Source organism: Quercus robur, chromosome 3 (genome assembly GCF_932294415.1).
Source record: "Quercus robur chromosome 3, dhQueRobu3.1, whole genome shotgun sequence".
In the NCBI taxonomy this organism is placed as follows: domain Eukaryota; kingdom Viridiplantae; phylum Streptophyta; class Magnoliopsida; order Fagales; family Fagaceae; genus Quercus; species Quercus robur.
In genome coordinates, this window is record NC_065536.1 from 25,971,869 (window position 1) to 26,043,150 (window position 71,282).

The 71,282-nt window shown below is 37.5% G+C and overlaps 5 protein-coding genes and 1 long non-coding RNA gene across 7 annotated transcripts in view; 4 read left to right on the forward strand and 2 right to left on the reverse strand.

Annotated features, from left to right (window-relative positions):
- Positions 1-12,953, forward strand: part of LOC126717617 (uncharacterized) — a 19,112-nt gene extending 6,159 nt beyond the window's left edge. Inside the window, exons 3-5 of one of the 2 annotated variants that reach the window (XR_007652672.1) lie at positions 10,278-10,321; positions 12,386-12,450; positions 12,731-12,953. This is a non-coding gene — a long non-coding RNA (uncharacterized LOC126717617). Of the gene's footprint in view, positions 1-10,277; positions 10,330-12,385; positions 12,451-12,730 lie in introns of both variants that reach the window. The other variant, XR_007652671.1, reaches the window with a different exon arrangement.
- A 10,585-nt stretch (positions 12,954-23,538) lies between these two features.
- LOC126719451 (uncharacterized) lies at positions 23,539-24,809 on the reverse strand. The gene is made up of 3 exons (XM_050422000.1): positions 24,634-24,809; positions 24,158-24,546; positions 23,539-24,045 (listed from the first exon to the last, which is right to left on the reverse strand). Exons 2-3 carry the CDS (start codon positions 24,542-24,544, stop codon positions 23,539-23,541), a joined length of 894 nt encoding a protein of 297 aa, XP_050277957.1. The 5' UTR covers positions 24,545-24,546; positions 24,634-24,809.
- An 8,473-nt stretch (positions 24,810-33,282) lies between these two features.
- LOC126719452 (disease resistance protein At4g27190-like) lies at positions 33,283-36,087 on the forward strand. Its single transcript, XM_050422001.1, has one exon. The coding sequence runs from the start codon at positions 33,283-33,285 to the stop codon at positions 36,085-36,087; it is 2,805 nt and encodes a 934-aa protein (XP_050277958.1).
- A 4,564-nt stretch (positions 36,088-40,651) lies between these two features.
- Positions 40,652-48,660, reverse strand: LOC126717615 (uncharacterized). The gene is made up of 10 exons (XM_050419448.1): positions 48,563-48,660; positions 45,964-46,032; positions 45,782-45,853; positions 45,627-45,698; positions 44,886-44,950; positions 42,530-44,783; positions 42,122-42,436; positions 41,950-42,037; positions 41,141-41,860; positions 40,652-40,994 (listed from the first exon to the last, which is right to left on the reverse strand). The coding sequence occupies exons 6-9, from the start codon at positions 44,776-44,778 to the stop codon at positions 41,255-41,257; spliced, it is 3,258 nt and encodes a 1,085-aa protein (XP_050275405.1). The 5' UTR covers positions 44,779-44,783; positions 44,886-44,950; positions 45,627-45,698; positions 45,782-45,853; positions 45,964-46,032; positions 48,563-48,660; the 3' UTR covers positions 40,652-40,994; positions 41,141-41,254.
- Positions 48,661-54,977: 6,317 nt separating this feature from the next.
- LOC126717616 (uncharacterized) lies at positions 54,978-58,086 on the forward strand. Its single transcript, XM_050419449.1, has 9 exons — positions 54,978-55,138; positions 55,235-55,278; positions 55,856-55,937; positions 56,065-56,158; positions 56,250-56,589; positions 56,698-56,790; positions 56,888-56,992; positions 57,083-57,427; positions 57,884-58,086. The coding sequence occupies exons 5-9, from the start codon at positions 56,458-56,460 to the stop codon at positions 57,968-57,970; spliced, it is 762 nt and encodes a 253-aa protein (XP_050275406.1). The 5' UTR covers positions 54,978-55,138; positions 55,235-55,278; positions 55,856-55,937; positions 56,065-56,158; positions 56,250-56,457; the 3' UTR covers positions 57,971-58,086.
- A 6,683-nt stretch (positions 58,087-64,769) lies between these two features.
- On the forward strand, positions 64,770-68,729 carry LOC126719454 (uncharacterized). Its single transcript, XM_050422002.1, has 5 exons — positions 64,770-65,156; positions 65,271-65,384; positions 66,678-67,061; positions 67,314-67,839; positions 68,044-68,729. Exons 1-5 carry the CDS (start codon positions 64,770-64,772, stop codon positions 68,727-68,729), a joined length of 2,097 nt encoding a protein of 698 aa, XP_050277959.1.
- The last annotated feature ends 2,553 nt before the right edge of the window (positions 68,730-71,282 follow it).

Consider the following 71,282-nt stretch of genomic DNA (forward strand, 5'->3'; position numbering starts at 1 on the left):
TAGGGGTCAAGCTAGATAGACACGATGCTAGATTTGAAAGCATCTCCACCGCTTGATCAACTAGCATTCCTTGTCCATCTTTTTTAGCTTGCTTTGCTTTTGGTTTCCTTGCTCCACCATCAAAAGCAGTTTGTTGATCGGTTCTCTTGAGAGCATGAAGCTTAAAGCAATTTGGTTGAGTGTGAGCACGTGCATCACAATGGTGATAGAAATGATTTACTTGAGGTCCTCTTTCTTTCTTAGGTAGTGATTTTGCTCTTGCCTTAGGTTTAGCCACAAAAGCTTTGTTTTCAACAACCAGACCTGCTGTATTTGGCTTCTCTACCACGTTAGCTGACACAAATTTTACCCCCCTTTTTGGAATAGCATCAGAACTATTCTATTCGGTGTATCCGATACCGGTCTTGTTAGAAAATGACTTTTGAGAAGTTAAAACTTTGTCAAAATTTTTAGTGGAAATGTGCTTAACTTTCACATCTGCCTCTGTCACTTTTGGTTCAAGAAACTTGATCTTATAGTAGGCATTTGATAACTCAATCTTCATGTCTTCAACTTCACACTTGGAGTTCTTGAGTTGTTCAAGAGTAGAATTGTGATCTTCTTCAAATTTCTTCATCTTCTTGATTGCATTTTTGGCAACTTTAGCATATTTTCAACAATCTTCAAGAAGAGAATCATAAGTTTCACGAAGAGAGTTGTCACCTTCATCGTCAAGATCTTCTTCTTCATCGGAAATCTCAAGAACTTTAACATCGGTGTGAGCAACAAGTTCTTCTTCCAATTCCTCAAGACTTTCCTTGCAATCAACACCCGTAATTGCCATGGACACGGTGTTGTTTCCATCACTATCACACTCATCTTCTAAGTTGGATCTGGAACTTGCAGAGTCACTTAAGGTTGTGGCCAATACTTTTCCTTTGTTTTTTAAGTAGTTTGGGCATTCCCTTTTCAAGTGACCATTTCCTTCACATTCGTAGTGTGTGACTCCTTGAGATGAAGAGGATTCTTTGGAGTTGTTCTACTTTCAATCTTTCTTTTCCTTATCATCCTTCTTGAAATCATTTTTAAAGGACGATGAGCTTCCCTTTTCAAACGATTTCCCATTGTTCTCCAACTTGAGAAATTTTTGAAAGTTCTTGGCAATATATGCTACATCTCAACATCATCATCTTCGGAGGAATTTTCAACCTTCTCATTCATGGTCTTTAGGGCTAGAGACTTCCTTGGTTTGTGAGATGGAAGTGTGAGCTCATAAGTTTGAAGAGACCCAACTAATTCTTGAATATTGATGGTATCTAGATCCTTGCTATCCTCAATGGCAGTTACTTGGGGAATAAAAAATTTCCTATAAAGACCTTAATCCCGTCCTTACAACCTTGTGATCATCAATTCTTTCACCAAGGTTGAGTTTGGAATTAACAATTTCATTTAGTCTTCCATAGAAAGAGTTGAAATACTTGTCCTTACCCATCTTGACTTCCTCAAGTTGGGTGGTGAGAATTTGAAGCTTTGTATCCTTGATCTTCTTAGTTCCCTCATAGGTAGTCTCAAGGATCTTCCAAGTCACCTTAACTGATTGCACATGAAATATCCTGTGAAATTCTTTAGGAGACACACCAAAGAAAATATCATTAACAGCCGTACTATTTGCATTAGCTAAGGCTAGGGTAGCCTTATCCCACTTGGCTTAGGGTTTCTCAGATCTCACCCAACCATCCTTAAGAAAGTCCCAAACACTCTCTCGATGGCACAAAGGAACGCAGGCATGCAAACCTTCCAAAATGCATAGGTATTCCCATCAAAGAAGGGAGGAGCATTAAGAGATTGCAAATAGCCCATGACAATGGGTCAATGATCACACCAAGGTAATGAAACCAACAAAAGGTGTACCTGCCCTAATACCAATTGAAAGCTCGATAGTCAAATTACTAGCTAGTTAAGAACCCCAAATTTTAAATTATGGCTTGATTATTTTAAAGCTACACTAAACAATGCGACATAAACTAGATAAACATACTAATCAACCGAGGCTATCAACATGTGCATGGATAAACATAATTGACAAACAATTAAAAGCACAAAGAGTAAGGGAAAGAGAGTGCAAAAACGAAGATAACACGCGATGTGTTCTCGAAGAGGAAAACCAATGAACTTGGCGGAAAAACCTCCATGCGGCTCAACAAGTTGAAATGATCTACTAGTAAATATGTTGGGAGTATAGGATAATCAAAGAGACCTTTTAGGTCTAATCTACCCAGAGTACTTGAGCCCTTCAAGCTCCAGCTACCAACAGACTTTTTAGAATATTGTCTTTGCTAGTTTTCTGAATCTTGCAATTAAATCCAATTGCTCCTACCAAGAATTGGTATGAACCCAATGCTTCCCAAGTTCACCAAACCGGCTTTCTACACTCGGAAGGGGTGTGGATTGTGTTTGGGCTAAATTCCTCTCATAATATATGAAAATTGAGAGGGAAGAAAGTGAAGAAAAATAAGAGAAATATGTAGAGGATTGATTGATGACAATTGCTAACTCTCCAATGAATTTCTATGGTCTTCTCTCTGAAACTCTCACTTCAAATTCGTGGGTAAGTGGGTGAAGAATAGGAAGAGTCACACTTAAAATCCAGTCACACTTAAAATCCAGTTGTCAGAGCCTTTCGTGAGTCAGTCGCAAGTTGGCCAAGCCACGAGCAAGTTGCGAGGCTCTCTGACATAACAAACATTTGAACTTCCAGCATGTGCTCCTCACATAACCTTTTGCAAGTTGAAGCAGTTGCGAGCCAGTCACGAGCAAGCTGTGAAACTCTTTGGAATGTGTCTTTTATTGATATTGTATTAATCTCAAGTCCAATGGGTATGTTAGGATTACCATTTCTTACTCGAATGAAGGGTTTTTCAGCCAAGGTATGAAGAAAATTGGGCGATATTAATTGCTAAATTAGTCTTTCCCACTAAAGTTGATATGATTTCTTAATTACTAAATTAGTCTTCCCCACCCTTTTTGTGGACTAAAAGGTTTTTGGGTAATCTAAATTTGAAAAAACCTCCCTTATTTTATTTGTGTTTTAAACAATAGTTTTTCAAAGACTTTTACTTTGCTTTTGGAAAGCAAAAGGATTTTTCTTTTAATTCTGACACAAAGAAACAATCCTCTAATATTGAATTGGTAAATTTTGAATTTTCCTGTTTGTTTTCTTATTAAACACCATATGATTTTGTTCACTCTTATATGATCTTGCACTCTGTGCATAGCATGTGCTTGTGTTGTTGTGCAAGTGCAAATGTTTTTTCATGAATTAGTAACTTAATATACTACGTTGTAAAAGTAGTAGAGATTTTTGGGTAAATAGTTTAAGAAGGTTCATATTTTTTTGATTCTCATTAGGGTGCAGTGGCAGATCTATGTGTTTTGTTGTTGTTTTTTTTTTTTAATTTTTAATTTTTATGGTTTTTGCTTTGTTTCCTAGGTTTAGACGGTTTATCTTTGTTTACTGTTAAAAGTTGTAGTCAAAGCTTGAATGTTGTAGTTTAGTCATTTGAGTAATGGAAATTAATCGTATCTTTTATTCTTTTGTCTTTTAAACAAAGAAATAGGTTTTAAAGTTTGTTGAGAGGGTTGATGATTGTCGTTGCAATGGAATAATTTCTTTTAAAATCTAAACCATAAAAGGATCATTAATAATATTCTCAATTTCCCATGCATCACATGGTTTGCGGCTAGTATTGGTAATTCTCAACTTCAAGCATCTAAACATATATTTCATCTTAGTCACATCTCAAGAGTTCCGGCATGAAATCCAATTTACTCTCAGTTCAATGTTGCAAAGATAATCATTGCAGCTTTTAGTTTGATTAGTCCTTGTTCTCTATATAGGACCTTCATTCGGGGAAAATCGTCTATCAGGGCCATAGTAAAGATGGTCTATACCCAATTTGCTTCTATCCATTCAAGTTCAATCATCAACCTCATTCTTCACTGTCCAAAAGCTGCAATTTTTCATCCGTTTCTTCCAAATTCAGTCTTGTGGTGCTTGAGTACCAATTTCTATTTGGCATTCAAGATTAGGACACCCTCATAATAAAATCTTGTTACATGTACTTAATAAATGTTCTTGGCTCCCTCGTGAGACCAATGATTTACAAACTATTACGTGTAAACATTGTATCTGTGCTAAGATGATTCAATTACCTTTTTCTTCATCTACTTCTATATCTACTACACCTTTACAGTTATTTCACAGTGATGTTTGGGGTCCTTCCCCAATAACATCATCTTCTAGTGTTAGGTTCTGTGTGACTCTTATTGATGATTATACCAAGTTCACTTGGTTCTTTCCTGCCAAGTCAAAATCACAAGTGTTGTACACTTTTAATCATTTCAAGAATACCATGGAAAATCTGTTGGGTCATAAACTCAAAACACTAAGAACAGATTGTGGAGGAGAATACACTTCAGTTGCTTTTCAGAACTTCTGTTCTTCTCATGGTATTTTTCAACAGTTCTCGTGTCCTCACAGCCCCCAACAAAATGGGCTGAGAGGAAGCACATACATATAGGTCCAGCACCCAATCCGAATTCCTCTCTCCCCACTTCATTAGTTTTAAGTCTAGTCCCTCATCCTTTTGATTCTCCTTCTTTAACCAGTGTCCCTTGTTCTTCCACTCCATCTATTTTAGGTCCACCTACTTGTTCTATTGAACCTTTGTCTCTGTCCAATGCACATTGCCCCACCGTACCTTCTCTTGCCTCTTCACAATTTATTGATACATCACCTTCACAGCCTCTCTTACCTGACACTTCCTCTGATACACCCACTACTCTTCATCCTATGAAAACCCGGAGCAAGTCAGGAATTCATAAACCTAAGGTTGCTTTCCATGCCAATACTAATCTTGATTATCTAGATGCTGAGCCTCCTTCTTTTAAAGTTGCTAGTACTTTGTCACCTTGGATTGATGCCATGAAAAAAGAGTTTTCTGCTCTTCAAAGATGCACACTTGATCTCTGGTTTCTCCATCCTCTTTGCAAAATGTAGTTGGGTGTAAATGGGTTTACAAGGTGAAGAGAAATTCTGATGGTAGTGTGGCTCGATACAAGGCTCGGTTGGTAGCCAAGGGCTTTCATCAATAGGCTGGGACTATAGAGACATTCAGCCCTGTCATTAAACCTGCAACTGTTGGACTTATTCTTGCTTTAGCAGCTCAGTTTAATTGGCCTCTTCAGCTTGACATTAGCAATGCCTTTCTGAATGGCTACTCCCACTTGTCTATCTCCAATATTTACATTCTCTAATTTTGCTGCAGAATTTGTTGTACTGAATCCCATTTTGTCTTTGGCTGGCCACAACTGTTGCCATTGCTTGGATCTATTAGAGATCTGGGTTCTTGCTCCTCTGAAGGCTTGGTACTACATTGCCTTCCTAGAAAATTGCTTCTCCATCATAGCTGCTCTTTTGTAGGCTTCTGATAGTGTCCACAATGGATACATGCTTAAGGCATCTTGGATTGGAAGCTTCAATCCACTAAGATACCTTGTGATCTGTTGTTCTTCAGTTTCTTGCAAATCAATTCTGGACAAAAGCTCATAAAATTTCTTAGTGTACTTATCAATAGACCCCAATTGTCTTAGATTATGCAGATTCTTATATAGAGACTGCATGTAGTTGAAAGGTAGAAACTGCTTCTCCAAGGCTTTCTTCATCTTGGACCAATCTTGAATCTTTCTTTTTCCCATCCTTGTTTTCTGTATCTGTAATTGCTCCCACCTTGCTGAAGCTCTTCCTTTCAACTTAATTGCCGCTAACTTTACCCTCTTATGGTCAGGAATCTCATGGTATTCAAAGAACCTTTCAACTTGATTAAGCCAGTCAACAAAATCTTTTGCAATCAAGTTGCCATTGAAATTTTTTTCCCATTTCTGTTCAAGCTCTCTTGGCTGGAGCATCATAGGAACATGGCCTTGCCTTTCTTGATTCCTGTTTTGCTGCCTTTGTCTTTGAGCTGGGACAAATGGCTCCTCATTCTCCCCGTCCTCTGAAGCATCATTCTCAGCAACATTATGCCTATCTTGCTAAAATGATCATTCAAGCTCTTGGAATACACTAAAATGTCATCAAAATAAACCACTGTACAGACTCCTAACACGTGCTGCAACATTTGGGTCATCACTCTAATGAAAGTACTTGGAGCATTTGTTAGCCCAAATGGCATCACCAACCATTCAAACAAGCCATGAGGGGTTTTAAACGTTGTCTTCCATTTATCTCCAGGTCTCACTCTAATATGATGATACCCACTCCTCATGTCTATTTTAGAAAATAACTTGGCACTAGATAAACAGTACAACATATCATCTAACCTTGGAATTAGAATCCTATACTTCACAATTATCTTGTTAATAGCCCTACTGTCCAAACACATTCTCCAAGAGCCATCCTTTTTGGCTGTAAGAAGGGTTGGGACAGAACAAGGACTAGTGCTAGGCCTAAGTTATCTTTTAGCCAACAACTCTCCAACTTGTTTTTGAATCTCCTCCTTCTCTAATGGTGTTATTCTATAAGCAGGCCTATTAGGTAATGATTCACCAGGAACCAAATCAATACAATGTTGAATGTCTCTCATGGGAGGTAAATCACAAGGCAATTCAGTAGGAAAGACATCTTCAAATTGCAAGATTAATTGCCTAATATCTACTGGTATATTCATGGTCTAATTCAAGAGCAGATAACAGCTTAAAACACAACTCTTAATTCCAAATTTTCATTCATAAAAGACTTGGTGACTAAGAATGAAGAGTTATGAATAGAGGACTTAGCATTATATTTCTGTTCCTGTGGCAGCAAAGTGAACATCTTGCCATCTTTGACCAAGCTGTAGGAGTTCTTCTTTCCATCGTGTTGTGTCTCTCTATCAAATTGCCAAGGTCTTCCAAGCAAAAGGTGGCAAGCATCCATCTTGACTACATCACAGAATTGCTTCCTTATGGAAAAAGAAACCAAACACTGCTTGTCAACTGTCACTGAGTTCTCTTTCTTGAGCCAAGATAACTTGTAGGGCTAAGGATGATCATTGGTCTTCAATCCTAGCTTGTTAACCACTTCTTGAGAGACCACATTTTCATAAGACCGCCCCATCAAAAATCAGCTTGCATACCCTGTCTTTGATCGAACATGTGGTAGAGAAAATGTTGCTTCTAAGCCATTCTTTCTCATCTTCAAGCTTAGGAGCTAGCAATATCTTCCTAGTCACGAGCATGAGACCTTCTTCCCCTTTAGAATCTTCTCCCAATTCGACTATATCTTCATCTTGGACTGTATCCCTTGCTGGAATTGTGTTCTCAACACAAATTGCATCTTCTTCCATTAACAAGGCTTTATTCCCAGCTTTCACCGAAGAATTCTTGCATTCATTGGCGTTGTAGCCTCTCTCCACATATGTAACATTTGAAGGTCACCCCAAATGTATGATTCAATATCATTCTACTGGGTTTTTTGTTCATCAAACTAAATATGCTCTGGACTTACTCAAGAAATTCAATTCAATATGTCCACTTGTAAGCCTTGTTCCACTCCTTATCCTTCTACTTCTCGGCTTTCTCCTTACCAGGGTGAGCCTTTGTCTGATCCTACTGCTTTTTGAAGTCTTGTTGGTGGTCTTCGGTACCTAGCTTTTACTCGTCTAGACTTGGCTTTTGCTGTTAACCAAACCTGCCAGTTTATCCATAAACCTTCGGATACTCATCTAGTTGCTGCTAAAAGAATCTTGCGATATATTCAAGGCACTATATCTCATGGTATTTGGTTTTGGCCTGGCTCTTTGAGATTACAGGCATACTGTGATGCTGACTGGGCTGGGATCCCATTCCACAACTGGTTACGTTGTTTTTCTGGGTTCTACACCTATTACCTGGGTTTCCAAGAAGCAAAGCACTGTTTCTCGTTCATCTACTGAGGCCGAATATCGCAGTTTAGCTTCTACTACAGCTGAATTGTATTGGCTTCGCATGCTTGAACAAAGCACATAGAGGTTGATTATCATTTTATACGTGAAAAAGTTCTTCATCGTGATGTTGTCATTAACTTTGTTTATAGCTCTGATCAGCTTGCTGACATTCTCACGAAATGCCTTCCTTCCCCTGCTTATACTAGATTACGTTGCAATCTCTTACTTCCTTTTAGGGAGTGAGGGGGGATGTTGAGATAATCTGCACGTGCGATATATATCTAGTCAACAGTCAATACACGTGTAATACTGATCCACATTATGTGGGATCTGTTATTGATGTGATCCGGATTATATGGGATTTGTTAGAGGTAGTTAGAGATAATGTATTTATATAAATACCAGAGTACACAATGTATTATTCGGATTGGAATATACAAGATACAGTTTCTCATTCTCTTTCTCTATCTTTCTCTCTTTCTTCTTTCTAAATCTTCTTTGATTAATCCCTTTCAAATTCTAATCACCCTGCAGAAAACTTGCATGATGTCTTCTTTAATGATGTCCCAATAATTCGGAAAAAATGTCATGGTAAAGCCGTCTGGACCAAGGGCTTTTCCCTGATTCATGCTCTTGACACAGTGTTAGGAATGATAACATAGCAGTTGTTAGGTCCTAAGTCTTCCCATCACACGCTTTCCGTCTTCATCTTGTACTGAATTCCTTCTTAGAGAACTATGTGATGAGGTCATCACATTTTTTAGCTAATGCTTAATAGGTTAGCCTTGAGGCCCTCAACATACTGCACATCATCTAAGACTAGTAGACCAGGAATATCTACAGTACCTTTGCCTAAGAGGTGTGATGTACCACCGTCACCAGAGGTAATAGTGCCTCTACAATCCTCCAATGTCTTAAACAAAGGCTTAGATAATAACGCCTCCTCTACAATTCTCCAACATCTTAAATAGGAACTTGTCAACAGTCTGCCTGGAGCATCCATTATCAAGGTAATATAAACGTGTATCTAGCACCTTCAGTGCAGTGCGTACCACAAGATATAGATGATCTTCCTTTTTCACCCAGACCTTTTTGGTGGAAAGGAGTCTTGTCACCAAAAAAGAAAAAAAAAAGAAAGATTTCTCATTTTCAAGCTCATCACTAAATGTCACATTCACCAACTTCCCTTTTTGATCTCAGGAAGTTTGAACACTCAACTTGAACATGCCCTAATGCAAAACACTCATGACATTTGTTATTTTGATTGCACGTGTTTTTCTTTCTTGGCCTTACAACCCTTTTTATTCGGACTAGTTGCAGACCCGCGTAATGCTCGAGAAAATTTGATATAAATATGTTTTATTGGATAATTATTGAATCAATATATTAGATTGTATATTTTTAACAGTCAATATGTGTTATTTGAAATTATGTTTTATATTAGAAGTTTTTTTGTGGTGTAACAACTAACAAATTAAATATATTTTTATTTGGGTATTATATATAGTGAAATATGTATGAAAATACAATGTAATAAATTTTATATATAAAAAAAATTCTTGTGAGTGTGATAACTATTAGACTAAGTTCTAACTTTGCATACTTTGTTTATTAATATACAGATGTATGTGATTCAACACTTATATGTATTTTCTCCAAAACATAGATCCACGTCTCTTTCTTCCACACTATTGAAACTAAGTGAAAAAATATATAAAGATAACTATGTTGTAGATCATAATCAATAAATCATATATTATAAAGTGGAAATATAAAATAAAATAAAATGCAAAAAGCAAATTTTATTTCATCATATGAACATATGAACAAATCCCGCAATATATAACTCTTCAAATTCATAGACCATATGATTACTTGGATTTTACAGTAAAAAAAGATCATTCCATCCATCATGACATTGCAGTATAGTCTAGATATAATTACATAAAAATCATGATTTTTTTATCATGTTTCATAAACCAAAAATACCATTTATACATCTAATAAAATCTTTAAAAAGTAACACATGAGAATTCTTAATTTGAACAGCTAATTATATTTATATATATATATATATATAGAGAGAGAGAGAGAGGGAGAGAGAGAGAGAGAGAGAGAGAGAAACATATGTTAGTTCTCATTCTCTTAACAGCTAAACTCTGCCTTCTTTTTCTTTCCTCTATGTTCCATCATTTACAATGTAAAGTGTATCAAAGCTTCTATTCTGTGTGAACAGTGAATAAATATTGTGACAAACTAGACATAAGACAACTAACCACGTGTATGGTTAAAATTTTTTCTACTAAAGCAATTGTGTTTGCTGTACCTGTGTAGGCCCTTTGATTGTGAACCATATTCAAGCATTCCCACTTACCCAGGTACAGAGGTACTCTTCTTTTCTTTTTTCAATTCTTTTATTAAATTATATTTATTTGTTATTAAAATAATCAATATATCATATAACATTATATGATATATTGTACTTGATTAAAATATACTATTATTTATCATTTAATTTAATTTATAGATAAAATAATATAACATTTATTTGGTTGTATTTGTATTTTATTAGATGTTTTTTATTCATTGAAGTTTGAATGATTGTTTTTAAATTATTAGTGTGTGTATATATATATATATATATATTTTTATCTTAGTCATTATACTTTGCCCATTTCATAGTTGATTAAAGATATTAATTTTTTTTTTTATCAATTTTGTCTGATGATTGTTTAATTCTAATAAAATACACTTTTTGTGATTATAAAAAAAAAAAAAATACACGTTTTGTAGCATATATTGAATTATAAAGTAATTAACTCGTATATTGATAATTAAATTGTATGTACATTACTATTTTAGATTTTATAGCGAAAAGTTAGTCTGTCAAATTTTATGTTTGGCCCTCCAAAGATAAATTCCTGTCTGCCCCTCCTTTTGCTCCTCCTATCTTTCACGGTTTTAAAGAATCAGAAAACGATATATTTGATGATTCACTTCAAGTATCCATATCAGAAATTACATCTTTAAAACTTGAACGCGACACTAGATGCTTATTAGATACTTCAATAACATCACATCAGTAATGTAGACATTCCCTAGAGAAACAATGGTGCTTACTTTATTGCAATGCAATCTTTCTGATTTTAATTCACTCAGACTCCAAGTACTTTCATTTTTAAAACACAAGGAAATAATAGTTTCATTTTGACACAAGGAAAGTTTTGACACAAGTACTTTCATTTTTATTTGTGTTTTAAACAATAGTTTTCTCAAAGACTTTTTCTTTGCTTTTGGAAAGCAAAAGGATTTTTTCTTTTAATTCTGACACAAGGAAATAATCCTCTAATATTGAATTGGTTTTGAAATTTTCTGTTTGTTTTCTTATTAAACACCAAATGACTTTGTTCACTCTTATATGATCTTCCATTCGGTGCATAGCATGTGCTTGTGTTGCAAGTGCAAATGTTTTTTCTTGAATTAGTAACGTAATATATTAAGTTGTAAAAGTAGCAGAGATTTTTGGGTAAATAGTTTAAGAAGGTTCATATTTTTTTGATTCTCATTAGGGTTCAGTGGAAGATCTATGTGTTTTATTGTTTTTTTTTTTTTTTTTTTTTTGGTTTTAATTTTTTTTTTTTTATGGTTTTTGCTTTTTTTCCTAGGTTTAGATGGTTTATCGTTGTTTACTGTTAAAAGTTGCAGTCAAAGCTTGAATGTTGTAGTTTAGTCATTTGAGTAATGGAAATTAATCGTTTCTTTTAATTATTTTGGCTTTTAAACAGAGAAATAGGTGTTAAAGTTTGTTGAAAAGGTTGATGATGGTCATTGCAATGAATAATTTCTTTTAAAATCTAGACCATAAAATGATCATTAATAATATTCCTAGTTTCTCATGCATTGCATGGGTCTGTGGCTAGTCTATCTATATATATCTAAAAATTGAATTGTAACATTTAATGTTGCTACGTTCCCGTAAAGTCATATCGGCAGCCATGTTATTACCATTCTTTTTCCTGAATTTCTCCTATAATTTTAAAATACTTTTCCTAAATTTTAAAATACTACTAAAAAGAAAATACTTACGTTAATGCTATCCACCATAAAGTCCAAACCCAATCTGAAAAGTCTGTACTCTTTACTCTTTAACGGCAACCCTTTTCTGTCTCTCCTCCTTTTGCTCTACCTGTGTTTCACGATATCAAAACTTCAGCCCTTTAGCTTGCTAACGCCAACTTCTCTCTTCCAAAGACAGTTTCAAAACTTTAGACATTTGGCTTTCTAATCTAATTAGTGATAAATAAATATATATGTAAAAAAATTAGAATAACCAGACATTCAGAATTTTGAGATACATAGCTATTTTAACAATTATCTAATGAATAAAAGGGAAAAAAAATCTAATTTCATACTAACACTGTTAGGGCTTACTTGCCCCACAGCAGCAGTAAGATTGAAGGTAGAAGGCGCCGCATCACCATATAGTTGCAGACATTTTTCTACACAAGTAACTCTCTCTCTCTCTCTCTCTCTCTCTCTCTCTTGCTTTCTTGTCTAACTACTTCTATCTCTGGCATGGTGTCTTAGCTCTCATTCTCTCAACAGCTCAACTTTGCCTTCTTTTTCTTTCCTCTATGTTCTGTCATTTACAGTGTAAAGTGTATCAAAGCCTCTATTCTATGTGAATAGTGAATAAATATTGCAGCAAATTAGACATAAGACAACCACCCGCGTGTATGGTTAAATTTTTTTCTACTAAAGCAATTGTGTTTGTTGTACCTGTGTAGGCCCTTTGATTGTGAAGCATATTCAAGCATTCCCACTTTCCCAGAGGCACTCTTCTTTTCTTTTCTTTTCTTTTTTTTTTTTCATTTTTTTTTTATTATCATATATTTATTTGTTATTAAAATAATCAATATATCATATAACATTATATGATATATTGTACTTGATTAAAATATACCATTCTTTATCATTTAATTTAATTTATAGATAAAATGATATAACATTTATTTGGTTGTGCTTGTATGTTATTAGATGTTTTTTATTCATTGAAGTTTGAATGGTTGTTTTTAAATTATTAATATTTTTTGTTTATCTTACTCATTATACTTTGCCCATTTCATGGTTGATGAAAGATATAAATTTTTTTCTTTTGTGAATTTTGTCTCATGATTGTTTAATTCTAATTAAATACACTTTTTGTAGCATATATTGAATTGTAAAGTACTTAACTAGTATATTGATTATTAAATTGTATGTACATTACTATTTTAGATTTTATAGTGAAAAGTTAATCGTCTAATTTTATGTTCGTCCTCCCCCCCCCCCCCAAAAAAAGATAAATTCTTGTCTCCCCCTCCTTTTGCTCCTCCTATCTTTCAAGGGTTCAAAGAATTAGAAAACGGTATATTTGATTATTCACTTTAGATATCCATATTAGAAATTACGACTTTAAAACTTGAACACAACACTAGATGCTTCTTAGATATTTCAATAACATCACTTCAGTAATGTAGCCATTCCTTTGAGAAACAATGGTGCTTACTTTATTGCAATGCAATCTTTCTGATTTTAATTCACTCAAGACTCCACGTTCTTTCATTTTTAAAACACATACCATACCTTCTTTATTTATTTGTTTAAATGTTAAATTTTGTATTATGGGTTTTATTTATTTTGATCATTATGATATTTGCAGGTGAACATCTTTGCAGTTTTTGCATTCACAAATTTTTTTTTTTTTTTTTTCCTCTGCATCCCCCATGAAGTTTGTGAGTTTTTCCTGCATAATTAACATATACGAACATAGCTAGCTATGTACCTATTTCTCTATTTATATGATTGAATTTCTGTTTTAGGTGATTCAATTAATTTCGTATTTTTTTGGGGCATATTTTGAGTAAAGATGCGAGTTTTATCTTTTTCACTGTGTCATATAGTCTATATACCTGGGTTTAGGAACATATTGTGTGTATCATTGAAATTCTATAGACATGTTTGAGCAAGGGTGGGGGGTTTTCTATTTTCCACCATGTCTCATAGTCATTGTATATGGATTTTTTAGGATCTCACTTGATTGTCCCATGGACCTTTTTGCTTTTGCAATCTTCTCTTCTAATTAGGCGGATGTAAAAGTTTCCCACTTTCAAGAATGTGCTTTTTCAGGTTTGTAATTTGTTGCTAGAAAAAAAAAAAAACAAAAAAAATCAACAAGCCCCTTGATGCAAATAATTTGATTTATGCAGTTCTTTGGTACAAAATTGTTAATAACTTGCACCTGTGGAATGTGTCTTTTATTGATATTGTATTAATCTTAAGCCCAACAGGTATGTTAGGTGATATGGGATGCAGAAGCGTTAAGAAGCAGAACACGTCTACCTCTAGAAAACAAGAAATAAAACATGTTTGCTTCTGAAAATAACCTCAAATTCATGAGGGTTCCTTAAATCTACAAGGGTTCTTGAATCCACAAGGAGAAAGGGTCTGGAATCCACTAGAAAATAGAAAGAAAAAAGTCTGTATTTTATTGATTGAATAATTGTTCGAAAAACGTGTAAAGTCTTAGGGGTCTATTTAAGGGCTCTATAAAATTTGATATACAAGAAAATATATTAAAAAATAACTCCTAATTAATACCTAACCATAACAGGAACCAAATTTGACCTAAAAAGTATGAAATGCACCTAAAAATTAGGAAATAAATCACCTAAACCTAAAATAACGTTTTTTACATAAAAATACCAAAAATAATAAATTACAATAATTAAATAATAAATTATGTCCTATATCATTAGGATTACAATTTCTTACTCAAATGAAGGGTTTTTCCAGCTAAGGTATGAAGAAAATTGGGTGATGATATTAATTACTAAATTAGTCTTTCCCACTAAAATTGATATGATTTCTTAATTACTAAATTAGTATTCCCCACTCTTTTTGTAATTTGAAAAATCCTCCCTTATTTTATTTATGTTTTAAACAATATTTTTTTCAAAGACTTTTTCTTTTAATTTTGACACGCAGAAATAAATCTCTGATATTGAATTTGTAAAATTTGAATTTTCCTGTTTGTTTTCTTATTAAACACCATATGACTTTGTTCACTCTTATATGATCTTCCACTCTGTGTATAGCATGTGCTTGTGTTGTTGAGCGAGTGCAAATGTTTTTTCTTGAATTAGTAACCTAATAAATTAAGTTGTAAAAGTAGTAGAGATTTTTGGGTAAATAGTTTAAGAAGGTTCATATTTTTTTTTTATCCTCATTAGGGTGCAGTGGTAGATCTATATGGGTTTTTTTTTTTTTTTTTTTTTTTTTTTTTTTTTTTTTTTATGGTCTTTGCTTTGTTTCCTAGGTTTAGATGGTTTATCTTACTGTTAAAAGTTGTAGTCAAAGCTTGAATGTTCTAGTTTAGTCATTTGACTAATGGAAATTAATCGTTTCTTTTAATTATTTTGGCTTTTAAACAGAGAAATAGGTGTAAAAGTTTGTTAAAAAGGTTGATGATGGTCATTGCAATGGAATAATTTCTTTTAAAATCTAAACCATAAAATTATCATTAATAATAGTCTCAGTTTTCCACGCATTGCGTTGGTCTACAGCTAGTAAATATAAATGCTCATGCAACTACCGTGTTGAATTAGCGGAAACTATTATACCAGATTGTTGAGTTAGCTGAAGTTCTGGTACCAAAATAGAGAACATGTGTAAAGAGATTACAATAAAACTTTTATGAAAAATTCTAAGAGCACATAAAATGGCACAACTTGTGCCAACTATCCATGTGGCTGCTAGTGAATGGTGGAGAAAAAGTGGTGGGTCTATGTGAAAGTGATATGCAACTAGTCATTGTCTGACATGTAAGATAGGTGTGGTAAAAATTGTGACAATTTATGTGGTACTAGAACTACTCAACTTTTATTTTACGCTTTGTTTGTTTTGATAGAAAATTTTGTGTTAAGATAGTTTTCTAGTGTTTGGTAACATCATAAAAAATAAGTCAACGGAAAACTATCTTTGATTAACAGAAAAAGTATGGCTTATTTTAGAGATTGTTTTGCACCATTTTTTTTTTTTTTTTGGAAAACAACTCTATCTCACAACAACCTAAATAAGTGAAGTTAGAAGGTTGCTTCCAAACATAAGAAAATGAGATAATTTTATAGAAAATACTTTTTGAAAAATGACTCATTTTCTAAAAAATATTATTACCGAAACAAAATGTTGACAAGACACTTTGCAAGACACAAGTCACACTTAGACACGCGGCAACTTTATTTTTGCCTTTGCACTTCTCCACCACTTGACCTTTTACATAACACATCAACTCACATAAATATACTTGCACACACCTCACTTCTTTAGACACCTACTGTCACTAGGAAGACTTTCTTGACTTGGTGTTTAGGGTTTAGGACACACACTACAAGTTAGAACCATGGTTCATATTTATACTAATTGGAGGTCGGTACAGCCCCCTTTCTTATTTCTTTCTCAAGGCAGCTTCTCGAACTTCTAGACAAATTGTGGCAGAAGTTTAACTTGTAAAAGGACTCTAGAAATATGTAGAGAATTCCGGAGAGTAAGAGATTAAGAAAGAAACTCTAGAAATTTCTAGAGAGAGGTAGTGTTTGTTTTTTAACACTCCCCCCTCAAGACTGACTTTTTCTCAATTCCACCTTAGTCTCCATACCATGTTCTTGGCGCTTGTTTCAACCCATAAAGTGCTTTCCATAACTTACGGACATAGTCTGGTTGGGCTTTGCTCTTAAATCCCCTCGGTTGCTCTATGTAATTTTGTCGATCCAATTCTCCACGCAGGAAAGCATTCTTTACATCTATCTGCCACTGCCATAGTTTCCAAGATTTACTTGTCGCAAATGATAAAAGGACATGTACTGATACGCCCGACTAAAATGGTAATCGTCCACACAAGGCAAGATAGGGACGATCTTGATAAAATCGTCCCAAGAGAGAAGGTTGTCGCTCAAACATCCGGACACTCGTTCCCACTCTTCGCGGAGCGGTTACAAGACATTAATCAATCTTCAGACCGTTGGGAATGGCAGCTCATCATTAACACCCAGCAAAGACGTTACCAGGCTAGATTAAAGCCTCCATCAAGACTCCACCAACGGCTAGAAGAAAGGACCTGCAAACACACATATAAAAGAGCTAAACCCCGAGAGGGGCAGGGTAAGAAAACACTCTAGAAAATTACTCCCATTGTTCTCCTTTGTCAATCTTCCTGACTTTGGCATCGGAGACCTTTTTGCAGGCACAACGCCGGCAAACTACTTCCTTTCGTTCGTTCACGAGTTGCAGAAGATTGGTCTGGCGAGGAACAGTTTCATCTGGACGATCATAAATCAACTGACGATCAAATCATCATCAGTTTGGCGCCGTCTGTGGGAACGACGATAAACGTAATCTGTCCCCAGTCCAAATGGAATCTAGTACAAACCCAGACCCTGCTGCGCTGGCCCTACAAGTCCAGTCGCTGTCAGCAACCGTGGAAGAACTCACAAGACAGAACCAAGAAATGAAACAACGACTACTACAAGAAAGCAATCGTGCGGATAGGGGAGACGATGAAGACAGCAACAGAAGGCGGAAAAGTACTCCAGAGGAAGCAAGTTCGGACCTATTGAGAGAAATGAGGAAAGAGATGGACGAGCTAAGAAACGCCATAAAAGGAAAGACGGACCAAAGTTTGGAGAGAATCGTCCGGAAGACGGATTCGCCCTTTACCATAGCTGTCCAGGAGTGCCCTGTACCCTCCAAATTCCGTCTACCACAACTAGAACCTTTCGACGGGCTGAAAGACCCCTTGGATCACCTGAATACCTTCAGGACGACCTTAGGCCTCCAACAGCCACCTGACGAGATCTTCTGTCGCTCATTCCCTACGACCCTCAAAGGAGCAGCCAGGGAATGGTTCAACAAGTTGCCAACATCGTCCATCGACAATTTCGAACAGTTGAGCAACTCCTTTGTCCGTCACTTCGTGGGGGGGCAGCGACCAAAGAGAACTGCCGACCACTTACTTACCATCAAACAAGGAGAGAAGGAACCACTGAGGTCCTACGTGACACGCTTCACCCGAGGAATGTTGGAAATAGATGAGACGGATGACAAGGTACATCTCACAACCTTCAAAGCAGGATTGAAGTCCAGGGATTTTGTAGCATCCTTGGCAAAAAACCCCCCTAAGACGATGGCCGAGACACTGTTAAAGGCTCAGAAGTACATGAACGCGGAGGAAGCTTTGGCAGCTATTGATGGAGCAGATAAGAGCAGGGAAAAGAAGAAGGAAAAGGAGGACGATCGAAGAGGGCTAAAACGAGAATGTCATGACAGGAGAAATGACGATCGAAGAAGGGACGATAAAAACCCTCGTCCGTCAAAGTTCACCCCGCTGGCGATGCCCGTAGATCAAATTCTAACAGAAATAAGGGACGAACCATCCCTAAAGTGGCCAAAACCACTCCAGTTAGCACCTGGATTACGCGATAAGAGGAAATACTGCCGTTTCCATAAAGATCATGGGCACTACACGGAGGACTGCAGGGACCTGAAAGAGCAGATTGAAGAGCTCATCCGTAATGGGAAGCTACAACAGTATGTAAAAAGGGGGGATTTCAGCAGGTACGGACAGAAGAGCCAGCCAGTGAATGCACGAAGAGACGAAGATCGCCCCCAACCTCGTCCACAGAATGCGCTAGGGGAAATAAAAACCATCGCCGGGGGACCAACCGCCGGAGGGTCATTCAAGTCTCTCAGGAAGTCATACCAAAGACAGGTAAACAGCGTCCACAGTGTACCACCGTCAAAGCAAAGACGCATCAGTGAAGACTTGCATTTTTCTGAGGAGGATGCCAGAAGTGTGAAGCAGCCCCATGATGATCCACTCGTCATTATGATCATGATCGAGGGGTTCAACACGCGAAGAGTCCTGGTCGACAGCGGAAGTTCTGCAGATATAATCTATCTTCCTGCTTTCCAACAACTAAAGCTGGACCCAAAAAGACTTCGTCCTTTTGAGTCTCCCCTAGTCAGCTTCAGCGGAGACAAAGTGTACCCCAGAGGAATCACGACGTTAACAATTACAGCCGGGTCATATCCCCTTCAGGTAACCAACCAGCACAATTTTCTAATAGTAGACTCACCCTCGTCCTACAATGTGATCATTGGCAGACCAATGCTTAATCGTTGGAAAGCTGCTATCTCCACATACTGCCTAAAGGTGAAGTTCCCAACAGAGCATGGAATCGGGGAGATTAAGGGTGATCAAGTGCTGGCCAGGGAATGCTACCATGCCGTCCTGGCCTCAAAGGAAAACCATACGTGGACGATTGAGGAGAAGACACCAGAAATTATGGAGAAACTTGAAACGATAGATCTGGCTGAAGGGAACCCTCCAAGGACGACCCAAATAGGGACGAGCATGAGCCAAAAGACGAAAGACGAAATCGTCAGCTTTCTGAAGAGCAACCTCGACATTTTCGCCTGGAGTCACAGGGATATGTCAGGAATCCCAGCAAGCCTCATCCAGCACCATCTGAATGTTGATCCCGAAAAGAAACCTGTCCAGCAGAAAAGGAGAGTATTTGCTCCCGAGCGAAATAAGGCAGTAATGGACGAGGTAAATAAGTTGCTTGCAGCAAGATTTATCCGAGAAGTTCACTATCCAGAATGGTTGGCCAACGTAGTCATGGTCAAAAAGTCAAATGGGAAGTGGAGGATGTGTGTCGACTTTACAGACCTGAACCAAGCATGCCCAAAAGATAGCTTCCCGCTGCCCAGAATCGACCAGCTAGTAGACTCCACAGCAGGACACAAACTTCTCACATTTATGGACGCGTTTTCAGGATATAACCAGATACAGATGGCCGAAGAAGACCAAGAGAAGACCACTTTTATCACCAGCCAGGGACTCTACTGCTATCGAGTCATGCCTTTTGGGCTCAAGAATGCAGGGGCCACCTATCAAAGATTGGTGAATCAGATGTTCGAGAAGCAAATCGGGAGAAATGTGGAGGTTTACGTTGATGATATGCTCGTCAAGAGCAAGGAAGAAGAAAACCATCTGGACGACCTCAGAGAAACGTTCAACACTCTCAGACGATATAGCATGAAACTAAACCCGTCCAAATGTGCCTTTGGGGTTTTCTCGGGAAAGTTTCTCGGGTTTGTAGTATCACAGAGAGGGATTGAAGCAAATCCCGAGAAGGTCAGGGCCATCCTGGAAATGTCTTCACCCAGGACGGTCAAAGAAGTGCAGTCCCTGACAGGGAGAATTGCGGCCCTCAACCGGTTCGTCTCGAAGGCAACGGACAAATGCCTTCCGTTCTTCAAAACTTTGAAGAAAGCGTTTTCATGGACGGAGGAATGCGAAGCGGCCTTCCAAGAGCTAAAAAGTTATCTTAGCAACCCGCCCCTCCTGAGCCCGTCCAAAGAAGGTGAAGAGCTATTCCTGTACTTAGCCGTCTCAACCACAGCTGTCAGCGCGGCGTTGATTAGAGAAGATGGTGGTTTACAACTTCCTGTGTATTACGTTAGCCAGGCCTTCCAGGGCGCCGAGGCACGGTACCCGCGTATGGAGAAGATCACCTTCGCCCTGATTATGGTCTCAAGGAAACTCCGTCTGTATTTTCAAGCCAATCCCATCGTCGTGATGACGGATCAGCCCATTAAAAAGGCAATGAACAAACCAGAAGCAGCAGGAAGAATGGTGCAGTGGGCAGTCGAGCTCAGCCAGTTCGACATAAAGTATCGTCCAAGGGTGGCAATAAAAGCACAGGCACTAGCAGATTTTATAGCAGAGTTCACCGTCCCTGAAAACGTAGAGAACATTTGGACAGTTAATACTGATGGATCGTCCACCCAACACGGAGGCGGAGCCGGCATCGTCCTCACTTCTCCCGAAAAGAATGTTATCAAGTATGGAGTCCAACTTAAGTTCCCGGTGACCAATAATGAAGCAGAATATGAGGCACTGCTGGCAGGGTTAAGAGTGGCTCGAGCACTAGGAGCTGAGAATGTTGTGCTCAGGAGCGATTCCCAACTCGTCATTGGACAAGTAAGAGGGGAGTACGAGGCAAAGGAAACAAGGATGCAGAAATACCTCAAGCTGACAAACCAATTGATCAGTTCCTTCAAATACGCAGAGTTCGTCCAAATCCCCAGAGAACAGAACACAGAAGCTGATGAGGTGGCCCGAAGTGCCTCAACGGACAGTGGAGGTAAGAAGTCCGATTGGAGGATGGAAGAACAGAACCATCCCAGCATACTGGAACTTCAGATTTCCACCGTCCACACAGACAGTGGATGGACAAATCCGATAATCACCTTCCTTCAAGAAGGACGACTACCGGATGATCCAGAGGAAGCTAAAAAGATCAGAAAACGAGCAGCCAGATTCACGATACTTAATGACGAACTTTATAAAAGAGGCTACTCTCAGCCGTATTTGAGATGTGTTGAAAAGGAGGAAGCCAGGTACATCCTTGAAGAAGTGCATGGTGGGATCTGCGGAGATCACGCGGGGGCAAAGTCTCTCGCCAGAAACATCATGAGAGCTGGCTACTTTTGGCCAACAATGCAACAAGACGCAGCTGACTTTGTGAAGACGTGTGACAGTTGCCAGAGGTATGGGAATGTTCAAAGAATCCCCGGAGAGAAGATGACCACAATATCATCTCCCTGGCCATTTGCGCAATGGGGGATCGACATTATGGGTCCCTTACCTCAGGCAAAGAGACAGGTGAAGTTTCTGCTCGTCGCCATCGACTACTTCACAAAATGGGTGGAGGCAGAAGCTCTGGCGACAATCACCGAAGCAAAGGTACAAAATTTTGTTTGGAAAAATATTGTTTGCAGGTTTGGTATACCAAGGACGATCATATCAGACAACGGTCGTCAGTTCGACAGCCAAAGCTTCAGGTCATTTTGCTCGAACTTAGGTATCAAAAATAAGTATTCATCACCAGGGCATCCCCAGGCCAATGGACAGACGGAAGTAACCAACCGGACCCTGCTGAAGATCATCAAGTCCCGATTGGTGGGGGCAAAAGGAATGTGGCCTGAGGAACTACCAGGCGCCCTATGGGCATACAGGACGACAGTACGGACACCAACTGGAGAAACACCATTCAGTCTAACATATGGCACAGAAGCAGTCATACCAGTCGAAGTTGGTCTCACAAGCTTGAGGAGGGAATTTTTTGACGAACAAACCAATGAGAACCAATTGAAGGAAAACTTAGACAGCCTGGACGAGATCAGAGATCAGGCAGCTGAGAAAATGGCGAAGTACCAGCAGAAGATAGCAGAATATTATAATCAAAGAGTGAAGCTAAGAAGATTCAACATTGGTGACCTCGTCCTTAGAAAAGTCACCCCTGCCACAAAGGACCCAGCACATGGTAAGTTGGGACCGTCCTGGGAAGGACCCTACAGAGTCGTCCATTATTCGCGTCAGGGCAGCTATCACCTGGAGGATTCAGAAGGGAAAAGACTACCTCGTCCATGGAACGTTGAGCATCTAAAGAGGTATTACGAAAAGGAACCATAAACTTCATTGTAAAACCAATTTGATACTTCTATCTTATGTAAGCAATTGTTCGAGTTATAAGTATTATCCAGCATCCTTTGAATATTATCGAGCAAGTCATTCATCACTGTTTCCAAAGATAAGCACAGGCGATCGTCCCTAAAAAGCTTAATGGCGATAAAATTCCTTAAATGGATGTACATCGTCCCTAAAAAGCTTAATGGCGATAAAATTCCTTAAATGGATGTACATCGTCCCTAAAAAAGCTTAATGACGATAAAATTCCTTAAATGGATGTACCTCGTCCCTAAAAAGCTAAATGGCGATAAAATTCCTTAAATGGATGTACATCGTCCCTAAAAAGCTTAATGGCGATAAAATTCCTTAAATGGATGTACATCGTCCCTAAAAAAGCTTAATGGCGATAAAATTCCTTAAATGGATGTACATCGTCCCTAAAAAGCTTAATGGCGATAAAATTCCTTAAATGGATGTACATCGTCCCTAAAAAGCTTAATGGCGATAAAATTCCTTAAATGGACGTACATTGCTTAGTGACGATAATGGATGTGCGTCGACCCTGAAAGCTAAATTACGTCCTCAATGGATACAAATCATGAACGAAATTACGTCGTCTAAAGAATAATGACGACAAAATTCTATGGACGAATTACATCGAAGCACCACGACGACAAAAGTTCCTTAAAGAGATGGACGTCGCCTCTAAGGCTAAATTCCCTCGATGTCCATGTACATCGCACAACATGGTCTCATCTGTACAGAAGAGCAAGAGGGACAAACCCTTCAAATTGATCAACACAATTTTATCCATACAGGACGACCAAAAAGTCAGGTAATGGGAAACATTTCCAAAAATCAAAAGAGCAAGCACAGACATTTATAAATTCAAATGTAAAGTTAGATTGTTCAAAAAGGGGCCCCAAAAACAGGAGGGGCATCCAAACAACTGCTGTTCTTCACTTGGTGCATAAAAAAAAAAAAAAAAAAAAAAAAAAATGGAAATTTCCTTAAGGCAAACTAGGCTGAAGGGGGAATTTCATCGTCCTGGGTAGCCTGAGGTGGTTCGACGCCGGTGGACGCTCCTGTTTGAGCCGCCTCGTCCTCCTCAATCTCCTTATCAACGGCTTCAAAGTCCAGATCGTCAAGGCTCACGGCAGGACCATGCTTGATGAGATACCTTCGCAGCAGCTCGAACCCTTTAAAGTACCACTGGAAGAGAAGGGTGTTGTATTCTTCAGAGGATTGGAAGGCAGTGACGGCTTTGGCTACTGCAACCTTCATCTTCTGAGCAGCCGTCGCTAGAAGTTCGTCCTTCTGCTTCACGGTTTGTCTCTCAGAATCCAGCTCCTCCGTTAGCACGCGGACTTGCTCCTTAGAAGCGTTGAGAGAGTCCATAGTTGTGATCAAGTCCTTGCGCAAACCAGAAGCTTCAGCCTCCAAAGCGTCTACCTTCGAGTTGGCCACGACGGCCTTCTCCTCATTTGCCAGGTACTGAGTGGTGATGTGCATGGTCTCCCCCAACACCTATGGACGAATACAAAGTTAATAAAAGTTAGCTCAATAAAAAACAACAAAGATGAAAAACGAAAAAAAAAAAAAAAAAAAAAAAAAAAAAAAAAGATGTATGACGATTCACCTGCACGAGTTTGTGGACGTGGCGGCTCACCATCTCGTGTGAAGGAATGCTCGTAACTTCCCTCATCTCAGCAGGGGTAAAGAGCTCGGTAGCACGGTCCATGGCCGTCCCTGCATCTGACCAAACGCTGGCATCAGCTTTCCCTTTTCCCTTGCTAGCAGCTTTCTGCTTCTTCGAGGGACGAGCAACCTCCTCGATTGAAACTCCAGGAGATGCAACCAGACCTTCGTCCAGATCAAGGGTAGGTGTGGACGACCCTCTCTCCACTACCTCTTTCTCCTTCTCCCTATCCGTGATCCTCAGCCGCTTCTGGCCTATGCTGGAAAGGGGCTCATTCTTTTTGCCCTTGATTTTAGCATACATCTCCTTGTTGAATTTTGACGTCATTTCTACCAAGGACGAATAAAAAAAGAGGCGTAAGGACGAGTAAAAAGAATGCAAGCAAACACAAAGAAAAAGCGTGAAATGCAACTTACGTTTTCTCTCTTCACGGTCAAGAGTACTGAGAACGTAAAGTGAAGGTTCTGGCCCCAGGCAGTGACGAGCCAAGGTTCGCGGATCAATCAGCTCTCCAAAATCTTCTATCGTCCTGGCGTATTCAAGAGCAGCCTGCACTCGCTTGGCAAACCTGGCCTCTAGCTCCGGACGGTCTTTCACTGCAAAAGGACGACGTCAAGACACAAGCTAAAAAAAAAAAAAAAAAAAAAAAGGGCCCAACAACATTGGGAGACACGCACCAATCAACGGGGTCTCCCATCGTCGCAGCAACCTAGGGACATTCCCCCACAGATCGTCAGGCAACGTCTCCCAACCGTCCCCAGATACAAAGAAGTATCTTGACTTCCAGTAGCGAAAGGACGACGGAAGGTCAGCTACCAGACGGGCCTTCCTAGACCAAGGGACGAACTCGTAGTACCCAAACTCCCTGGACTCTTTCAGACGATACAAGTAGACAAACTCATTAAGAGATCATATCCCCGTCAGCAATGGTCGTCCAGATCACCATGCAGCTAATCACTATTCTCCAAGAGTTAGGCATAAGTTGCCCCGGTGCAAGGTTAAAATGGTAAAGAAGCTCCATTATGAATGGATGGACGGGGAATCGGAGGCCACACGAAAAAGCTGCCTCGTAAAAACAAACTTCTCCGTGGGCAAAGGCACAAGCTTTTTCGCCCTTCCTGGGTAGACGAGCCCTAGTTCCCTTTGGAAATTGAAATCTGTCCTTAAACTTACTAAAAACCTCAACTTTTAAGGAGCAATTTTCCTTCAGGGCATGAAATCGACGGGCCGTCGCCAGAACAGGGGAATGGGAGGACGAAGGAGCACGGGAAGGAGTGGTGGTTATAGCGACGATCCCGGTCTCTTCCTCAACCACATTTGAGGACGAACCCCTCTCTAGATCACCTAACCCTTCTTCTAAACCCATATTTTCCCCTCTTAGTTGCCCTCTAATAGACCGGAACCAAGCTTGAGACTCCAACAGAAGGGGGTATAAAACACCCAACGCCGAACCTAACCCAGAACCCTTATTAACAAATTCCTCCACCACTGGGTACGAACCGGCGAGGGAAGGCGCACCCAATAGGTCACCAGAAAGCTCTACCAAGGAACCTAGGCGGGCAAGGAGAAAGGCTACGGAAGGGAAGCTACGCCTAACTTCGAAGGTGTCCACCATTAAAGGAGAGAAAAAGAAAAAAAACTAACCCCACCACTCAGTGAGAAGAGAAACCAGTACAGAAAAGGAAAAAGAATTCAAGTGACACAAATGCAAGGGAAAACTGAAAAGGAAAGAAAAGCGTAAAATGGGGTGGGCGTACCTGGAAGTTAGGAAGAAAACTGAGGATGTCTGTGATTATGAATTGCTGAAATCTCTCACACCATCAAGTAAGCTTGGTGCCAGACCATGAGCTTCACAGTTCTAGGTTGTACACAAGCAAAATAAGTACCTTAAAAAAATACTGTCTTAGACACCACAAACACGGTCTCTGATTGCCTCATTTTGGTACCAAATTGTTGAACTAGCGGAACTACTGATACTAGATTGTTGAGTTAGCGGAAGCTCTGATACCAAAATAGAGGACAACACGTGCTAATAAAGAGATTACAATAAAAATTTTATTTCAAAATATTAACAAGTTGACATACACTTTGCAAGACACAAGTCACACTTAATTAGGAAGAGTATTTGTAATTTGACTAGTCTTTTTGGGGAATAATTGCAGATATGGGTAGTGCTTTACACCAGTCGTTACAAATGGAATTAGAGCAAACGTGGTAGGCTAAACCTGGTAAGTCCTAAATCGGGTGTTATTAGGTGGATCTTAGATATACAAGTGATTACGAGGGAGCTCCATTTGTAATTGGACTAGTCTTTTTCGGGAATAACTGCTGATATGGCTAGTGCTTTACTTCAGTCGTTACAAATGGTATTAGAGCAAACCTGGTAGCGTCATGTAGTAGTGTGATTAAGAGTTTGAGCAATAGGTAGAGAGAGTTTAGAGAGAGTTTCCTTCCTTGTTTCATGTTTCACATCCCTTACAGAGTTTAGTCATCCATTTTTAGTGTAGATTAACTTGTTGTCAGCGTTATGGGTGGTATCCGTAGTTTTTTCATTGAATTTAAGCCTTTTAAATTGGTGGTTGAGGAAGGAGGAAACTTTTTCTCCTTACGTTTTTTTGAACGGGGAAAACACTTCATGAAGACAGTATTCATGGGCAAGAATGCAGCTGTATGGTTGATGAAGAACATAGAACACACGGTGGTCGGAGTCAATCCCAAACAGTTTTTTACGTTTAAGGAAGGAGATGCTGCGTACACTTTACAAAGAGGTTCTAATACCTTTGGTCAGTTCCTTTTAGTGTCTGAACTCAGAGTTGGAGGGCACAAAAGATCTGTTATCGTTCCTGGAGGCAAAGCACAAAATGGCTGGAAGGTATTTGGGCTTGAACTGAGAAAGATGTTGGATCTTGACCAACATGCTTTTGTTGGTTCAGGTCAGGCCAAATTTGTGTCTCTGCCACAAAGGAGAATGTTGGGGCCTTATCCCTCTTGGTCTTTTGCTGAAATCGTGAAGAGTCAGATGCAGCCAAGGGTTGTGACTCAGTCACAACTCTTCAAAACCATGGTGAAGGATAAAAAAAAGTCTCAAGGGGAGTCTGTGGAGAAGCAGAATCTGTCAAGGGGGTTGCTGGAGTTAAATCCAAGATGTTCAGATGTTAAGGTGGGGGTATTTCCGGTGGGTAAGCCTGATATGTTGGTGGCGGGAGGAGGGGTTAGGAAGAAGCAGGGCATTAATGTGGTGTTAGACTTAGGTGTGCAAAATCTGGCAGAAGATAGGAAACGTATCCCACCAAGCTTCAGTTTGAATTCTAATGTTGAATATGGAAAGAGGAATGCTTTAAGGAGATCTTGCAGGTTTGGGAGCGGTCTAATCGTAGAGATTGATGTGAAAGGTAGGAGACGTGTTTCTTGGGAAAGAAATAAAGGGGGAGAAAAGCATTGTGGGGGGGGTATCAAGGGCTTGTAAGGAACTTGGCAAAGGTTTGCTGGGTGTGGGCTCTAATACATTGGCAGCCCACCAGACTATTAGTAAGTCTAATTCAGGCCCAACCACCGTAAGCCCAACTACTTTTGAGCCTGGGGATTGTTCTTATAAGCTTGTAGAGTCTTTACCCTCAGTTGATAATCACGAGAAGGCTGGGGAGAGCCCACTGGTTTCTCCAACGAGCCCTGGGTTGCCGACACAGGTGGTTGGTGGTCCAGTGAGGTCACAAATGGACTGGGTTCAAGCCGAGATGGACGGAAACAGTGCATCGGTGTCTTTGAGGAGCTCTCTCAACCTCAAGGTGTTTGGGTTAGACCCCGACAGTCCCGCTGTGGATGGGTTGGTGGTTGGGACCAGCATCGATGGTCTTGCAGAGTCTCCGTTGGAGTTTGAAGGCATGTTCTCTGCTTCTGTCAGTATCACGGTGACTGGGTTAGATCCCGACAGTCCCGTGGTGGATGGGTTGGAGGTTGGGACCTGCTCCAATGGTCCTGCGGTGGCTTCGATGGAGTTTAAGGGCTTTCTCTCTGTTGGGTTTAACTCCAACGGACCCGTGGTGGCTCAGATTGGTTGTCCCACCATTGGGTTGAGCTCCGAGGACTTCGCGGTGGCTCTAGGCAATACTGTCCCGGCAAATTCGCATATCTCGAAGGGCAGGTCCTTGGCAGACAGCCTTAAGGGACTATCCAGTGCGGGTTTCGTGGATTTTGGGGTTAATAGTGTGGCTAAAGTTGGAAGTGTGAGAAGTGAGCTTTTGATCCAAGGGGCGGATAATAAAGGAACCAGGCAGATGGATGATGGTGAGATTGGGCAGCCCAATTTAGCGATGATGGAACTGAAGTCAGGATGTGGCCTACCTGTGGCTCTGGAGCAACTTGATTTGATGTTGATTCATCCAATCTGGCTCGCTTGGATTCTGGATCCATTGAGCTATCTTCGTCTCGTCGCAAGGCTCATATTGAGTTGTGGGTCATAGGGCTGGCTTCGGGAGGAAATGGCTCTCTCAGAAGCGGTTTTGGGTGAGGAGGAGAATTTGACAGTTTGTAACCCATTGTTTACTATTATCCCTCCGGGGCTGGCTTTGACGATGGAAGTGCACGATGATTCTGAGTTGTTGAATAATTCTGAGGTGTTGAATATTGGAAATACTCTGGATGTTTCTAGTTGGGTGAAGAACATGATCCCAGGCTTTTGTAAAGTGATTGGGCTTTCTGCGAATCGTCATGAAAAATTGTGTATTGCTTATCTTCAAAGGCTAGAAAGGGAGATGGCAGTTATTAACCAGCAGCGGAAGAAAGCTAATGCTATCCAAAAAGCAGCCTCCTCCACGGGTAAAGGGAAAAGAGAGTTGAGGAATCTAATCTCAACGGTTAACTATGATGGGAGATAGTGTGTTGTTAGTGAGGTAGAGGGAGTTGTGGGGCCTTAATAGTCTTTATGAAGCTGAAGATGATTTCTTGGAATGTTCGAGGTTTGAATGACTCTCAGAAACGTTTGGTAGTGAGAAATTTGTTGCGTGAGTGGAAGTGTGATATTGTTTGCCTTCAAGAAACAAAGCTGGTTAGTATAGATAGACAGCTGGTTTGCAGTATATGGGGCTGTCTGTATGCAGATTGGGTGGCTTTAGATGCCGATCAGATGGCTGGTGGGATTTTGATTATGTGGGACAGGAGGGTTTTAGAAAATTTGGAAGTTCTGGTGGGCTTATTTTCGGTGTCGATTCAGTGGAAAGGTGTGGTGGATGGGTTTATTTGGGCTTGTTCAAGGGTGTATGGCCCAAATGATAATAATTTGAAGGGTGATTTATGGGATGAGTTGGAACATTCAGCAGCTTTGGAATGTTCCTTGGTGCTGTTTTGGGGATTTTAATGTTGTCCGCTTTCCTAGCGAATGGAGGGGTGGGTCTTGACTTACTCCGGCTATGGAAAAGTTTTCTGAATTTATTGTTGATTTAAACTTGATTGATTTGCCATTGGAGGGAGGGAGTTATACATGGTCTAGTGGCACTGTCCAACCTTCTATGTCTAGGATTGATAGGGCTCTAGTGTCTCATGAATGGGAGCATCACTTTTCGGATGTGATCCAACGTATTCTTCCACGAACTGTTTCAGATCATTTTCCTATTCTTTTGGAGGCATGGGGTATGGCGAGGGGGAAAAGTCCTTTCCGATTTGAGAATATGTGGTTGAAGACGGATGGGTTTGTTGATAGGGTTGACTCTTGGTGGAATCGCCATTCTTTTTCGGGCACACCTAGTTTTGTGTTTGCTAGAAAATTGAAAGCGTTGAAAGAAGACATTATTCAGTGGAATCGTCAAGAGTTTGGCAATGTTGGGCGCAGGAAGAAAGAATTATTGGGGGCTTTAGAGGTTTTAGACGCCAAGGAAGGGGTTCTTGGTCTCACTAAGACGGAGAGAGTTGAGAGAAATGAAGCGAGGTCGCAAGTTGAGCAGCTTCTTTCTCTAGAGGAGATTTCGTGGAGACAAAAATCGAGGATGTTGTGCATTAAGGAGGGAGATAATAATACTAAGTTCTTTCATAAGATGGTTAATTCTCATAGAAGGTCTAACCACCTAAGTTTCTTAGAAGTGGACGGGGTGATCTATGAGGATGGAGCAGAAGTTGCTGCTCAGGTAGTTTAATTCTATAAAACCCTTTATCAAGAGTCTGAAGAGTGGAGACCTTTTGTGGAAGGTCTGGAGTTTGACCAAATAGGGGAGTCGGAGAGAGGTTGGTTGGAGAGGAGGTTTGAGAAAGATGAGATTCTTTCAGTGATTAGAGATATGGAAGGGGATAAAGCCCCAGGTCCAGATGGTTTTTCTATGGCATTTTTCCATCATTGCTGGAGGGTAGTAGAAAGAGATGTTTTGGTAGTCTTTGAAGAGCTCCATCAGCATTGTAAGTTTGAGAAATCTCTTAATGCTACCTTTATAGCTTTGATTCCTAAGAAGAATGGTGCCTCCAACATTCATGATTTCAGACCTATTAGTTTGGTGGGGAGTTTATATAAAATTTTGGCCAAGGTCTTGGCTAATAGATTAAAAATGGTGTTAGATCAATTGATATCTGAATCTCAAAATAGTTTTGTGGGAGATAGGCAAATCCTCGATTCAGTTCTCATTGCCAATGAGTGTGTTGATAGCAGATTGAAGAGTAAGATTTCGGGGGTGATTTGTAAGTTAGATATTGAGAAAGCTTATGATAATGTGAATTGGGAGGTGCTTCTGAAGTTGTTGAAGAAAATGGGCTTTGGGGAGAAATGGTGTAGCTGGATTCGTACTTGTATCTCGACAGTGCAGTTCTCTGTTTTGGTTAATGGGTCTCCAGCTGATTTCTTTGGTAGTTCTAGAGGATTGAGACAAGGTGATCCGCTATCTCCCTTGTTATTTTTAGTTATGATGGAGGTGTTTAGTAGGATGGTGAAGAGAATGGAGGGGGCAGGTTTACTTAGTGGCTTTAAGGCGGATGGTAGGAGGGATAGAGGGGAATGCATTTCCCACTTGCTGTTTGTGGATGATACTATTTTGTTTTGCGATGCAAAGGTGGAGCAAATCCTTCATGTTCGACTGCTGCTTCTTGGTTTTCAGGCTGTGACTGGTTTGAAGGTTAACGTAGCTAAAAGTGAGATTGTTCCTATAAGGGAGGTAAATAATATGCAGGCTTTGGCAGAGTTTTTGGGTTGTAGGATTGGGGCCTTGCCAATGACGTATCTTGGTATGCCGTTGGGAGCGTCCCATAAATCCCCTTCTATTTGAAACCCTATTTTGGAGAAAAATTAAACGGAAGTTGGCAGGGTGGAAGAAGTTGTATTTATCTAAAGGTGGTAGGTTGACACTGCTTAAAAGTACGCTTTCTAGTCTTCCCACCTATTTCTTATCTTTGTTCACCATTCCTACACGTGGCCAACAAAATTGAGAAGCTACAAAGGGACTTCTTGTGGGGTGATTCTAAGACTCATTTATTGAGTTGGGATAAGGTATGTTTGCCTATTGCTAACGGTGGTTTGGGTATTAGGAAACTGACCACTTTCAATAAAGCCTTACTGGGAAAGTGGCTTTGGCATTTTGGGATTGAGGAGAATAGGCTTTGGAGGAGGGTGGTAGCTTTGAAATTTGGGGAAGAATGGGCGGGGTGGACCTCTAAGTTGGGAAGGGGTATTCATGGGTGTGGTTTGTGGAGAAGTATCCAGATGGGTTGGGAAGTTTTTAACAAATATGTCCAGTATAAGGTGGGGGTGGGGGATAGAGTGAAATTTTGGTCAGACAGGTGGTGCGGAGATCTCCCTCTCCTTTCGGCTTTTCCAACCTTGTACAATTTGCTGCAAACAAAGAGGCATCCGTAGAATCATCTCTGATATGTCAAGGAGTAGGGGATAGGAGAACTTGGGATGTTCGTTTCATTCGGGATCCTAATGATTGGGAGGCAGATGTGGTGGATGATTTCTTTCGATTCTTGGCTTCCTATGTTCCTTCTGTGACTGATGGTGATCGTTTGAGATGGATCTTGACAAAAAATGGAGATTTCACTATCCGCTCATATTATCATAAGTTACATGGCCCTTCTTCCATTGCTTTTCCTTGGAAAGGTATTTGGAAGGTAAAGGCTCCTCGGCGTGTCTCTTTCTTTGTTTGGACAGCCGCTTGGAATAGGATCCTCACGGGAGATATCTTAAGCCTCAGGGGCTTTGATTTCGTTGACTGGTGCATTATGTGTCGTTGCTGCGGTGAGACAGTGGATCATTTGTTGTTACATTGTAAAAAGGCTTATCGGCTATGGTGTTTTGTCTTTACGTCTTTTGGGATTTCTTGGGTTCCCTCGCGTACGGTGCAAGATTGTTTGTTTAGTTGGTGGAATTGGTTGGGGAACCATTCATCTAACATTTGGAATCTAGTTCCGCTGTGTTTGATGTGGTGCATTTGGAGGGAACGCAATCGGCGGACGTTTGAGGACCTGGATAGATCTGAAGACCAACTGCTTGCTCTCTTCGCTGGTTCCCCTTTTGATTGGGCTAGGGCTTGGGGACTCACTTCTAGTGACTCTATTCCTTTTTTCCTTAACTCTCTTCTTCTCTATAATTAATCTTTTTTTGTTTTTCTTTTTGTTTCTTCTCGTTTTTGTACTTTTGTTTTGCTGGTGTTTTTTGGCATCTAGCAGTTTTTTGAATATATTTTTCTTACTTATAAAAAAAAAAAAAAAATGTCGTAGTGTGATTAGGATTGGTAAGTATCTTAACACACTTTACTACAACTTACCCCTTTAGTTTTACCCAAAAAATATTCTCTTAATAAAACAATCATAAATCACATTTTAAAATTAACTTGGTTTAGGTCTTTTAATTTACTATAGTTTTTTTTGATTTCCAGTTTATACCCACGGTTTAGTTGAGGACTGGCTCTTTCCATTCCCAAAGGAGAGGTACGTCCTTGGGTTCTTTTATCATTTAATTTGGTCTTAGTTTCTTTATATTCGTTCATCTTTTGTTACTAAGCCTTTCTTTTCATCTATTTTCTAGATAGCAGCTACACACAAATTCCCACTTTTGCGGAGTTTGGGAAGAAGTAATATAAAAAACAGAAATAAGAATGGAATTTATTACAGCGACCTTTCAAGCGGCCCTTTTGCAATCATTTAAAATAGTTGAACATGTGCTGAAATATGCGGAAACCCTTGAGCAATCAGATAAAATAGTTGAACATGTGCGGAAATATGTGGTTAACCATAGTGCTCAGATCGACGAACTCAGAGAAGCAATCAAGCAGCTGGAGGAGGCTAGAAGTCATGTGCAGCATAATATTGAGGCTGCTAAAAAGAATCTACAGGAAGAAGATGCTGATGATCTCGAGAAGTGGAGTGATGGCGCTAATAAGATGATTGAAGAGGCAAACAAAATAATCTCTGAACATGGAGCAAAGATGATGTGCTGCAATGGGTGGTGTCCTAATTTAATATCACGTTATCGTCTCTCCAAAAAAGCATGCCAGAAAAAAGTCGACCTTGAAAAATATAAAGAAAAAGATCTGACAAAAGAAGTTAACGTTGTTGGGGGAAGGGAGAATGCATTATCTACTAGAGGTTATATGGAATTTAAATCAAGAGAGTCAGTTTGCGATAAAGTTATGGGGGCATTGAAAGATGGTAAAGCGGAAATGATTGGGGTTTTTGGGATGGCCGGCTCGGGTAAGACTATGCTAGTCAAGAACGTTGCTAAACAAGCAAAACAAGAAGGATTATTTGATGAGGTAATTGTGACAGCTGTATCTGAAACTCCAGACTTCGAAAAGATTCAAGAAGAAATTGCACGAAACTTAGGTCTGACTCTTGAAGTGAATCAAGATAGAACAGATAGACTCTGCAAAAGGTTGAAGGATGAGAAAAAGACCCTTATAATTTTAGATGACGTTTGGAAGAGATCTGAGCTGGACATGAAAGCCCTTGGAATTTCATTTGGGAATGATCAGAAGGGTTGCAAATTATTGCTTACATCCAGAGATCAATGTGTACTAAGTAACGATTTGAAAATTGAAGAAATTTTTATTTTTAAAGTCAACCCTTTAGAACCAGGAGAAGCAAAGTCCTTGTTTATGAAGGGAGTGGGCAATTTCGACCCCAAATTCCAAAAGACGGTGGATGAGGCTGTTGCAGAATGTGGAGGTGTACCCCTTGCCATTACAACAGTTGCCAAAGCATTGAGAAAGGAGAGCCCGGATCATTGGAGTAGTTCCGTGCAAAAGTGGCAAAAGTCCAAGTCAGTGGGCATGTACGGACCGCATGATGCTGTGTCCTCAGCTATTAAGTTGAGTTACGATTATTTAGAAAGTAAGGAAGAACAGTTATTGTTCCTGCTGTGTAGTTTACATGCAGAAGATCAGGAAATAAATATTGATAACTTGTTGAGATATGGCGTGGGTTACGTTCCAAGTGACATATATGATGTGGGTTTGGGCGTGTTTCAAGGTGCCTATACAATGGAGCAAGCGAGAGATAGTTTGAACGCATCAATCAAAAGTTTGAAAGATTGTTGTTTGTTGTTGGATGGTAATGATGGTGGAACAATTAAAATGCATGATGTAACTCGTGATGCTGCCATTAAGATTGCAAAAAAGAAATTTATTTTTATTGTAAAAGAGGCTCTTGATTTGGAAAGAAGGTCAAAAAGTAAAGATTTAATTGGATTTTCACTGCCTTATGGTTACGTTAGTGAGCATCTTGAAAGGTTGATATGTCCCCAACTAAAATTATTCTTCTTGTTCAACCATAAGAATTCATTACAAATCCCAAATGGGTTTTTTGAAGAGATGAAAGAGCTCAGTGTTTTGAGTTTAAATGGAATCCGTCTTTCATTACATGATTCATCACTTCGTTTCCTTCAAAACCTACAAACGTTGTGTTTGGTTGGCTGCAAGTTGGATAACATAGCTGTGATCGGAAAACTGAAGGATCTCAAAGTTCTTAGCCTTGCATGGTCTAATGTTAAATGGTTACCGAAAGAAATAGGGAATTTGCATCGCCTTCAGTTACTGGATTTGGGAAATTGTTCCCAACTACAAGTCATTGAATCTTATGCATTATCAGGGTTGAAAAGGCTAAATGAATTATATATTGAAAACAGCTTTAAGCAATGGGAGGTTGAAGAACAAAACGCTAGTGGAAATGCTAGCGTATCAGAGTTGAATCATTTGTCCCATTTGACCACGTTAAATTTACATATTCCTAATGCAAGGATTGTGCCAGATGCCTTGTGTTTCAAAAATTTGGTAAGGTATAAAATATTAATAGGCGACAACTGGGATTGGACAAATACTGGGTTTGAAATCTCAACATTGAAAATCAACATTAATGGAAGTTTTCAATTAGAGGATGGGATTAAAACACTACTGAAGAAATGCGAAGTTCTCTGTTTGGGTGAAATGAAGGGTGTGGACAAGATTCAATACAGAGATTGTGAGGGTTTCCCAAAGCTAAAGTATCTTGATATAAAAACTAATGCTGATATTCAGTATATCATTTGTTCCAAAGAGCTTCGACCAATTGCCTTTCCTGTCTTGGAGTCGATGTTTCTAAGAAATATGATTAAATTGGAAAAGATATTCTACGGAGACATTGAAACGGGGTTTTCTCATAACTTACGAAAGGTCTCTGTGGAAGGCTGTGATAGTTTAAAATTTGTCTTCTACGTATCTAAGACCATGTTGCGGCTTCAAGAAATGGTTATATATAAATGCAAAGAAATGGATGCAGTTGTGAAGCGAAGTGAACACGAAATAGAGACCAAAGATTATACGATGGAGTTCGCTCAATTGCGGATCTTGGAGCTACGATTTCTACCAAACTTGAGTTGCTTCAATTTTGATTCTGAATCTTTTGAACTATTCGACAAAAAGGTATGATTTAGTTTTGATATTATCTCACCCAATTTTCATATCATTTATTCAGTAAATAATGGAAGGTCAAGCTTTAGTATGATGGTAAGTGCCTTTTACCATAAGTGACACATTGCGAATTCGAGCTTAGAATCAGCCTTTCCAAAAATAATAGAAGTAAGGCTGACAAAAAAAATTAAATAAATAAATAAAGCAAAGCTAAAAAAAACATATAAGTTTTAGGCCTTTAGTTTCCTATTCTACTTTCTAGAAGAAAGTTTATTATATAATTAGTAATTTCCAAGTTTGCATTAGACACCAGAAACCAACTATAGAGTTATATTACCAGCTGCAGTTTAGGCTGGTGCCTCCCCAGATGTTGAAGGGGGCATGGGAGCGAATTGCCAGGACAGCATATTTAGTAAATAGAATTTCTAACCATCTAAATAAAATTACTTGTTTTATATTTAAACTATTTTTTTCAGACAATAAATTTTTTATATTTAGAAGGATTTCTTAAAACAATTTCCATGAATTTGAGTGCCTATATATATAGAAAATATTATGATACGGCTACGTGGTGTTTGTATTGTTCAATCTCTATATCTATACCTAAAAGAAAAGGCATCATAAATGACTAATGTGATATATAGGCCATATGCGACTACATGTAACTATCACGCCATACTATTTGAACCTGCTTATATCATATATATATATATATATATATATAATCTAAAATTGTGATTTTTTTTTTAATTTTAAATATTTTAGTAATTATAAACTCATAAAATTAAGAAATGCAAAGGCTTATAACCAATAGTGATAAGAATTTAAATACTATTTACTTGTTCCATTTTAAACTCTAAAACCAAAATTTTTGATTAATACGAATTTATTTCAGTGTTTATAAGTAGTATCCATTTTACCTCGTATGAATACAAACAATTTGTTTAGATCAGCTTGTAAGGTGATTTAATTTTTTGAAAAAATGCCTAATAAGTAATTATCTAAAAGGTAATTCCTACAAGCGTTTGGTAGAGAGAAAAAAAGTAAGAGGATGGAAAAATGTAGGAAGAAAATAGAAGATGGTTTGATATTTTCTATTGTTTGATTAAGCAGAAAAGTGGGAGGAATTAAAATAGCACTAGTGGATTTTTTTTTTTCTTTTTTAAATCCAAACCCACCATTCTATAATCCTCTCAAAATGGAAGGTAAAGAGTAGTGAAAATATCTTATATTTATCATTTAATATTTTTATTCCTCTTGTTTATAAAAAACAATTCAGTTGAAGGATATAATTGGAATGTGATTTGATAATATGTTTTTCTTTTTTTAATGTTTTCTATATTGTATGTTTTGATTTTGGTCTATTAAGTTTGAGATATTTCATTTTAGTTTTCCAAATCTAATAATGATTCTCTTGTTCATCTCCGTGATTGATCTCGCTATTAAGTGCTAACAAAACAATATTGTTTCATGATTTTTCTCTTGTAATGGCCAAGCTACTTAGCTAGTCATGAAAATGGATGAAATGACCATTTTGAAAATTAAATCCAATTTAAGGGAACAAAATGAAAAATCTCAATCTTAATAGATCAAAATCAAAATAACCTCAAACTTTAATGGTTTAAAATTTAATTTAGTCTTTAAATTCTTTAAAGTTGAGACATGAAAATTCTGAAGGAACATCTAGTGTTAGGATTGAGAAGAAATTCTCAATATATAATACAAAAGGCTTGGGCCTATTGGGCTTGTATACTAACAACTCCAGTCAAATTCAAGGTGGAGGATGAGAGACCAACTTGAATTTGGAAATTAGATCACGAAAGCATTGTGGGATGTGACTATGTATAGATGTTTGCAAGCTGATCTTAAGAAGCAACAAAGATTAGATGGAGAGAATCTTGAAGGAGGTGATGCCAGACAAGATGACAATTGATCTCAATGTACTTGGTCCGTTTGTGAAAATATCACTTCCAACAATCTAAATGACACTCTAATTGTCATAGTAGATTGAATTATTAGAGGAAATGAGCACACCTAATGCTTTCGTGAGCATGCAACTGTTGTGTCAGTTGGAGCACAATATTTAGCCTCGATACTAGAACATGTCACGACATACTGTTTTTTGTTTTACTACGACTTTAGAGAGAGCTAGGGAGAAAGAAAAACTTAGTAGTGGATCGTTGATCCATGAGGTCCCCTGCCCAATTAGCATAAGAATAAGCTCAAAGAAAAAGAGTTGTGAGAAGCAAAGGGTGCACAAGAAGACAACATAGTGGGAGGACTGTGGAGTATACATTAACTAGTTCACCTAATATGCGACATAGGAGATGTTCGGGAGAGTTACTGTGAAATATATTAGGCTACCAATCAATTGTTGATAAAGTGGGAAGACTCGCTAGATGGGAGTCTTGAAGGATGGTTAAGGGGGTGTTTGGTGAGTGTTTTCAAACAACAATTTTTAGTTTTTAAACAATATTTCACGCATTTCCACATACTTTTTCATCCACACGTATTTTCACAAAAATTTTTAAACAATAATTTTCAATTTTTAACACATGTACCAAACGGGCCCTAAAGCACTAGCGTCCGAGGATGCATACCAGTCTCCATTTGACACCTTCAAAACTTATTTTATCTATTTTGTAATCTTATTTTACAACTCACCCAATATTCTGGTTTCTATTTTTATATACCACTCATTAAAATAATATGAACCACACCATCAAATAAAATAAAAATTTATGTTTCTCTCTCTTCTCTTTTATCTCTCATTCCTCACTCCCTCTCTCTCTCTCTCTAGTAAACTCACACAGCCACCTTCCACCAAAACTCAGCCATAAACCCCAATTTGTCACCACCAAAATTACCAAAAGAAAAATTGCCACCACCAATCACCACCAATGAAAATCCAAACCCCAACAATCAAAATCAAGTATTCATCCAACTCAAAATCAAAACCCATAGCAAAAAAAAAAAAAAAAAAAAAAAAAAAAAAAAAAAAAAAAAAACTCAACCACAACAGCCCACCACCACCACCACCTGGAATCCATCACCACCACCACTACAGTCAACAACAACCAAATCACATATCCATACCCACAAACCCAAAACAAATAATAGAAAAAACAAAAACAAAACCCAAATCAGAACCACTACCCACCACCACCACTGCAACTCACCACCACAAAAAGGACTCACCATCACCATCCACCACAAACATCAACAACCACCAAAACCCACATTTTTCCGCCGATCAAAACCCACCCCACCACTATTGGGTTTGTGGAAGATCAAGACTACAAGCAAAACCCACCACCAAAAAAACACAGCAACCTAAGGTCCCCACCATTGTGAGCAAAACTCAGACCTATAGCGAGCAGGCCCACGATGGCAAACCCAGGCCCACGAGGAGCAAACACCAGAAACAATTTGGCCAAATTCCAGCTACCACCGAACCACCCATCACTACAAAAAAAATGCCTATTAGCGACCAAAAATTTATGACGGACCCAAAAAGCCCTCTCAAAAAATCTTATTTGTGATGGCAAAATAAAGTCATCGCAAATACTTGATAAAATGTGAAATATTTGTGACCAACAAAAAAAGCCGTCGCAATTATGTGTTATAACCGTCACAAATGCTAATATTTTGGAGGGAAATTTTCCCTCCATATTATTTGCGAGGGACAATTAAAACCTCTCGCAAAAAGTGTATTATTTGTGACGGTTAAAAAAATACCATCACTAATACTAAATTATTTGTGAGGGCTAAGGTTGACCTTCACAAATAATTATTAAAATGTAAAAAATTTTGGAGGGAAATGTTCCCACCAAATTATTTCCGAGGGACAATAAAAATTCCTTGCAAAAAGTTTATTTTTTGTGTGAGTTAAAAATATACCCTCACTAATACTAAATTATTTGCGAGGGCCACAAATAGCCTTCGCAAATAATCATGAAATTATTAATTTTCTTTGGAAATAAGAGTTATTTTAAAATTCCAAGAATATAATGATTGGTGAAACATAAAGTGATAGGAAATTTGTATTCAAAATTATGCCTATTAAAATTCATAATATCTTGTTTTTCATCTCTGGTTTTCAATTAGGCCACCAACTTATAGATGGTTTGCTCAAATACTTTTCACAATCTGGACTCAACTTGACTTTGAACTTCATAATTCTAATTTATCCATCATTTTCTATCTGTGTAATTAACTGCTACAAGAACTACATGATCACTTCTTTGGAAAGTTGCATGAACTAGACTACAGAGAAAATGTAATTTACATATCCACAACACATAGCAATTAGTGAATGCCAATCACTCAGTACTGGGAAATAATATAAACAAAAAAAAAAAAAATCAGTTTTAAAATCAGTGCAAGGCAATTAAGTGGTGAGAATTGGAGGCAGTAATTTAAACATAAAGTGATAGGAAATTTGTATTCAAAATTATGCCTATTAAAATTCATAATATCTTGTTTTTCATCTCTGGTTTTCAATTAGGCCACCAACTTATAGATGGTTTGCTCAAATTCTTTGAAACCTTTGGACTCAACTTGACTTTGAACTTCATAATTCTAATTTATCCATCATTTTCTATCTGTGTAATTAACTGCTACAAGAACTACATGATCACTTCTTTGGAAAGTTGCATGAACTAGACTACAGAGAAAATGTAATTTACGTATCCACAACACATAGCAATTAGTGAATTCCAATCACTCAGTACTAGGAAATAATAAAAAAAAAAAAAAATCAGTTTTAAAATCAATGCAAGGCAATTAAGTGGTGAGAATTGGAGGCAGTAATTTAGACTTGGATCCAAGAACTTTAGCCTTTGTGTCTGGGGAGAATTCTGTCTCAGGTAGCACTTTAACCTCTCCTTTTTTAGTGATATGAATGGGATAACTGAGCAAATGACCTGGCAAGTCATGGTTCAAGCTCAGACAGAATAAAAATAGATAATATAATCATATATTAAACTCAATGGGGTTAATGAGAGCACTCTATACTAGGTAATAACCTTAGAGAATTAAGAAAGAGAGCAAGAGAGATAACTGCCCGTACCTTATCTGTGACTAAATTTCTATTTCAATAAGCATCCTTAGTATTATGCACATGGATAACTAATCTAGATGAAGCCAAATACGGTGATGGAGTTGAGCCTGTAAGCCTTTGAAATCACTCGATTATCATATTCTCAACACCACTCCTTCTCCAATCTATATCATCATCCTCATTTTCTTCTTGCAGCACATTTGCATTACAATGTAAATTGTCTTCTTCTTGGTATGGCTCTTCTTCATCTGATGGCATTTCATAAAGGTTTCGTGGTTTGGTTTCAATCACAACATTCCATGTGGGATCTTTTATTCCATTAACATAGTAAACTTGAGTTGCTTGACTTGCTAATACAAATGGCTCTACGGTTTTCAACTTTCGTGATGTATTAACAATAGTGGTTCCGTGCCGATCTCTCTTATAACCAATTCCTTCACGAGATACATCATACCAATCACATTTAAACAACACAACTTTGTTCCCTTCAGTATATTGAAGTTCAACAATGTCTGTTAGTTGTCCATAATAAGGCACATTGCAACTTTGATCCTCCCCTCTCACCATAACTCCATTATTTTGTGTTCTTTTACTTTCATCACATTGATTTGTATGAAATCTAAACCCGTTAACATTGTAACCACGATAAAAAACAGCCCTTTTCTCAGGACCCCGAGCTAATGAAAGCATATGCCCATCAACTTGCTTTGTATTATATAAGTCGGTGATCTACAATAAAACCTAAATAAAGTTAAACTCAAGTTGTAGTAATTAAAATATAAACAAACATACATTTTCAAAATAAACCACTATCTTACTCTTTTTTCAAACCACGCAATAAATTCTTGTTTATGCACCCTGTCAATGTCAAGAACACCTCCATTTGTAAGGATGTTCTTATGTTCTCTGCACACAGTTAAATATTCTAATCAGTTTTAATATCATATCATGAGAATATCAAAAAAGTAATTTTTGTGAAGATCATCTTACTCAACAAATCGGTCAGCTTCGACACAATTTTGAAGAACATAAAATGTTGCTGCATTGTGAAGATCATCATTCAACTCACACCTTATTGCTTTCCCTAAATGTCGTCCAGGTGTTGAGAATATGGACAATTGAGAAGTATTTGCACATGCGGAAGTACCTCCATCATAATTTCGCTCTACCCGATTAAATTTGGTTTCTATTCCATGTAAATAGCGAGAACAAAATGTTAGACATTCATCTGCTAAATACTTTTCTGCAATAGACCCTTCTGCGTGTGCCTTATTACGGACATAATTCTTAAGCTTGCGCAAATACCTATATTTGAAGGCATAATATGAAATTTTATCAAAAATAAAATATTAGTGTGCAATTGTAATTTAGATTATAATGAAATTTTGTAAACTTTACCTCTCAACTGGATACATCCATCTGTATTGCACTGGACCTGCAACTTTAGCTTCCCAAGATAGGTGAATGGCCAAGTGAACCATTACATCAAAGAAAGAAGGTGGAAAAATTTGTTCTAATTTGCAGAGGGTTATTGCAATTTGGGTTTCAAGACGATCCAAATCATCCACTCGTAACACTTTAGAACACAATTCTTTGAAAAAGTTACTTAACTCAGTCAAAGCATCAGATACGTTTTTAGGTAAAAAGTCACGCACTGCAAGTGGGAGTAATCTTTCTAGGAAAACATGACAATCATGAGTCTTCATACCAGAAATTTTTCTCTCCTCAATATTCACACATCGAGATAAATTTGCAGAATAGCCATCTGGAAATTTAAGATTTTTTAGCCATAAGCATATGGCCCTTTTCTCATCATTTGACAGTGTATAGCAAGCTGGGGGTAGCTCTATCTTCCCATTAACCTCTATGGGGTGGAGCGTATGTCGTATACCCATTTCTTTTAGATCAAGACGAGTGCTTAAAGAATCCTTCGTCTTATCTTTAATATTCATAATTGTCCCAATCACATTGTCAAATATATTTTTTTCAACATGCATCACATCCAAATTGTGACGTAACAAAAGTGTTCTCCAATATGGCAATTCAAAAAAAATGCTATGCTTCTTCCAATTATGAAACTGCCCATGCCCTTCTAGAAATTGCTTTTTCTGGCCTTTCCCAAATATAATTGGCTTTAATGGACGAATTTGTTTTAACACATCATCACCAGATAACCGTTTGGGTGCTGTCTTCCTTTCTTTTTTACCATTAAATTGTGACTTCTTATTACGCCATTTGTGGTCTAAGGCCAAAAAACGACGATGTCCCATATAACATATCTTATATCCATTTCGTAACCTGCAATGAGTAGTTTCATTATGACAACAAGGACACGCCAAATTTCCCTTTGTACTCCAACCAGAAATAACAGCATATGCAGGAAAGTCATGGATAGTCCACAACACTGCTGCTCTCATCTGAAAGTTCTCCTTTGTTGAAGCATCATATGTACACACCCCATCTTCCCACAATTCTTTCAACTCATTAATCAACGGCCTCAAGAATACATCAATGTCATTCCCAGGACCCTTTGGACCTGGTATAAGTAATGACATCAATGAGTAAGGCTCTTTCATGCACATCCAAGGGGGAAGATTATATGGAAATAAGATAATAGGCCAGACACTGTATTTAATACTCATATTTCCAAATGGGTTAAACCCATCTGTAGCTAGTCCAAGCCTAACATTACGGGGATCCATTGCGAATGACTCATGAATTTGGTCAAATTTTTTCCAAGCTTCACAATCTGCTGGATGTCGTAACACTCCATCATTAACACGTTTTTCATGGTGCCATTTCATATCCGCAGCAGTCTTTGTTGACATAAACAATCGTTGTAACCTTGATTTAAGTGGAAAATACCGCAAAACTTTCCATGGTACCTTTTTATTTTTCCCTTTACCACCCTTATTTGGCTGCCATCTTGAAAGTTTACAAACTGGACATTGAGTTGCTTCTGAATACTCCTTATAATAAAGTGCACAATCATCTTTGCACACATCTATCTTCTCATAATGGAGGCCTAGATCGTTGACAATCTTTTTTGCCTCATAGTTCGAGCTAGGTAGTCTCTCACACATAGGAAATGCATCCTTTAACAACTCCATTAACATACTAAAGGACTTGTTGCTCCATGATGATATGCACTTTATGTGCAATAACTTGACTATGAAGGACAAACTTGAATACTTTTCACAATCTGGATACAAAGGCTGTTTAACCTCTTCCAACAATCTATAAAATTTCTTTGCATCTCCATTTGGCTCTTGTGGTTCATTTCCACTTGATTCCTTGCCATGCACCACTTGTGGATAAGCATCCTTGATCATATCAAACATATCACCATATAACATACCATCATCATCATCACCTTCCACTTCACTATCACCTTCCTCTTCACTATCACCTTCCCCATGAAGGTACCAAGTAGTATAATCTCTCCTTATACCCCTAAATAAAAGATGATATTGGACCTCATCCCGAGTCTTACGATACCTGTTGCTACAATCAATACACGGACAGTTGATTATCATATCTCCATCTGTTGAATGTTTAAATGCATACTCAAGAAAGTTTTCAACTCCATTAATATACTCAGTGCAAGATCTAGTAGGAAGATGCATCCAAGATTTATCAACCGTCATTTTATCTACACCATTTAAAGCATTGTATTAATCATAACTAACATTGATGGTGCAAATAGTAAATATTCATAAGTCAATTTTAAACAAACATGAGCTAAGTTTCATACCGGATTGGAACAAAAACCACTCTTTACCACTTCTTCAACAAATGTTCTGCAAACAATATTAAGGCCTGCAAATTGCAAAGAAAATCAATACTTATGCTTAAACCATCTTGTAAGAAGCAACACCATACAAGCAATACAGGTCCCATACAGGCTCAAATATTGATTCAAACTACAAAACCACATGTGTTTTTTTCCTAAACTTCCACTAAATTAAGTCAGGGTGCATATAAAACATAACAATCTTTGTAAAGCATGTCCTAAGTCAAAGGTTATATAGAACCTTTAAAGGAAGAAGGAAAAAGAAGTTGGTGCTTTTACTACCAAGATTCACTTTAACAGCATCCATGTTTAATCAACTCAAAAGAAGGCCAAGAAGTTTGATACCTGTATACCCAATATAGAGGTCTAGGAGGCTAAGACACAGAACACTATGTCACAGACCAATATAAAAGTCCTTGAACACAAAACACTATGTCACACATACATCAATGCATAAAAAAATACCTAGATATTGCTAAAATCAATGAATTAGCTCATCATATTTAGCAATATCTTCTATGGTTCTACTCAATGTGTTTTCGTTGGCACCCATTATGAATTACAAAACACTTTTTTTGCAAAAAAGATACTGCAACTTATTAAACCAGAATGCATTATTAGTGAATGTTTCCCAGGGAGAGGAAAAAACAAAGAAACAAATAAAATAAATACAAAGAAGAAATTAAAATGGATAAGTCTTACAGTCTCTTCAAGTTGCTTAAATTTCCTAGGTTTTCAGGAAGATGTCCATCAAGCTGATTAGCTTCCAAAACCCTATAAAATGCAACTTAAACTGTAACCCAGGTTGTACACCATTCTTCTTTTTATTAAGCAATAAAATCTACGTAAAGACTTACAGCTCCTCAAGTGAACCAATCTCACCAATTCCCTTAGGAATTTCACCACTTAACCGGTTTCCTGAAAAGGACCTGCAGAATACCAACTATTAGGAAATGACCAACCTGTTGACCCCTTTGGTCAACAACTATATGGCAAATAATAAAGGCTCTCATAGATACAAATGAAAAAAGTAACTTACAGAATGACAAGAGGGAGCTGAGAGAAACTAGAAGGAATTGATCCACTAATGTAGTTGAAACTGAGATCACTGTTAAATGAAAGAAACATCATTTGGTCTTTCTCAATTTCAAGGTCATAAGACAAAAAGGCCAATCTTTGATGAAGTCAGGAGTCATAATGTACTATTTGCTACCCTAAGGAAATGTTTAGGCTGAGTCTCACTCATTTGAGTTCTAGGTATGCATTTGAAAACCATCTAAAAGGTCTCATAGTGACAAATTTTGACATTCAGAAATCGAAAGATTGAAAAGTGGTGGTCCATATATAAAAGCTACACAATAAAGCTATAAAATGTGAAAAATAATGCCTAATCTGAGTTGTAATGCATAGAGCTCAAGGCTATACTTTTAAATGATGAGAAGATTATAAAAATTGTGGGTACAACGTTGTAAATTATTGGCAAAATTATTGGCAGCAAAAACATATATATATCCAGTCCTAATAAAAAACAGCAAAGACACAGTTGTTGCAGTTGAACGAAAAAATGGGAAAACAGATGTCACCAATTGATATTAATTTGCACCATAAAGAAATATCTGTGTCAACCAAGCTAAATACAACATAAATAAAAAATATTTATATTTTTAAAGCCATTGTAGTCTCTAAGCAATTAGCATTTCCTTCCCCTGAATTGGATACAAATTAATAGGCCATGAGGTAGATACAAATAACGTTACCAAGACAAAAACAAACTTAAACCTTAATTACCCAACCACATCCCATAGCATTACCATGCACCTAAGCCAAATTCGGTGATAAATAAAATCCAAAACAATCAAGCTTGATTACTATGCAGACCTAGATCGTTATTGAATTCTCGTTAATGAGACTTTTTAAACTTGAATATCTCGAAAACTTATCAACATAATAGTAACAGCCCATTGGCATATAATTTTGTTTCACAAATTTCTTTGCATTAATCTAATAGCAATTTACTTTTATGTATGAGTTTCACAAATTACATGATCAAAAAAATGAATAACCCAACTCTAATATCAAACTTTTAAAATTGAGATCTAACACAAGTATATTATCAAGTCCATATCAAACTATCAAACCTATTTGGTTTAGATGAGTGGTCCGAACTTCCAATTGATTAAAGTTTTAGTAAGATATAGGTTTATTTGTTAAACTCATATCAAGTTTATTACTAAACCCATAAATGAGTCTAAACTTAGTTTGTTTTTTATAGAGCCTAATGTTCACCAGCATTATTATTTAGAACCATACTTAAATTGAAGTCAGAAAAGTGTCCCTTCAGACCACTCCAAAAACATATGTATTTATCTGATTTCATTCTATGTCCCACTTCTGTCATTCATCTTGTATCAATCCTTTGTTACATCCCCAATATGCTGCTAATCCTAGCTAGCTAAGCTTCAACCTAAAAGCCAGCTCAACCAAAAAGTAGGTGAGATGCCATTTGTGTTCTAGTCCAATTGCTAAGGTACAAACATTACAAATAAAAATCGTGAGTACAGATCCTCATTTTGCGGGAGTCTGAACTTTTAGTGGACTGATGAGGTTTTTGTCCACAACCCAGCTCAAAACAGTAAAATAGCTGGAGCAACTCTATTATTTTTCATCGAGGAAGTGAATAAATGACAATCAGTTCAAGTATTCAATAAAGTCAAAATAGTCTCATGAAAATTTCAGTGCTGTAACGCTTGCTATTACTTGCATGCAACTAAAACGCCAACATGATAACAATACCTTCAGACTCAGTTTTAGGTTATATTTTGATCAGTTAATTACTAAGAAAGTTGGATATCCCAAGCTAGGTGGGAAATCCCATTTTTTCACAAGTCTGCTTCAAAACCCACTTAGTGAGTTTTAGAAATATTATAGTGCTTTATCTCAATTTCAACAAAGCACATATATAGGTTTTTCAGTATGCACATATTGCTTTGAAGACATGCATTAGAGAGACACTAAGTGGTTTTTGAAGACATTCAGGGTATAAAGTTTGTAGTAAACAGATATTATAGAAGCAGACATTAGAGAGACAATCACTTAAAGAGTGTTGAAGAAAGACATGAGGAAATTAAGTAAAATAAATAAATAAAATAAAAATACAGTACTAGTCCTCGCCAAACGTTATGCTTCTGTTTAGAATCCTGGCAGTTGATATTGTGTCATCAGGCTCATTATTGATAATAAATCAGTAAGACTGATCAAATTTGCCATTGTATGTTTCTGAATAAAAAATAAACCGACATTATCAAACTTGATATTAATTTTCCTTGTATCATGATTCTGGCCCATGAACATAAGCCCATACTCAATGATTGTGGTATGATATCATGATTCTGTTCCCATGAACATAAGCCCATACTCAATGATAATATGCATTGGTCCAGTCAAATGGCAGAGACCAAGCTAGGAATGAAAAAAAAAAAAAAAAAAAAAAAAAACAAATGTTCTTAGTCTTAACAATGATCATTCTTGTTTATAATCAGCATTGCAAAGAATATGTGGAAGTAATTGAAAATATAAAAAAATAATAATTGAAAGACTATAATTAATAACAAAGATATGAGCAAAGTTTAAGAACATACCAGTAAATAAATCTGCTTCTGCAGCTCTGTTTTGTCTTTTTCTATGCTACCTTGCACGAGGTTAAAGACAAAGTAGTGTCCAGTAATGGAGAAAAAGGAGAATAGTTCAAAGGAAACAAACCTATTATATTATGTATCCATTCATGTTCGGTAAGTTCAAGTTCAGACATGTTTCAAAAAAAAAAAAAATTCAGACATTTCTTAAGCAGACACGGTGAAAACCATATTATATTAATATAAAAATAAAATAAAACAAAACTATATCCATCAAAAGCCTTTCCAATTTTAACTGTGACAAATAAATAAATAAACAAATGAAAATGAAAATCCCTCTAGTCCAATAACTACTTTCTCTGAAATCATAAAAGACTCACCGGGAGAGAGTTGGTAACACCGACGCCGGAGAAAGTGGAGACGACGGGCCTGCCGCAGCCGGCGGAGAAATGGAAACGGCGTCGTTTGGAGAGAGAAGCAGTAGCGAGAGACGGGTGGTGGTGGTGTGTAAGTGTAAGAGGGAAAGATAGAAGAAGAAGAAGAAGGAGGAAAGTGATTGGTATAATGGAGAAGAAGTGAGTTATGCCATGGCGTGAGGAGTTCAGAATTTGGGTCTTGCCGCGCAATTGCGTGCTGTCAGTTGGCGTGAATTGGGAGTGTTAGAGGGAAAAGTGAAAAACTTTAGAGGGAAAGGGGAATTGTGTTATGAGGCTGTTGGGAGTAGGGAGTGTTAGAGGGAAAAGTGAAAAAAAATTTGAGGGAAAGGGGAATTGATGGACATGCGGCGCTAAGGTTTGAGAAATTTTAAGAAATTTGATTTAAAAAAAAAAAAAAAGTTTTATAAGAAATTATATGGTGGTGTTTTTTTTTTTTTTTTTTTAAATAAAAATATATAGTGGTGTTGGGCATGGAGTTGTCTTTCTTTTGGTCTTAATGGCTCTCTGTGGTGTTTTATTTGGGACTACACTGCATGTAGTGAATGTCCCACCTACGCTAGTGTATGCACTAGTTTACTTTGTATGACTATATTTGACATTTAATAAAAGGTTTCTATAGCTCATAAAAAGTTTTATAAGAAATTGCATGTTATAAGATTTTTTTTTTTTTTTTGTTAATTTAAATTTTAGAATATATGTAGCGGCATGTGGTTTGAAGCTTATAAGGTTTAAAGTTTAAACAGTTAGTATAATTTTTTATAATAAACAATAATAAATAGGTGTACATTGAGGTAGTAGGCATCCCATGGATCACACATAAGAGTGACCAAGGTAGCCCTCACACATTGAGAATTTTATTTTATCTCGACATTAACCCTCGCTAGCCATGGGTTTTTTAAAAAGAATTTAAAGTAAGAACATTTTCCCCCTCTAAAATCAAAACCATTTAAATCTAAGCAAGCGTGTAAGTGCGCGGTTTGGGTCATAAGCCCAAGAAGTAATAGGATTAAGACCCAAATAACCCAACACAATGAATTTGTAGAGAGTGGGCCAAAAACTAGGCTTTAATGAATTGACCGATGCTTACAACGGATTAAAGGTGGGAAGTAAATAAAGAAAAACAAGCTTTATGCAAATAAATCCTTCCTTAGCAAAAACAGAGGAGAGTAGTTCTTGAATATATTCTCTCTAAACTTGATTACAATTCCAGTTCTTACCATGCTACAATATTTTCTCCACCGATTCTAAGATCCTCCCTTTCCTCTAAAGGGTTTTTTATGTTATATAGCCTCTTTCTATTGATCTTGGCTCTCCTTTTGTTGATTATGTAGGCCACCCTCGAGTACTTGTCCCATCAGACGTTTCCCTAAACCTTTTGTGAGTTGCGGCTACCTAGATAGTATTGTTCAGGAGTCTTCTTCACATAAATGCAGCCAAAGGATTTGGTGGGGTGCAATAAATGTGGTTGTAGCTTCCATCCCTTCAGACATGACAAGACTGACCTCCTCCTTGAAGCCTTTCCTCTATAGTGCGACCTCCTATGGTAATGTACCACTAACGTGGTCAAGAAGCACATTACATATAGAGAACTTGTTGGGAGCATCTTTGGTTGGTATTTTCTAATTTCAATTCCACTTTTTATGTAAGATTAAAATTTAAAATTGATTTAGGTCAGCTTTATGTTTATGATAGACCACTACTTAAATTTGTTGATTAAAAAAAATTTAATTTGATATCCAAGAATTGAGAAATCTAGAAAAAAGAAGGAAGTTAGATTTATTTTTTATAGAACTATTATCTATTTGAGGTAACTCCTATATTACACATGCATATAAAGAATTCAATGGCAAAAGGTATCTAATGTATTAAAAATAATTGTAGAGTTAATATATTATAAGATGAAAAATGCATATATTCAATAAGTAAAAATTATTACTATTGAAAAGAGGTTGTTATTTGAGAAGAGAATCTTATATGAATCGGACATATATGCCCCATTACACTAAATACAACATCATTTTGATCGAAAAAGTTGTAAGCCTTAAGGAAAAAAAAAAAAAAGAGGAAAGTTAACCTTGGATCAAGTTTTGTAATGCTATAAAACTCAGCATTATTGGTAGTCACCGACCCTAAAAGGTCAATCAAAAAATAAATCATAGCCATAAATAAAAGTATACGATTTATTCTTAGATACAATACTAAAAAAATCAAGGTTTTCAGACCCGGATCGTTCATTGAACCATAAAAGGGAGAGGTTCAAGGTTTTTGAGATTGAATTGAGGTTAAACCGGGATCGAACTATGATGATGTCATAATTAATTTAATATAAATAAATATATTAAATTAGTATTGTGGGGCCAGAGAATTTGTGACCCCGGCCCACTTTACATTAGGACCCACCGAGGAGAGGAATTGCCGAGGACATACAATGAAAGCCCAAATAGTCTTGAGTAATAGCCGAGGATGATTCTATCCTCAGCATCCCCAAGACACTCCTAAAAGAAAGAGTAAGAATGGTATAGGAACAGTTTTTGGAAAAACCGAACGCATCCACGTTGGTGGAGAAAGGACCCTTGGACAATATGGTGACAAAAGACAAAGGAAAGATTGTCATTACTGCAATTAAATACTATACGTTAGACAAAGCAATGCTTTTCAGTTTTTTCAATCACCCCTAACCACTTTGGGTATTGGCTGATGGGACAAGTATCAGCCCTGGAAAATTGAACCTACACGTGGACGTTGGAGGAAGAGTAAAGGCTAATATAAAAAGAGAAGTTAGCAATCCAGAAAAAGGGGCTGGGAAAAAAGGCCAAGAACCAGAGTCTCCCCAGCCCACTTTACATTAGGGCCCAAGGCCCGAGCCGAGGAGAGGAATTACCGAGGACATATGATGAAAGCCCAAATAGTCTTGAGACATAGCCGAGGATGATTCTGTCCTCAGCATCCCCAAGACACTTTTAAAAGAAAGAGTAAGAATAGTATAGGAACAGTTTTGGGAAAAACCGAACAGATCCACGTTGATGGCGAAAGGACCCTTGGACAATATGGCGACAAAAGACAAAGGAAATATTGTCATTACTGCAATTAAATACTATGCGTTAGACAGAGCAATATTTTTCAGCTTTTTCAACCACCCCCAACCACTTTGGGTATTGGCTGATGGGACAAATATCAGCCCTGGAAAGTTGAACCTACATGTGGACGTTGGAGGAAGAGTAAAGACTAATATAAAAAGAGAAGTAAGCAATCCAGAAAAAGGGGCTGGGAAAAAAGGCCAAGAACCAGAGCCTCCCAAGCCATGTTGAGGAGAAAGACTTCTCGAGCGAACATGGTTCATTTTTGTATAAGTACCATGACTAACCACCGTCCGGTGACCAAGACCTAGCCTTTCAAGCCCACGCTCTACAAATTATATTGTTTGGGCCTCAAACGTGCGAACCCAATACCATTTTGGGGTCATTACAAATTGAGTCCTTACAAATATAAATAGAAAATTTAACTAAAATAAACCAAATAAATATAAAGATCATCTTTCAAATGTATTTTTCATATAACAACTTTCATTATAGTATTTGAAAAAATAACGCTATATTATCAATAGTTAAACAAAATAATAATAATAAAAAGAAAAAAGAAAATTATTTATTTATAATATATTATCAAAGCAAGATTTTGCATTATAAATTAAATAAATATTTACAACATTGTTCACTTTCATTTCATGTAAATATATATAAAATTGTGTACACTTTTTATAAATATATGCCATGTGTTTTGTGCATTTTTTTAATCTACAGTAACATTTACATTGACAGTATAAATATAGTAAGTAAATTTGTGAGAATTGGTGGGATTTTACCGTATGCAGAAGCAATCAAATCAAATAAGTTTACCTCTCAAAAAAAATATCAAATAAGTTTAAAAAATTTACAAACCAAATGAAAGGTAAAGTGGTAGCCACGTGTCGAACTCTTCACATGGAGAAAGGGCAGTGCCTGCCAGCCAATGCCAGAGTGATAGACACTAATTGAAAAAGAAAAAAAAAACTTGGCTATCGGTTTTGGGTATACTAGGGACTGGCGTCTGGTGATAGAAGAAGAAAGAAGGAGCAAAACGGAAAAGAGGAAGAAGGAAAATGCAGATGAGGAAGAAGAAAAAAAGGTTTGTGCTTTTCATTTCATTTTATGTGGATCTATTAGTGTGTTTTGGTAGTCACCGACCCTAAAAGGTCAATAAAAAACTAAGTAATTCAAATTTAATTTTTCCCATTTCAACTGTAATTATTATTATTATTATTATTATTTTTATGGGAGCTGTAATTTTTTAGAATGGCATAACTGACTGGTTTAATTAAATCTCATCATATTATATATTTAAATTTTGTCTTCTTCTTTTAACTTTTTTTGATTTATTTTTACCAAATAAAAAATTGGAATCGTTATTATTAAAAAAAAAGTTATATCTACGAGTAATGCTAAATAGTTTTTCTTTTTGAGTAAATACATGTAATTGGTGTAATAATCCGTAGTGAATCTAGGTATAAATAATGGTACTCTAATCATGACAATCATTATTATAAAAAATTATAAATTAATGTGTATAGTTATTATTATTACTTAAAAAAAAATTATAGTAATAACTTATTATAGTTCAGATTTAAGATTACACGGTAAAAATAAGTATCTTTGTTTTCTCCGTGTATCACATTTAATACCAAACCCCACACACACCCACACAGAGAGTGAAGGAGCTTAAGCTCGTAGCTTTTTCTTGCTTGTCATATCTGCTCTGGGATACAAATGTCATGTACAGTAATTGACATGCCAGCAGCTTACTTTTTCTCACACAAATTCCCAATATCCATTTCAACCGTTAACTTAACTTAATATTCAAATCAACGGTTTATAGGAGAGTAAAAACTGAGCACTGAAGACTGATTTCAGTGTGTGGGCTGTGTCACGTGTGGCATAAATATAATAACACAAAATTGAATCAACGGTAATAAATTTGTAACTTCAAAATATCAACCCAATCTAACGGTGACAATTCTCCATTATCTCAAATGGCTCTCTTCACTCTCTTGACTCTCTTCACTTTTCACTTCGGACTCAGTCTCAGAGTTCAGATTGAATGCTCCTGTCCGTGGTCATGGGACTCTGTCTCAGTTCTCTACTTGCCTCTCTCAAACTCTCAGTCTCAATCCTCAAACCGATGCTCCAAATCCAAACCCTAGCCGCCTCCAATGCCATAGCCCACTCCCCTCTTCGCCTCCAATGCCTAGCTGCTGCTGCCGCTGTCCACTCCTCTCTCCGTAGCTACCGCCGGTGTCAGTACTACTCTGTTTCTCTGATCTTACTTTTTTGTTAGTGTCGTTGGTTTCATACTTTCATTTGTTATGGAAATCCAAAGTTAAAATCAGGTAAACCCAAAGATTTATAATATGAAACCCTAACCCCTTCCTTCTTGGTTTCATTATAGGCAGACACGGAGGAGAGGAGAAATAGTCCGTCCACTGCTGCCTCTTCACCGCCGCTCGATCACTACCGCCTCTTTTCTGCTGCCTCTTGAAGATTAGCCAACTTAGATTGGTTTTAGATTTGTTGTTCTAATTAAATATGTCTTTTTCCATGTTCTTGATCTGTTGTTGTTGTTCTAATTAATTAATTTTTTTTTTTAAATTTTAGATTGTGTTACCATTACACTTGGGAGAGAGAAATGAACTCGGTTGAGAAGGGAAAGAGTGAAGAAAAAGGAAAGGAGCTGATTTTTGGGGTCTGCTCTCCCAAAAATGACTTTGTACTTAATTGTTTGTACTGGAGATGCTCTTATTATTATTTTTCTCAATATCTAATTTATGGTTTATATTTTATTTTTAATGGGTTTTGTATATGGTTATAGGATTTTTGAATAAACTTTCAGATGTTTCCTAAAATATTTCCTATTGAGTTTTATTTATTTTTTATTTTTCTCTTCCCATAATTTTTTCACTCTTTGCCGCTATTTCCCATAATTTTTTCACTCTTTTGCCGCTACTTTCTGCTAAAATTTCCCGCACAAAACCTGCTATATATTTCTTGTTTTTTCTACACCTCTAGTTCATCACAGAGAGGCTCGAGAACGAAACCAAGTACAAGGGTACTAGGTATTGATTTATCCCCTCTAGTTTTATTCTTTGTGCGTCTAATTTATATATCTCCTTCTCTGTTCCTAATTTCATATTTCTGTTTTCTATTAGCAGATTTGCTCAATCTATTACAGCTTTTGGTGATCCATCAATCAAAGGTATACATCTAGATTAATGTTTTTACTATCTATATAAATAAGACCTACTTTAACTTTGAATAAACTAATGTTACAAGGATGACTAGCTTTACAGCATTAATCTTAAGAATTAATGTGATAGAATAGTTCGTTTGGTTTATTTTATAGGTATACAATTTTTTGAATCCTGTGATATCTTTTTGTATTGTAATATAATGAATTTCTTTCTGTTTCAATTTATCAATGTGATAGGATGATAAGCATGTATTTAGTTTTGAAAAAATTGAGTTATGTTTTTTTTTTTCACAATAATGTCATTGAAGTAAAAGCTTTGTGGGTTAGGTAGAGTTGTGTTTCATGTGTAATTTCACATTAATATTCATAATTTCTAGTGTTCTTTATTTTTTGTGGCCGCATTAACAAATTTATATTCTACTTTCATTGTGTTGTTTACAAGTGTTAGTTTTTCTAATAGTAGGTAGGCATGGCAAGGAAAGGTAAGAGGAAAGGTAAAGGCATTAGTGAGTCTCAAGACTCTCAACTACAAGAAACTCAGTCAACTAGGCCTTCCTTTGATCATAATGAAGTTTCTGAGCAGGAGCTCTCACAAACTCTACGTCCATCATCTGACCCTCAAACTGATGAAGGAGCACATCAGGCCTCCAATTCCCTTTTAATAGGTAGTATTACATTATATACCTTTTTTTTTTATCGCATTTACTTAAACAATTGACATAATTCTAGATAATTATGTCAATAAGTATATGTTCTTTATCAAATTTTTATTATTATTTGTTTTATCAATAGGTACTAATGTTGGATCAAAAAAGAGGGGTCGAGGAAAGGCTAAAGGCATCAATGCTGGAGATGGTGAAATAGAGGTTGAGATTTATGATGGCAAGTGAGTGACTTATTGCTATGTTGGTTTATTGAAATTAATTATGGTATTATAGTTATATGATATTGTTAACATGTTTGATTTCTATTTTCAGAATTATTACACCAAAAGCCACTCGAGAGATTACCATTCTTTTTCACCAAAAATTTAAAGGAGCTTGGACAACTTTTACAGAATACCCAAATTCTGAGCTAGAGACTTTATATGCTCGATACAGAGCTCAACGCTTTAAGCATAAGCAGCCTGATGAGGAAGTCAAGAAGGCATTTATAGAATCAGTGAAACACCGCTATTCTGATTGGATGTTTCGCATTAGAAATCCTATTTTTCAGAAGTACGAAGCGAAAGAAGATCGTTACAAGAATGGTCCGTCCTTCATTCCTACACCTTTTTGGAAAGAGATGGTGGATAAATGGATGATGGGAGATTGGGGGGTGAGTATAAATGAAATACAAGCATAAATTCTATCACTCTCTTTCTAACCATTATTTGTTAATATTTTCATAGAAACTAATGTTTTATTGTATGAATTATGCATGTAGGAGAAAAGTTTGAAAAATAAGGGTAACAGAAATAAGTCTAAAATTTTCTCCACTACAGGTTCTGTACCAATGGCCAAGTACAGATATGAAATGGTATATTATACTATCATCAAATAGTTTTACATTTTATTGTGTATTTACATAGTTTAATAACTTTACCAATGTTTTTTTATTCTTTTAAATATTGCAGTATCTTGAGACGGGCTCTGAGCCTAGCCCCATTGATTGCTTTAAGAAATTTCACACAAAGAAGGATGGCAAAGAATGGGCAACTGATCATGCTAAGACGTTATATGTATGCAACTTATACCAAAGTTTTAATTTTGTTATCAACTTTAGTTTTTTTGTTGTTTTGATTATCCACGTGGTTTTTATTTATGTGTAGGAAAAAATGGATGCCATAAAGGCCAAAGCTGTTTCTGAAGGGACTAAGACAAATGATTATCAGATCTTTCGTGAAGTGGTTGGTGAACCAAGTCATGGTCGTGTTCTTGGCATGGGAATAGGTATTAAGGCTAAGGATGTGTACGGCTCAACTTCATCGGGTAAAGGATGTAGCAAACGTTGCAGAGAGGATTTTACAAAAGAAAAAGAAGATTCGGAGGCTCGTCTTAGAGAGGAAATGGATTCCAAACTTGCAAAAGTTGTGGCGAAGCTTGAGGAGAAGTTTGCTCAAAAGTTGCAGTCGATGGGCATACTACAACAATCTGACATAGATCCAGCTACCACGGTACAATTTCAAACTTATGCTTTTGCCTCTTTGATCTTCTACAACTTTCTATTGGTTTGATGTGGTTTACCGCTTGCATCTATTATAATATTTTATTGGTTTGATGTGGTTTACTGCTTGCATCTATTATAATATTTTATTATTTTATATTTAGTTTTGATAAATGATAATAGGACTATTATGACATTATCTATTGTTTTGAGTTTTGACAACTGTGTATAGGTTTTGTATCTAATTTTGTATATCATGTGTTTTGTGGTTTACATTTTTCATAATTGTTATATTATTTTAATTTATATTTAATTTTGATAGTAGTTTAAGTAATCAAATTAAGTTATTGTTATTGTTAAATTCAAAAAAAAAAAAAAAGTTACTTTGAGCGGTTTGGGATACTAGAATTCATTTCAATTGTTTCATTTTAACTCATGTTTAATGTTTTTTTTATTTATTTTTTAGGATGGTACTAGCGGAGATGAAGAGGACAACTCAAACAATGACATAGAGGTTGAAAACAACTTGGAGAGTGACTCAGAGGAAGACTAATATAGATCTTGTCATAGAATAGTTGTTTAAGCTTAAAACAAAGTTGAATTTTAGGATTTCTTTGTATTTTTTATATTTTAAAGTTCGAAATAAATTTTTATCTTTCAATGGATCAATTTATTGTAACATGGTAGTTAAACAAAAATGATATAAAATAAATTAAACCAAAATGATATAAAATAAAATAAAAATAAATAATAAAATATTTCAAAAATTATATAAAATATTACTATTGATGACGTAAAAATTTGGTCATAAATAATTTTATAGTGATGACAAAGTCTCTCGCAATAAATAAAATAGTGACATCCCTAACCTATCGCTAAAAATAAGTTGCGAGGGGTTAAAAGTCCTCACAAATAAATTTTAGCGATAATATTGTGAGGGCATAAATGTCCTCACAAATAGTTAGTAACTACAACGGTTTTTTCTCACTAAAAGTTTTTTCTCGCTAAAAATAAGTTGCGAGGGTATAACTATCCTTACAAATATTTATTAATGACGACTGCTTTTCCTCGCTAAAAGTAAGTTATGAGGGATTAAAAATCCTCACAAATAAATTTTAGTGATGCAATTATTGTGAGGGTATAAATGTTCTCACAAGTAGTTATTAACGACGACTACATTCCCTCGTTAAAAATAAGTTGCGAGGGGTTAAAAGCTTTCACAAATAAATTTTAGCGATGCTATTATTGCGAGGGTATAAATGTCCTCACAAATAGTTATTAACGACAGCTGCTTCCCCTCGTTAAAAATAAGTTACGAGGGGTTAAAAGCCATCACAAATAAATTTTAGTGACGTCATTATTTGTCACTAAAAAGTATGTCGTCAATTTGGAATTCGCAAATAACTAATTGCGAGGGTATAAGGGCCCTCACAAATAGTTGTTAACGATGACTGTTTCCCCTCGCTAAAAATAAGTCGTCGATTTTTCTCGTCGTTTGGTAATATATTTGTGAGGGCGAATTTGTTCAATAGTGACAGTAGATTGCCCTCGTAAATTATTTATTTGCGAAGGTATGGTCGCAAAATTTCTTTTAGTGAGAAGTTTAAATACGACGGCCTTCGAGGGCCATATGCCCTCGCTAATAACCTTTTGCGACGATATTTGAATTTTTGCGAGGGCATATGGTCCTCTCTAGTAGACTCTTTTCTTGTAGTGCATCCACCATCGAACCACCTACTGATCCACCTCAGAAACACCAACCCATCCACCTCAGAAACACTAACCTGCAACCTCACTGATCCACCGCCAAATCCACAACCCACTAGCAACCCACAATCCATGAGACAACAACCCACAAACCCCACCAAATGACCGATCCAAACCCCACCAAACAATTGACCCAAACTCCAACCACAGCCACCGACCCAAATTCCGACCACAGCCACTGACCTAAATTCTGATCTGTGCCACCAGCCTAAAACCCAACCTAAATTAGAGTGGGAGAACTGAGTGAAGAGAGATTCAGAGATTGAGAGGGAAGGGAGAAGAGAGGAGGGAGAAGTGCAGAGGAAGGAGAGAGAGAGAGAGAGAGAGAGTGAATAAATTATATTATTTTTAGTTTACAAACTTGTGAACAGTAGGTTGTAAATATAAGTAAGTACTGTTCACAGATGCTAAAATTTTTTAGATATACATACTGGGTTGGAGCACATTTTTGGGCTTTCAGTTGCTAAAATACCAATTTGGACGATTTTACACCCCCAATGCTAGTGCTCTTAGGTGGTTCAACTAGAGGGTTTGGTACAAACATTGCTAGAGAGAGATTGGAGAACACGTCTGGGAAAATATCTAAGACAGAGGAGGGTGAAAAGGAGAGGCAAAATTGGGATACCTTAGTGAAGAGTTTGTATTCATAGAAGACTTGTTAGGAGATTGGAAGACGGTGAGACATGGGATCGTAGCACTAATAACCCTTTTGAGTTTCTACATAGTTAAGGAAGTAGCATAGTTGAGAACGTAGTTCTAGTTTTTTATGCTCATGAGTTTGGAGAAAAATGAAGCAGATGGAGCCAAAAGAGTGTGAAGGTTGGATAGTTAGAGATAAACCCAAAGAGTCTCTCATAAGGAGACTACTTCAAGAGAATTGGGCTATGAATATGATTGATGGCATGAATAGCAATGAGGGCAAATTCACCCAAAATGGTGCAAGAACTTTAGAGGATAAAAGGAGAATAAGAATGGTGTTGAGAGTATGATGAATATTTCGTTTGGCTTTCCCATTTTGTGGGAGGTACCTAGATAGGTTTTGTTAGTGAATAATGCCATAAGAATGCAGAATACTTTGAAATGCATGCTATGTATATTCAAGAGGATTATCAAACTAAAATACTTTGATGTGTTTCAAAATTTGAGTCTCAATTATTTTTGTAAAATTCAGTAAATATTTAATAATTTTGAATGAGAAGTTATAAAGGAAATTTATTTTTATTGAGATAAGTCATCTATAAACCTAGCAAAATATCGATATGCACAAATACTAAAAGGAGTTAAGAGTGCCAAAGTGCTAGGGATGGTGGAGAAGAGAAGCAGAAGCATAAACTCTAACAAGAGGTATACAGAGATTGGAGATTTCAAAAAAGCGCCCCAACTCTATGATCAGTCCCAAGTGTATGCCTTGTCCTTGGATCCTACACAACACAACTACAAGAAGCAAATAAGATAGAATAACTGGGTTGACATAGTTGGCCCACAAATAGCAAGTTATAGGAGAGTTGCACTTGAAACACATTATAGTTGGCCCACAAATAGCAAGTTATAGGAGAGTTTGCACTTGAAACACATTAGAAACCGAGAGATCGAAGGTGGAAATAGTGCCTAATTGATGTGGGACAGAATTTACCATTTAGCTTTTGTAATTTATTAATTTAGGTATTTTTATGTAATTTTCGTTATTTTAGGTTTAGGGTATTTATTTCCTTATTTTTAATACTTTTTAGGTCAAATTTAGTTCCTATTATGGTTAGGTATTAATTAGGACTTATTTTAGAATATATTTTCTTGTCTATTAAGTTTTACGGAGCTCTTAGATAGGCTCAAAGTTTGTAAACGTTTTTTTTTTTTTAACAAATATTCAATAAAAAAAATTTAGACTTTTGTCTTTCTATTTTCTGGTGGATTCCAGATCCTTCCTCCTTGTGGATTCAAGGCTTACTTTCTCTTGACTTGTCAAATGTTCGTTAAGCTAGAACGAGATCTAGCCTACTACGTTTTCCACTCTATGTTAGGTGGTAGCAGAGCTTCTTAGTATCTTGATATGGAGAACAACTAGGGTGAGCGAAACAACCGTGCTGAAGAAGAACAAGGGGTACAAGCCCTTAGAGATGAACTCCAAGCTTATTAGCAAAGTACAAACCGCAAGCTCCAAGAGATTCGTGATATGCTAGCTGCTATGGGGTTTAATGCTACTAGGAAATCATCTCACAACAACAATGATCAATATATTCAAAGTCATGCTCCTAACTACAAGAAAATTCCATTCTTTGATGGAGATATGTGTAAGTTGGATTTTATTGACTGACTTCTTGATTTGGAAGACTATTTTAATTTTTGGAAGATTTTTGATGAAGAAAATGTACAGCTTGCATCTAATAAAGTGGATGATGAAGCAAATGAATGGTGGGAAGACATTCGAATCAATAGAAAGCATTGAGGTAAACATCCAATTAGCTCTTGGCAAAGAATAAAAATGGTGTTAATTGATTTATGGTTTCCTAATGACTATTATGATATATTAGATTATACAAGTGTTGATTATGAATCTATATATTCCTATGAAAAGAAATATGTTCAAAACATGAAAGGTCAATCATAAAGCCAAAATGATCACAACCAAGTCCATGTGTCAAGAAAAGAAAACGGTTTGAGGGTTGACAGATGCAGCCAATTTCTAAAGAAAGTTTTAAAGTGGTTGAAAAAATCAAGACTTGCTACAAGATGTTGAATTGAAGATTAAAGATACCACTTGTCAAAAATTTGATGAAGAGGTCAAAGAAAAGAAGGTTGAGTTGATTGTGAATATCGACAGAAATCAAGAGATGGTAATTATTGATAATATTGTGGAAGATTCAATTGAAGTCAAATATAAGGATGAGTCCACAACTCACAATCCATAGGTTTTAATTGATTTGTTGAAGATGACTACACAATATGTTGATTTTCTTAGACTAGAAATTTTTAATTTGTTAAATATTATTGCAAATAAATTGAAGGCAAATGAGAAAATTTATGGTGCATTTCAAAACTGGATCAAGTTACTAAAGCATTCAAAGTATTTTTTTATTTGGAGTGGAAGATTTCATATTTCAAAGATTACCTTGAGGACAAGTTTGTTTCAAGTAGAGGGGTCTAATGTAGGACAGAATTTACTATTTAACTTTTGTAATTTATTAATTTTGGCATTTTTAAATAATTTTTGTTATTTTAGGTTTAGGGTATTTATTTCCTTGTTTTAGATGCTTTTAATGCTTTTAAGACTTATTTTATAATATATTTTCTTCTTTGCCAAGTTTTATAGAGTACTTAAATAGGCCTCCAAATTGGTGGATTCAGGGGCAGAGCGGCCCCCCCCCCCCCCCCCCCCCCCCCCCAAAATTTTGATTTCTTCTACTGTTAGGCTATGAGTTTGATAGCAAAAAATAGGTAAAAGACTATGGCCCCCTAGAAAATAATGACCAGCCCCCCCAATTCTTTCTAGGATCTCTACTTAGTCCAATAGATAACCCAAAGTCCTCAAGTAAAATACTAGTTAGCTCTCCCAATTGTCCAAATGATTTGTTGTCAATCCAAATATCCAATAGACAACAATCCACACTCTCAAAATATCATCTTTTACCACTCATTTTCAAACAAAAATTTACCTTTTTTTTTTCCATCATTCTCAATCCCAAGAAGCCATCTACGAGACTCTCAAAGAAAATAGAAGTTATCACTGCTACTTTTTCTCTTGATACAAGCCCACACTGCCGTTTCTTTCCTCTCATTGTTGATTGCTCTGAACACATTAACTCTCATCTCAACAAGGGTAGAAATCATCTAAACTCCTTTCATCTAAAAAAAAATATCCATATTTGCTTTCAGTTCCAGTTTCTTCTTGTGTCTCAATGTTTCAGGTTTGTTTGTTTCTTCAACATCATATGGGCATTCAGATTTATGCTTTTTAAATATATATGATAATGGTCATTTAGTTTTATGAATATGCTTTGTTTATTAAGTTGTTCAATTTGTTGTATTGCTATATGATAATATATTATATCTCTTTCCATATCATCATTTTTTTTTTTAATTTGAAATTAGGAGATGAATGATTCATTAAAAAATAAGAAAATTTTCAATATTTTGATAAAGATGGCTTGATGGTGCTTAAAATAATAGTATGCAAATTTTTGTGTATGTGTATGATAAAATAGACTGCTTTTTGTAACTTGGCCCCCTCAAGTACAAATTCCTGGCTACGCCCTTAGGTGGATTCCAGACCCTTAGGATTAATAGGGTTTCAGAATGAAAACAAACAACGATTCTTGGACTAGAGATGACAAAGTGAAATGTATTAATCAAACAAATTTTTATACTACTAAGACTAAGTCCTCTAGTCTTCCCATTTTGGGGGGGAGGGTTCGCGGTTTATTCATTGAGTCCAAATTTTTTCAATTAGTTGTAGAGGAAAGGGGACGTTATTTCTTGTTACGGATTTTTGAGAGGGGCAAATTCTTTATGAGATCAGTTTTCATGGGCAAGAATGCAGCACATTGGCTGATGAATAATATTGAACACCTTGTTATTAGGGAGAGCTCCAAATAGTTTTTTACTTTCAGAGAAGGTGACATTGCTTTTACTCTCCAACGGAGCACCAACACTTCTAGTCAGTTCTTGCTATTGACTGAACTCAAAGTTGGTGGGTCTAGGAGGTCGATTATTATCCCTGTAGGCAAAGAGAGATATGGTTGGAGGGCTTTTGGCCTTGAACTAAGAAAGTTGTTGAATCCTTCCTAATATGCGGTGGGTGGAAATGGTCTTCCAAAATTTATTCCTCAAGTGCGGAGGTATAACTTGGAGGCTCAAAACTCTAGAACTTTTGCTGAAGTTGTGCAAGGCTTTCATGGAAGAACAGAGGATAGAAAGCAGCTAAAGCAGCTAGGTTTCACAGCCAAGGGGAAGATGACACTGTTAAGAGAGGAGAAGATGGGGGTGAATCTGAGACTTACAGGTGCCAAAGTGGGGGATTATCCGTTGGGTAAGTCTGATAAGATGGAGGTGGTGGGAGGGGATAGGAGGGAGTAGTATATTAATGAGGTGGCAGAGGTAGGTGAGCAAAATCTAGCAGATACTAGGAGACATTTCCCAAGCCTCAGTTTGAATTCAAAAGCTTATGAAAAGGGGAAGAAGAGTGATGTTAGGAGATCTTGCTGGACAGGGAGAGGTTTTATCGTGGAGGTTGATGTGATAGGGAGGAGATGGGTTTCCTGGGATAGAAAGAAAGGGGGAGATACGAAGATCAGAGGGGTATCACAGGTAATGGAATGGGACTGCAATAAAGGAGCACCAAAGGCTCTTAAATGGGTTTCACGGGGAACCAAACAGGCTAAAGATAAGCCCATTATGGGCCTAGGCACAAGCCCAATGCTGACCGACACACGTGTGGGTCCTTTTACTTCAATTTTTTTGGGCCCAAGTCTTTTTGAAGTGGGTGAGAGTTCTCTGTCTGGCAAAGGAAACTCAGCCGATGCTCCGATGACAGTGGCGTGCCCCAAGACCCTTCCCCAAATCTTTGACCTTGAGCCAGAGGTGCCAGACCGATGCGCAAAGCCTCCGATGAGCCCACGTTGCCATCGGGTAAGTCAGATAAGGTGAGTTTGCGGTCATCGGTTGAACGTTTCTTATCTGATTTCTTTTTGAGCTTATCGAGGGCTAGGCTTGTGGTTTTGGGTGAAGGTGGTTGGGACAGTTGTGCCAACTTCAGGCCGAAAGCTGTCCTTGAACTTGATCAGTCTAGTTTAGCGGTGATACCCATGAAGGCAATGTGTGTTGTCCCTGGGGCGGGTGTTTTGGTGGAGGAAGAATTGGATATTTCAGATATGGGTTTGGGTGGAGAGGATAGCTTATCAATCCCTCTGATGTCTATCACTCCCTTTGGGTTGCCTTTGTCAGCTGAGTTGAATTGTGGTAATGAGGCAGTGGAGTGTGTGAATACGTAGGATATTTCTAGTTGGGTGAAGAACAGACTTCCTGGTTTTAGTAAACTGGTAGGGCTTCCTCTTAGTCGACATGAGAAATTATGTATTGCTTTGTTATGAAAGATTGAAAGGGAGATGGAGGCTGCCAAAGTGTTGAACAGGAAAGTTACAGTTGCTAGAAAAGCTGTCATCTATAAGGATAAAGAGAAGAGAGAGCTGAGGAATTTGCAATCTTTGGTTAATTATGATGGTAGGTAGAGTGTTGGTTGCTGAGCTAATATAACAGTTGGGGATTTCATGCCTTTATGAATTTAAAAATTCTTTCTTGGAATGTTAGGGGTTTGAATGACTGTTGGAAACGTTCGATAGTGAAAAATTTATTGCGTGAATGGAAGTGTGATGTAATCTGCCTTCAAGAAACTAAGCTTACAGGCTTGGACAGACAGATGGTTGGCAGTTTGTGGAGTTGTCCTTATGTGGATTAGGTGGCTTTAGATACTGTCCAAACGGCCGGTGGGGTTTTGATGATGTGGGATAGGAGGGTTTTAGAGAGGTTGGAGTTTATGGTGGGTTCCTTTTCTGTGTCTGTTCAGTGGCAAGGGGTGGGAGATGGCTTTACTTAGGCTTGTTCTGGGGTTTATGGCCTAATTGATTATAATGCGAGGGGGCTAATGTGGGACGAGTTGGTTGGTATTCAGCAATACTGGAATGTCCAATGGTGTTGCATTGGGGATTTTAATATTGTTCGTTTCCCGAGTGAACGGTTGGGTAATTCTCGTCTTAATCCGGCTATGGAACTTTTTTCGGAGTTCATTGAGGATCTTAATTTGATTGACTTGCCTTTGGAGGGAGGGAGTTATTCTTGGTCTAGCGGCTCAGATCAGCCTTCGATGTCTAGGATAGACAGAGTTTTGGTGTCTCACGATTAGGAGGAGTAATATCCGGATATGATCCAGCGGATTTTACCTCGCCCTGTTTCAGACCATTTCCCAATTTTAGTGGAGGTAGGGGGAATGGTGAGGGGGAAAAGTTCGTTTAGGTTTGAGAATATGTGGTTAAAGACGAACGAGTTTACTGATAGAGTTCATTCTTGATGGAACCGACATTCTTTCTCTAGTACACCTAGTTTTGTGCTTGCCAAAAAATCGAAGGCTTTGAAAGAAGATATCATTTAGTGGAACTGTTTGGAGTTTGGTCATGTCAAACGCAAAAAGACACAATTATTAGAGGCTTTGAAATTTTTAGATGCCAAGGAAGGGGAGTTTGGCCTCTCTGATGCAGAGACGTGAGAGAGTTGTGGTGAGATCTGAAGTAGAGAATCTTCTCTCATTGGAAGAAATGTCATGGAGACAGAAATCAAGGATGTTATGGATTAAGGAAGGAGATAATAATACTAAATTCTTCCATAAGGTGGCTAATTCCCATAGAAGGTTTAATCATCTAAGTATTTTGGAGATGGAGGGGGTGATTTATGAGGAGGAATCCGAGGTGGCTTCTTAGGTAGTACAATTTTATAAAAATTTGTATCAGGAGACAAAGGAGTGGAGGCCTTTTGTGGAAGGTTTGGAGTTTGATCTGATAGATGGGTCGGAGAGGGGCTGGCTTGAAAGGAGGCTTGAGAAGGAGGAGATTCTTCTAGCTATTAATGAGTTGGTTGGAGATAAAGCTCTACGTCCAAATGGTTTTTCTATGGCCTTTTTTCACCAATGTTGGAGAGTGGTGGAAAGAGATGTTCTAGCATTTTTTAAGGAGTTCTATCAACACAGTAAGTTTGAGAAATCTTTGAACGCTACTTTCATAGCATTAATTCCTAAGAAGAATGATGCTTCCAATATTCGAGACTTCAGGCCTATTAGCTTGGTGGGGAGCTTGTACAAGATCTTGTCTAAGGTTTCGGCAAATCGTTTGAAACAGGTTTTAGATAAACTGATTTCTGAGTCTTAGAATAGTTTTGTAAGAGGTGGTTAGATTCTTGACTCAATTCTTATTGCCAATGAGTGTGTTAATAGTCGAGCGAAGAGTAAGATTTCGGGGGTTATTTGTAAGCTAAACATTGATAAAGCTTATGATCACGTGAATTGGGAGGTTGTACTAGATCTATTGAAGAGAATGGGCTTTAGGGAGAAGTGGTGTAGATGGATTCGCACTTGTATTTCAACTGTCTAGTTTTCTATTTTGGTTAATGGGGCTCCAGTTGACTTTTTTGGGAGCACGAGGGGTCTGAGACAAGGGGACCTGCTATCTCCTATGTTGTTTTTGGTTATGATGGAGGTGTTCAGCAGGATGTTGAAAAGAGTTGAAGGTGCTGGCTTGATCAGGGGTTTTAAGGCTGATGGTAGACGGGGTGAAGGGGAATGTGTCTCGCATCTTTTGTTTGCTTGTGATGCGGAAGTGGAGCAGATCCTTCATGTTTGGATGCTTCTCCTTTGTTTTCAGGCTGTGACAGGTTTGAAAGTCAATGTCCTGAAGAGTGAGATGGTTCCAATAGGGGAGGTTAATAATGTGCATGCCTTGGCAAAGATTCTGGGTTGTAGGATTGGGACTTTGCCTAGGACCTATCTTGGTATGTTGTTGGGGGCTTCCCATAAGTCCCTTATTATTTGGAATCCTATCTTGGAGAAAATTAAGCGAAAGTTGGCTGGGTGGAAGAAGCTGTATTTGTCAAAAGGTGGAAGACTGACATTGCTTAAGAGTACGCTATCTAGCCTTCCTACTTAATATTTATCTCTTTTTACCATCCCTTCACATGTGGCTAATAAGATTGAGAAGATGCAAAGGGACTTCTTGTAGGGGGATTCAAAGGCTCATTTGGTGGGGTGGGATAAGGTGTGTGCTCCTAAGGCTAATGGTGGTTTCGGAATAAGTAAATTAACTACTTTTAATAAAGCCTTACTAGGAAAATGGTTATGGCGGTTTGGGGTTGAGGAGACTCATCTTTGGAGGAGGGTTGTAGCTTTGAAGTTTGGGGAAGAGTGGGGGGGATGGTCTTCCAAGCTAGGTAAGGGTGTTCACAGGTGTGGTTTATGGAGAAGTATCCGAAAAGGTTGGGAGGTTTTTAGCAAATGTATTCGGTTTGAGGTAGGGGTGGGGGATAGAGTGAAGTTTTGGACAGATTGGTGGTGTGGGGACTTAGGACTCCATCTATCCTTCCTGGTAGTGTATGGGATTACTACTAATAGAGAGGCATCTGTGGCCTCGTCTCTCGAACGGTTGGGGATTGAGGCTCCGAGAAGCTGGAATGTTCGTTTATTTAAGGATCCAAATGATTGGGAGTTGGGTGATGTGGATGAATTCCTTCATACCTTGGGTTCTAATTTACCTCAATCTGAGCATGGAGACCGTATGAGATGGAAGTTGTCGAAGAAGGGGGATTTTGACATCCGCTCGTTCTATAATAAGCTTCGAAGTCCCTTGCCTATTATCTTTCCTTGGAAAGGTATTTGTAAGGTTAAGGCTCCTCCGCGCATCTCTTTCTTTGGATTGCAACTTCGGAGAAAATTCTTACAGGGGACATTTTGCGGGGTAGAGGCGTTGATTTTGTTGACTGGTGCATTATGTGTCGTTGTAATGGGGAGAAGGTGAATTATTTGCTACTCCATTATGAAAAAGCTTATCAATTGTGGAGCTTGGTTTTTAGATATTTTGGGATTTCTTGGGTCTTGCCAAGATCGATTGCAAATACACTTTTTGGTTGGTGGAACTGGTTTGGAAGGCACTCTTCTAGCATTTGGAATTTAACTCTGTTGTACAAAATGTGGTGTATTTGGAGGGAGCGAAATTGGCAAACTTTTGAGGACATGGACAAATTCGACGATCAGTTGCTTGCTTCTTTTAGTAGTTCTCTTTTTTATTGGTCTAGGGTTTGGAGACTCACCTCTAGTGATTCTCTCCCTTTGTTTCTTAGTTCTCTCCTTTGTAATTAGTTCTTTGTTGATTTTTGTTTGTTTTGTTGTTTTCTTTCTATCTGTTTGTTTCTTTCTCTGTACTCTTTGTTCTGCCTTATGTGTTTTCATGAGGTAGCTTCTTGAATATACATCTTTCTTACTAATAAAAAAAATAAAAAAAAGATTCCAAACCCCTTCTTCTCATGGATTCGAGGCTTACTTTCTCTACTCGTTAAGGGTTTGTTAAGCTAGAATGAGATCTAGCATACTACATTTTCCGTTGTGTGTTACTAATGTAGTCATGGTGGAGCCACCGGTTGTGAATATCATAATCTGATTGACGATGGTCTCCAAGTCAGCTATGGAGAGTGCGGAGGTGGATCTAGAGGGCTCAGCTGGGGTAGGAACTGAAAATTGATCACTATCTATATTAGCAAAGGTAGTTGTACGAGTGGCTGAACAGTTACGGCAAGGACAACTCTCAAGAGTATGGCTAGGGAAGTCTACAAAATTGATATTAGTTATTGGACTGCCTGGACGTGTAGCGATTACGAGAGCCATAATCATCAGACTCAGATTGCTAAAGGCACTCGAATTAAGGAGAAAAGGGTGCAGTTTCCAATACAATAAACTTGTTTTGGACTTGTAAGAGCATTTGCATCAGTTGAGGCAAAAATTTTGTAAATTTGCACAACTAAAACCTACTTTTTCTATTTTACACACCCATTTTTACAAAACATCCACATCAGTTTATCTATTCTATACATTTATTCAATAAAATATTTATTTTTTCCCACTGTCATCTCTCTCACAGACCCAAAACAACCCACACAGCCACCATCATCCAATTACCACCCAACCACCATCTTCAAGCCACACAACAACCCAACCACCATCCCATTCAACCAAGCTACCATCAATGAAATTCACATACCCATTCAACTGAGCCACCATCATCAAGCCACCATCATCAACCTACCCAAATCCAAAGATCCAAAAACCCGTTTATCAGAAAGAGTGTGGGACGGCGGTAAAGGTTAGAGAGAGTGAGAGACGACGATGACTTGAGCAACAACAAGTGATGGTCGGAGCAACATCAAGATCGATGCCTCTGGCTTGAGCAACAAGATCGAACCCATTGATCAAACAACGAGATTGAGGCCCTGAGCAACAAGATCGAGTGATGCCGGCTTGAGCACTGAGCATTGATTGACGCCTCCGGCCTGAAGCTTGAGTTAGAGATTGACGCCACCAGCGATTTATGAGATGAGAGAAAGAGAGTGAGGTGAGAGTCAGGTACAGAGAGGAGAGAGAAAAAGAGAGTTGATCTGAGAGAGAAACAGAGAGGAGAGAGAAAAAATTATTAAAATATTAAATGCACATGCTATACTAACCATGCATTTATGCAAGGTTATTGTAGTAATTGTGCATTTATGCACAATTTTACACCCACTGATGTGGGTGTTTTTTTTGCTCAAAATGTGTAAAATCAGTTACTTATTCCATTTTGCACAACTTTTCATATACTGATGGGATGCTCTAAGGTCCGTAGAAGAATCTCCTCATTGGCCAACATAGGGGGAGGAGTTGAGTGATTTAGCAGTTGGCCTCAGATAGGCTCAAAATCATCATGCAAAGCCATCAGGAATTGATATAGACGTAGTTGATCTCAACGGGTAGTGTACTTAGCCGCACTAGCAGTAGAGTCCCAAGTTGGATATCAATTTGATCCTAGAAGTAGAGGTGATCAAAGAAGTCATTGATCAATTGATCTAGTTCTTGCTTGAGCTGGTACAGTTCAATCATGAGTTGATATTCCATGGAAACAAGAGGTGCAAAGTTGCATTAGGCCAGCATATTGCAGGCAGACTTAGCATCATCATAATTGCCAACCAGATTATAGATGGAAGGCGTAGAGGTAGAGTTGTTGTTTAGCTATGTGAGGATTTAATGAATTTTGATGTTCCAGTCAACAAGATGGATTTGGAATCAATCATCAATTTCATATCACCGTCTTCAACTCACCAGTGACGTAGAACCATGCTGTGTAGCCTTTAAGAAAGTCGCACATAGATTGAGACAAAACAAGATAATTTCTGCCATCTTATGTGATATGAATTGGATGAGGAATCTCAGTTTGATTCATTTAGTTACCGAAAATGCAAAAACAAACTACACAAACGAAATCATCACGGAAAATTGAGTAAAAAACGCCTAGGCAACAAAGAAGTTAACCGTCACTAACTCAAAA

Bases quoted from the DNA above. Each gene is read 5' to 3' on its own strand.
- LOC126719451 (XM_050422000.1), bottom strand. From the start codon at position 24,544: ATGACGTCAAAATTCAACAAGGAGATGTATGCTAAAATCAAGGGCAAA. The intron at 24,046-24,157 runs GTGAATCGTCAT...ATTCGTCCATAG, and splicing joins ACGTCCACAAACTCGTGCAG to GTGTTGGGGGAGACCATGCA.
- LOC126719452 (XM_050422001.1), top strand. From the start codon at position 33,283: ATGGAATTTATTACAGCGACCTTTCAAGCGGCCCTTTTGCAATCATTT.
- LOC126717615 (XM_050419448.1), bottom strand. From the start codon at position 44,778: ATGACGGTTGATAAATCTTGGATGCATCTTCCTACTAGATCTTGCACT. The intron at 42,437-42,529 runs GTAAAGTTTACA...CTTCAAATATAG, and splicing joins TGGATGTATCCAGTTGAGAG to GTATTTGCGCAAGCTTAAGA. The intron at 42,038-42,121 runs GTAAGATGATCT...AACTGTGTGCAG, and splicing joins GAAGCTGACCGATTTGTTGA to AGAACATAAGAACATCCTTA.
- LOC126717616 (XM_050419449.1), top strand. From the start codon at position 56,458: ATGTTTCGCATTAGAAATCCTATTTTTCAGAAGTACGAAGCGAAAGAA. The intron at 56,791-56,887 runs GTATATTATACT...TAAATATTGCAG, and splicing joins CCAAGTACAGATATGAAATG to TATCTTGAGACGGGCTCTGA. The intron at 56,993-57,082 runs GTATGCAACTTA...ATTTATGTGTAG, and splicing joins ATCATGCTAAGACGTTATAT to GAAAAAATGGATGCCATAAA.
- LOC126719454 (XM_050422002.1), top strand. From the start codon at position 64,770: ATGCGCAAAGCCTCCGATGAGCCCACGTTGCCATCGGGTAAGTCAGAT. The intron at 65,385-66,677 runs GTTAATTATGAT...AATTTGTATCAG, and splicing joins TGAGGAATTTGCAATCTTTG to GAGACAAAGGAGTGGAGGCC. The intron at 67,840-68,043 runs GTACGCTATCTA...AAGCCTTACTAG, and splicing joins AAGACTGACATTGCTTAAGA to GAAAATGGTTATGGCGGTTT.